Genomic DNA, 72,089 nt, shown 5'->3' with positions numbered 1-72,089 from the left:
ATGTTCCAAGGCTCGCATTTTATTAAATGTTGCGCTTTTTGGTAACCCGAGCAAGAACAAAGTGGAAATGAATAAAAGAGAGGTGAACTCTTTGAAAAATATTCCAAAACACCTTATTTAGGGGTTTGGGGTTGAATAAAAAAAGAGAGGAGGGAAGAAAACTAGTTTGGGCGAAGTTCGGCATGAATCCGGTTAAGCCAAAATTGAGTAGTCTTCACTAAAAGAGGCATAACTTTTTGCATAGTTGGAGTCACCATTGGAAAGCTTACTTTCAAGGCTTCAATTTGGACACAAGAATGACCTGAAAATGAGTCCATATGAATGAGATATGCCCATTTGAAGTTTGACCTGCAAAGCAAATTTTTGCTGTCGGCCAGAAAAGTAGCTGGTCGGCCACTTGAAGTGGCCGGCCGGCCAGGAAAGGTGGCCGACCGGCCACTTATGTCCAAAACTCAGATATTTTACAGATCTTTTCCCTCCAGCTATTCTACACAAATTCCAGTTGTCCTAATTCAGATATTTTGACCTTGAACTCTTGTATTGCTATATATGGAGGCTATATCTCATATATTGAGAGGTTAGTAATTTTGGGAGCCTCTCTCTCTAAAAAATCCTCTCTCTCTAGAAAATTTGTGAGCAAAATCCTCCCTCTCTCTCTAGATTTCTCTCTTTCTTGCCCTTTTGTGCATAGAAGTAGAGATACACAACTAGTTTGCCAAGGCATCCTTAACCAAAATTGCTTGTCTTTGGGCTGAGATTCCATGGGATTTTGTTTGAGCTCTGAAAGGTGGTTTTAGCTTGATTTGGTGCATCATTTGTGCCTAGAGTGCTCTTTGCTTCAAAGGTATAATACTTACCTTCTTTAAGCTTGCTTTGAACACTTGTTTTGCCATCTTTTCAAACTATTTTTGAGCTGGTTTTCAACTGAAAAAAATGCTGTTTTTCAGTCCTTAAAATGGTGGTTTAAAGCCGTTTTGTGGTAAGGGGTTGTATCCCCCTTCTTGTTGCCTAATTGTTAATCTTTTTGCATAATCTCTTAGCATGTAAAATTCAAACCTTTTGGGCCTTTAAATCACTGAAATTCAGAGTTATTTCAGTGGTAAAAAGTGTGTTTTGAAGTCCAAAAATGGAGAGGATGGCCTCCCCTCCTTGTCTCTCTATGGTATCCCTTGTTAGCACTACAAAGTAGCATCTTTTTATGGCTTATGTTAGCTTAGTTCAAGCATGTTTTTGCCTATATTTTAATATGTTTAAACTCTGTTTTTGGCTGATTTAGTCACTGGTTGCTTGCATCTTGCACTTGTAGTGTAATTTTGCTTACTAGCCTAACATGTTTGATGATTTGGCCTATTGATTTGGCTTGTGTTAGCTTAATTCCAGTACATTTTTGCTACTGATTTAGCATGCTTTAAATCTATTTTGGGTCGGTTAAGTCCTTCGAGGCTTGCTTTGTATTGCTATGGTGTAAATGCCCTTGACTAGCTTTGTGTTTTAAGGCTCCTAGCATGCTTTATTTGCGTTATTTGCATAATATGGCATCATTTAGCATGTGATTTCAGAGCATATTTCACTGTCACACTCTTACATATATCATTCTTTAAATGCTTTTGAGAGTTGTGTATTATGCCTTGCTTGAGAGCCAATTTGTGTGCATGATTTTCTTGCCTTTTAAGCTTCAATCTCAGCATGATTTAGCCTTTGTTTTGGCATGCTTTAACTCTATTTTGAGTTGGTTTGGCCCTTTGAGGCTTGTGTTGCAAGGTTGTGGTACAACCCCATTCATTAGCTTAAATGAGTTAAGCCTTTAAACATGCATTACATGGGTTGTTTACATGATTTTAAGTCATTTAGCATGCTATTTTCAGTGTTGAAATGTGTGTCATTGCACTCCATTGTTTTCATCTTTCATTCACTTTGAAAGTGGTCTTGAGCCCCTTGATGGCTTGAATATGGAATTGAGGCTCTCATGCCCTATGGTTTTAGCCTTCTCTTGAGGGTTTCTACTAACCAACAACATGAAACTTCTTTCATGCTTAAGGCATTAGTAGCTTAGGCCATCTTTCCAATCAGAGGACTTTCACATTGGACTTAACCGATTAAAGGAATAATTGGTAAGCTAAAATGTGTAAACAAGGATGAGCCATGTAAAACATGAACAAGATAAGAATTTGTGTTGCATTGCATGTGTTTGGATCGGACGTTAATCCAAACACAAGAAACGTGAGACGTCTCATACTCATGGTGATGAAACGTGTCACGTTTCTTGGTCGCCGACACCCTTGATCACACGTGATAGGGTGGAGGCTCTTTGAGTCTTATGTGCGCATTTACCAAGCTTGTACAAGCTTGGTTCTTCGGCCATCATGCATTGAGATACTTGATTGGTGGCTTGAGAGCTAAGTACCATACTCCTTTGAGCTTGAGACATGATGCGGAGGGTGGTAGTACACAGATTTCTTGCCAAATACATTATCTTGGCTTTGTTGCTCTCTGTTGCAGCAAAGGCAGAATTCTAGAAAGAGGGGTGGTCGGCCGGCCACTTGCACTAGCCTACCGACCACTTGCACTAGCCAGCCGGCCAGTTGAGGTAGCCTATCGACCAGTTGAGGTGGTTGGCCGGCCACCTGTAGGGAAAATTGTCCAAAGTGTTCTTGTGTTGGGGCAGAAGCAATCTGAAAGTTCATATGATGTTCTGAGATCACTGCGAGTGCAAACAGAGGTAACTCATGGCAAGGCAATGCATTTTCGGGCGAAAGCAAACTGAGCATGCATGTCTCCCTCCCCCTCGAGGCTATTTTACTACTTTACTTAGCTAGTTAATTTACCGGTTTTGTATTTAATTAGTTAATGCGCTTAGCTAATTTAATTCATCTCTGTAATATTCTAATTAGCTTAGCATAGCTAGTTTCAATTCGGTTTGTAATTAATTAGTTTAGAATAGTTAATTAGTTGATTTGTAATAATTAGCTTAGCTTAGTTTCACTTAGCTTAATTATTCGGACCCTCCTTCGCGAGGGCACAATGTTGTAATACGCGTGCGTGTGTGTGTGTATGTCTTTCAACCCCGCGTCTTTCTCCCTTTTACTTAACCACTTTTGATGGTTAGTTTAGGGTCATTTTCGATTAGCATACCTTATGCTTTGCATGCGTGCATCATTCATTTGTCTTGCATGCACTGGGCTCGGCGCATCATTCAAACTGCATCGTATTTCAATACCTATTTGAATACGTGTATCAATTGTTGAATTCATATGCCATCTTAGATAGCCGAGCCTATTTAGTTACATTATTGCATGTATTGCATTAGGCATTCTAGTATAGTTACGATCATGCATGATTTCTAACTAGCTTTTGTTTTGGCTCGGAGTACACTGTAAGTGTTTACGCTTTAGCATCCTTGCATGAGTGTGAGTGTTGCCATGATAGCATGCTTGCCATGAGGCTATTTGCGTAAGTGATTAACTGCATGAATGCCTGTGGGTGAAGGCTTGATTGCCTGAATTGGGATAATTCGATAAATGTATGTTTTAAGCCCACTTTGCGAAGTGACAAAATCATGTTTTAAAGCTCACTTGAGGGTGGCAAATCCGCGCTTTAGCCTACTTGCGAGTAGCACTTTCAAACCATTTTCAAAAACAAACATGAGTTGTTTTGTTCTAATTCTCATGATTGAGTCTATACTTGTATGATGTGCGCATCACATAGTGAAGTTAGCTAATAACCGGATAAGAACACATGAGGTTTATAAAACAACATATCATGCTTAGTAGAGGCTAATCCTTTGATCAGGCGAGCGGGGGTGCTCATTGTATGACCTTCCCCTCTCGTACGCAAGTTCCCGAGCTGAGGCAACTTTGGTGATGACGGACACGTGGCCTTCGGCATAAGTCAGGGTTTCCTAAATTTTCCAAAAATAAAATATTTAGGTGGCGACTCTATAATCTGGAAAAGCAGTCCATGTTTGGCGCTTTTCATTCAAAATTGATTTTCCAAAACCAATTGCCAGATTTGGACTCTTTGGTGTTTATCAGTTTCACATTGCATTTTGTGAGATTAGATTCAGAACCGTGACAGGAGTCCGAACTGTAGTAAAACCAAATTCGCGCCTTCTCCGAAAGGGGGGCGCGCGAAGGAAGTCGGGTCCACACTGCCACTCCTTACATCGTCGCTATTGCCGTATGACCACCACTTCCGCTGCCGCCGTCTATATCAGTGTCGTCGGTCTTGGATTTCAAATCAGATTCATTCGATCTGTCAGATCCAAACCCCTCCACGCCACTGTAAACCCTAGTCCTACTCTTCCACATGTAAAATATAAGTATATTTTATTGACATTTCATCTACCTTTCTATTTCCCTTTCCAAATCCCTCAACCAAATACAATATAAGGGATTTGTGAAGTGAAAAGAAAATGGAAGGGGTTTTTCATTTTTGAAAAAGAATTAGCTTCTATTGCCTTTATAAAATCTTATTCATTCACACTTTCTCAAATATGCCCTTTTATTTATTTATTTATTTTATTTTTTTAATTCAAATGTTCATATTCAAGTGTTCTACAAAAAAATTGATGGATTATACTTCTGTGTGTACTTCTCCAAATAGAGCTAAAACTTAACATTATTTTGAATTTTTTTTCTTGCTAATTTTTCATTTTTTTTTTGTTGCTACTGCAACAAAAAACTCGCATCCAGATATGGCTCTTCGAGCAGAAGGACTTGAGAAATTGAAGACCGCATTATTGTATGCTTTGTTGTTGAGAAACATATTGCAATAGATAATAATAATAATAATAATGAATATGCTCTTTTTTTCCCGTATTTGTTGGATGTGCTTTGATTTTTTTTTTGTGGTTATTGTTATTGTTGTTGTCGTTCATGATGATGATGCAGATTAAAAAATATATATATAAAAATAAAGTTTAAACATAAACAGATTTGAATTCAACATAAACAATTTGATGAATTGAACATATAGTAAAATGTGGACAGATTTCAACAGATAAAAGATCAAAATTGAACATATTATAAAATTTGAATAGATATTTGTACAGATATGGGAAAAAACATTTAAAATTTGTTCTTTTATTGATTAGATGATGAAGAGGAGATGGAAAATTTGCACAGATAAAATTTGGATAGATAGAAAATTTGTATAGAAAAATTTGAACAGATAGAAAATTTACACAAAAAAATTGAACAGATAGACAAAAAATTAAACAAATAGAAAATAATTTTAACAGATAAATATTAATTGGAATAGATAGTCAACAAAAAGTCAAATAAACAAAAAAAAGTCAAATAGTAAAATTAGAAACAAAAAGTTTTTCAAGACTTCTCATCAAATTATTTTATAAAATGTGGACTTTTCACTAACCAAAAAAAAAAAAAAAAAAAAGGCTAAACATAATACCTTAAACAATTGTTAGAGTGTATTTTTTTTTTTTACCAATTTTCTCTTGTTTTAATTAAAAAACAAAATAAATCTTATTTTATTCTATTTTAATAAAATACATATAATTATTAATATATAAATCCAATTTATATAAATTAATATTGTTCAAAAAAATCAATGAAATATTTAAAATGAGACTAATATTTAACATATTTAATAAAAAATTAAATTAATAATTCAAAATTTATATAAAAATTACATATTTAAAATGATTATTATGATTTGAAATTAATGTAAATAATAATTATTTAGAATTACTTTTTGAACAGAATAATATTATTTTTATTTACTAAAAAGTATAAAGACTAATTGTGGGGAAGTATTTTGAGAATGACGCCAGTGGCCAAGGTGCCTTTAAGATGTTGGCTGAGGTGCAACATGGGCGAGTCATGTTTGTCGATGTGATTGTGGCGTTGTCAAGGTTCAGTGCGGTAATGCCGGAATCCAAGATATTTGGATAGAGGACAAGAGTCCTACATGACATCAAGCTACCTATCTGGAAAGAGATGAGACTCTTGAGAAAATTCATCTTATTCTGAATAGTGTGAGTGTTAGGTTTTATTTCTTGGCAAACCCGTTTGACAAAACTCCTTTGAGTTGTAATTTTATTCGCACTTTTATTTCAGTGAGGCTATGAGCGTTTAGATGCGAATCCAACCCGAATTGTGCTTTTCAGAGAAGTTTGTGATGATAAAGCTTTCAAGATTGCCACTTCGCTGATTATGACGGGGATCGAGCTGCCCGGTCAGCTTGCGGGGGTCCAGGGGGCAGCGCCCCTTGGCGGGTCCGGGGCAGCGCCACGGCGGGGTCGAGGGGCAGCGCCCCCGAAGCAAAATGCAAAAATGCATTAAAAGTTGCCTGTCCGATCATATTATATTTTTCCATTTTTTCCATTTTTGGCCGTCCCGCTCGAGCGGGGAAAGGGGCGCTCGAGCGTGGATTGGAAGCTCTCAGCATCTCTGCAGTCGCCTGTAAAAATACTGGAATGTGTGGTTTTACGCTCGAGCGGATGCTCCTACGCTCGAGCGCACATCAGTTTGTTCGCACGCAGTTTTTGGTCAGTCCGCTCGAGCGGGCTGTGTTGAGCTCGAGCGGAGATCGCGGGACAGATTCTATAAATTCGCGTGTTGGGTCAGATTTTAGGATAACTTCTCCAGATCTTCTTTTTGGTTTCTAGGGTTTATATCTGGGGATACTTTGGGAGTTTTCTTTGATGTTTTTATTGAGTATTCAACTCATGATCTAAAGAGAGTACATCAAAGGTTTGTTTTGTTCTACAAAAGAGAGAGTTATTCTTCAGTTGTGGATTCTGAAGAATTCGAGCCTGAAGCTTTGGTGGAATCCGGAGTGGCTCATCAGAAAGACAATTCCGTGGTGAAGATGGGGTTGGAAGAGGCACATAAAGGTTGGTTCAATTAGGCGTTGTGGATTCGCTAGGTAATTGAGAGTATACCTGTGTAATTCCTTTAATTCTTCTTAGTGGATTGTTCTTGTGGCTGTTGCCCGTGGTTTTTTGATCACAGTTGGAGGTGTCCAATTGTGGTTTTTTCCACGTTAAATCGTTGTGTCTCTTTGTCTTGATTGTTTGATTGTTTGATTGGGATTGTTACATTCTGCTTAAAATTGATACATAATCACAAATCAACATCTAGGGGATTTCTAGATTTTTCAATTGGTATCAGAGCGGGTCGTTCTATTTTTTTTTAAAAAATATTTTCTTTTAGAACGAGATCTTGTTTGATTTGTGATAATGGATACAATTCGTGAAGGAAATTCTATGGTTCGACCACCCCTACTTGACGGATCCAATTATCCTTTTTGGAAAGCTCGGATGAGATCTTTTTTAAAATCTATTGATGAAAAAGTTTGGCAATCCGTCATGAATGGGTGGACTGAACCAACAATTACTGTTGATGGAGTTACAATCCCCAAACCAATTGATCAGTGGGACACAACTGATTACCAAAATAGTAGCTGGAATAGTAAAGCTATCAATTCTCTCTTTTGCGCTGTCACACCTGAAGAATTTAGTCGTATTTGTAATTGTGAAGTCGCAAAAGAGGCTTGGGATATCTTACAAACTATTCATGAGGGCACTCCTTCTGTTAAACGCTCAAAACTTCAAAGGCTCACATCTAGTTTCGAAAACCTTTCTATGAAAGATAGTGAGACCTTTGATGAATTTTATGCAAAGTTGAGTGACATTGTAAATTCCAGCTTCAATTTAGGTGAAAAAATTCCAGAATCCAAAGTTGTGGGAAAAATTTTGAGATCCTTGCCCGATCGGTTCCAACCAAAAGTTACGGCTATTGAGGAGGCTCAAGATGTTGACAACCTCAAGCTGGATCAGTTGGTTGGAAACCTTCAAACTTATGAAGCACATAGGAATTTCAAAAAGAAACAAAAAGATATTGCTTTTAGTAGTGCTCATAAAGTTAGAGAGGATTCTGATGAGGATTGTGATATAGATTCCAAGATTATGGCTGCTTTTGTTAAACAATTTAAAAAATCTTTTTTGAAAAAGAATCCTAATCTTTTGGAATCTACTCATTCTCATAAATCTAAAGGCAAAGATAAACTCAAAATTAATTCTATAGCCAAGAAAGAGAAAGGAATGATACAAGGAAACTCTGAAAGACTCCAATGCTATGAATGCCAAGGATTTGGCCATTTTGCTCAAGAATGCCCCACTCGTTTGAAGAAGAAGAAAGCCCTTGCCATCACTTGGGATGATGAATCTGAACCTGATGAAGATGAAAGTGACAACGAAGGTCAAGGCGAAGAGGGTCATAAACAATTTCTTGCTTTCATGGCGGCTTCTGAAGCTGAAGGACAAACAGATTCTCCAAAGAGGTCAGTTGAGAATATCACTGATGATGAATCCTCGGAGAGCGATCATGAAGAGCTTGAGCAAGCTTATGAAAAGTTGTATAAGGAGTCTCTTAAGTTATTCAAATTGAATGACAAACTCACAAAGAAACTCAAAGCATGTGAAAGTGAGAATGTCAAACTTAAGGAGGAGATTTCCGAGGCCAGGATTAATGCCATCAAGGTAGCTGATGATCGACAAGTTCTTTGTGCAAAATTGTTGACTTGTGAGACAGAGAGGAATGAGCTGCTGCAAACCCACGCCATGTATGAAGAAAAGATTGAATCTCTCGAGATGTCACAAGTTGCTTTGGAAGAACTAATGATCAAGAAAGAGGAAGAGCTCAAGTGTGCTATGGCTACCATTGGTCTTTGGAACAGAGGATCAAAGACTTTGAAGGATATCATTGGGTCTCAACAAATGAGTTGTGACAAGAGTGGCATTGGCTTTGGTGGTAAGAAAGAGCAAAAACAGAGTGCTTCAACATCTCATGATACAAGAACTCAAGGAAAGGGGGGACAAAAGATTCAACAAGAGGAAAGACTTCTCAAACTTCCTAGAGTTGGTAAGGTTAAAGAAAAGGAGGTACACCCTGTTTTTATTTGTCATCATTGTGGTATGCATGGTCATATTCGCCCTTACTGTTATAAGTTGCATGGGAGAGTGCCTCAAAAGGGTAGAAATTCGACTTACATGTCTAGGCGGAATACGAAGATTCATGAGGGTGTTCACTACACCACGACACTTACCAAGACCGCTAGACCTGATTTTGTTAAGACCAAAAAGATTTGGGTAAGAAAAGTTGACTTGTGTTAATTTGTTTAGTGTGTGTGTTTTTTTTGGGTCTTTTAATGTGTGCTTGTTTGTTTTTTTTTGTCTTGCTTTATTCTTGAAAAAAAAAAAAAAAAAAAAAAAAAACAAAAAAAAAAAAAAAATCCCAAAAAGATTTTCTTAGTATGGTTTTTGCAAGCTTGAAATTTTTGAGTGGTCCTTGGTACATATTGGAATTGATGAGAATATCCATTACTTGTTAATATATGTGTACTTTCTGTGGTCATTACTCATTTTGGAGTGTGTGTTTTTTGATTAGTATGTCTCATTCTGTACACACTCTTGGATTAGCAAATTTTAGAGTCTTCTGCCTTAGTGATTATTTTTTATGGACTTCTGGCATTGTATCTTTTACTTTTCTAGAGGAATTGACCTATACTAGCATATCATGGGTGATGTTGAGTCTCTTAACCACCTACCATTTTTTTTTTTTTGCACCTCCATGGCTTTCCCCTTAATTCTTTGCAGTCTAGCCATGAGGAAAAGGCTACCTCAGAGTCACCAACCAGGCCATCATTATTATATCCATGCTTCTCTGGTTCGGTTTCCATACTCTTGAGCGTGTCAGCCACCAATGATTGTGCAAAAGAAAAAGAAAAAAAAAAAAAACAGAGAAGAAAACAAAATATGCAAAAGAAAAAAAAAAAAAAAAAAATGTGCAAACGAAAGAGAGAAAAAAAAAGGAATAGATTCATTGATTGAGGGGGAGCCTCCGCCTTTACTCACCAAATACCCCTTGATTCCTAGTGGTTTGACTTTCCTTTGGTGTGCTTAAGATTCTCTTGTCGGAGGTCCAACCTTCATATCACTACTAGGATTGAATCTAGTGTTTGTCGAACTCCAAGAGTCACACACACACTTTTTTTCATGGGATCTATGCTTTTCACATAATGCATCACTTTCTTTCATGAAGAATTTTCTACAGACTGTGCACATTGTGTTTTCTTGTAATGGTGCTTCTTGGATAATCTTATGTGTTTTAAGGTACTAATCTGAAATTCCTTGCTTGCTCCACCATATTATTTTTATCATTCTCTTCTTGTTCACTGTTTTTCAGTGTTTGTGGTTGCTTTTAGTGAGGGGGAGTTTGGTTCATCTTGATTTGGGCTGGTAAGGGAGTTTGGTTTCTCATTGTAAGAGTTGTTTAGCATGAACACTTTGTTATGTTTGATAAGGGAGATTGGCTATTTGTTTTGCATGTTGCTATGCCCTATTTGCCCTTCTTGCATGCTCCTGATATTTACATCGTCATATCATTGCTTGGGGTGGTCTATGATCTTGCTTTTGTTGTTTGAGAGTTGTTTTTCATTAGTCTCAGTCTTCATCTATTCATGTTTTCCATCTCATGTTTCAAGATAACTGTGTCATATGTCTATTATTTTTTTTTCTTATACTCTTGTGGAACTAATAGTTTGTTTTGGAGATTGTGGCACTAATAACGGTTTTGCAGATCATGACCTTGAGAAAGAAGTTGGTTTTATGGGCTGTAATGGGTTGGGGTGTTTAGGATTTTCTTTGTTAGGGTTGTTTTGTCACGGCATTGCCAAAGGGGGAGATTGTTAGGTTTTATTTCTTGGCAAACCCGTTTGACAAAACTCCTTTGAGTTGTAATTTTATTCGCACTTTTATTTCAGTGAGGCTATGAGCGTTTAGATGCGAATCCAACCCGAATTGTGCTTTTCAGAGAAGTTTGTGATGATAAAGCTTTCAAGATTGCCACTTCGCTGATTATGACGGGGATCGAGCTGCCCGGTCAGCTTGCGGGGGTCCAGGGGGCAGCGCCCCTTGGCGGGTCCGGGGCAGCGCCACGGCGGGGTCGAGGGGCAGCGCCCCCGAAGCAAAATGCAAAAATGCATTAAAAGTTGCCTGTCCGATCATATTATATTTTTCCAGTTTTTCCATTTTTGGCCGTCCCGCTCGAGCGGGGAAAGGGGCGCTCGAGCGTGGATTGGAAGCTCTCAGCATCTCTGCAGTCGCCTGTAAAAATACTGGAATGTGTGGTTTTACGCTCGAGCGGATGCTCCTACGCTCGAGCGCACATCAGTTTGTTCGCACGCAGTTTTTGGTCAGTCCGCTCGAGCGGGCTGTGTTGAGCTCGAGCGGAGATCGCGGGACAGATTCTATAAATTCGCGTGTTGGGTCAGATTTTAGGATAACTTCTCCAGATCTTCTTTTTGGTTTCTAGGGTTTATATCTGGGGATACTTTGGGAGTTTTCTTTGATGTTTTTATTGAGTATTCAACTCATGATCTAAAGAGAGTACATCAAAGGTTTGTTTTGTTCTACAAAAGAGAGAGTTATTCTTCAGTTGTGGATTCTGAAGAATTCGAGCCTGAAGCTTTGGTGGAATCCGGAGTGGCTCATCAGAAAGACAATTCCGTGGTGAAGATGGGGTTGGAAGAGGCACATAAAGGTTGGTTCAATTAGGCGTTGTGGATTCGCTAGGTAATTGAGAGTATACCTGTGTAATTCCTTTAATTCTTCTTAGTGGATTGTTCTTGTGGCTGTTGCCCGTGGTTTTTTGATCACAGTTGGAGGTGTCCAATTGTGGTTTTTTCCACGTTAAATCGTTGTGTCTCTTTGTCTTGATTGTTTGATTGTTTGATTGGGATTGTTACATTCTGCTTAAAATTGATACATAATCACAAATCAACATCTAGGGGATTTCTAGATTTTTCAGTGAGTTATGCTAGTTGGATATTGATCATTATAAAAGTGAGGCACCCTTGTGGGTCTAAGGTATGCTTTTATTTGTGCATTGAATTCTTGTTTGATATTTTTGAGAGATAAGTTGACTGACTTGATCATTGGAATGCCCCCGGGTGGAAGAGCCACCGAGGTATTCTCATATTCTTGTTGGCAGTTGGTTGACTTAATCTATTCTACCGCATGCTCCCCAGCTAAGTTCTTTATTTGGTTGTGTGGTCGGAAATCAACACGCACAATTTGGCGTCATCTATGGAAACTTAATTAGAATAGATGACCATCATCATGCAAGATCAACGTGTCAGCAACGATGAGTTCAACAAAGATGGAGAATGCGCCAACATTGATAGAATGAAGACCCTTTCAAAAGGGATGAATGCAAAAATAAGGGTCATAAGCGCTCCTGAGGAGATGAAGACTGTGACACCCCAAAATTTAAGGACATCATAATAAGATTTAGAACTTAAAATCAATACTAATATTACTGACATCCATTAATTAACAACCCATAAATTTAAATTTCTTAAATTACAACTCAGTCTTAGTGCATAAAAATAACACAAATATAAAAAAAAAAAAAAAAAAACTAGAAAATTTAGAAAATAGTTCATGGAACTTGGGCACTCTTCAAGCTAACCAAGGTTGAATGCCATCTTGCAAGGCCTCGGTGTTCCCGTCGGTTTCTTTGGTGCCTAGCATAAAACGACAGGGCAACGGGAATGCCAATGAACGACGAGCTCAATAAGATAATACAACCCGAAAATACCCACCCCGATAATAATACTCACAATTAATAAATAATGTGTAGTAACAGAATAACAAGTATCATTTAATAAGTATAGCATGAATGCTATCAGTTGAAATAATAACAATAGATAAATAAATAAATAAAATGGCAAACGAAAGCAGTATTTCATCATAAGGAAAATGTCCACCTTTCTTTTTAAATTCTCATAGATTTAGTTTATCAGAAAAGTTTAAGTAACTCCTCGCGAAGCACTATTTCCACTCAACTGCTAAGCAATGGCCACGGGAAATTCTGACTCCCCCTTGGTCAAATATTCAAATGTTACTTGCTATAACTACCAATGATGCCCACGCACCGGGGTTACATACTCGAGTCATGACATCACGGTCTGCCCCAAAGAAACGGTCTATGTTGTGACACCCACACCACCAATCTTATATCGCCTACATCGATAAGAGCCGAAATACCTTTCTGTGCCATGTTAGGGTTCGCAACTCACTTGCGCAAGATTTTAAACCGGGTTCACCCCATTACTTTTAAATTTTAATGTATCATCGATTCAATTTCGCGTTTCTTTACTTCGTCGAATTCACATTTGGATGCGTGTGCGAGTTTTAGTTTGAAAACCATAGTGACATAATGTTTATATAGCACAACACAATCATGTATGGAAACCAAAATAAATATGATAGAATGTCTTAGGAATCATCACAAAATTTCTTAAGAATTCACACACTTCTTCTTTCAGCACTGTATGGTCAGACAAAAAAAATATGAAACCCATACCAAACGAAATTCAACCATTATGGTATTTTAACTGGTGCTAGTTCATCGAGTTAGGAAAATATTTTGAGAAGAATACCAGGGCTAAAAACGATTTTAAAATGGAGAAATAAAATGTGGAGAAAACTGTTTTTCTGGGACAGTGAGTTACATTAACCTCCAGCACAGGTGATTTGTGTTTGAAAAATAAAAAGGGGCCTCAGACGGTGTCAAAAAGAGGTATGGTCAGAAAGGTTTGCTAGATATTTGAGTTCAGAACATATTCCAAAAGAGTTTGAAGACCGAAACCCAATGGAAGATGGTCAAATAATTTTTCTAAGAAAACTGGACAGATTCTGTCATATTTTGGAAAAATCGACGTTTCTCTCTCAATGCTTAAAAAACAATTATGAACTAGCGGAATTTGAAAGGTAACTTAAAAATATAACTTTTCCAATTTGAATCACTTGAAAACTCATTCTGTAGAATAAATGGTGACTTGGTAAAGTCAGCATTGCTGCTGCCTCCAGACAACAATGAAGTTAAAAATATGTTTTAACCACGAAACGTTGTTAAATAAATTTTTTTCGATATTCTAGCACCATGAAAACATGTTAAACTAACTCCAGTAGTTTCAGATTTTATAAAAGTGTTCTCATGAGTTTGTTTGGGTTTATTCAAAATGGATTAAAAATCTGTTTTGCTGGAAGTTTATTATTTTGTGAAAAACACACTTTGTATTCACCATGAATCATACGTAAGACTATAAAAATTATTTCTTGATACTATTCCCATGTGAAACTTTAATCCTTCATATTTACTTTCATTAGTGGTAACAGGGAATAGATGAAAAATAATATTTATGAAGAGTAAACACAAATTCATAAGCATGTAAACAATGGAGAATATTTGAGCACATAAGAAGAAAAATCAGTAACTAGATCCTCTAATCTATACTTGCAAGAAGGATAGAAATCATATAATCATGAGATCATCATTCTGTCAACATGCATTGAGTTATTGTGTATTAATAATGCATATTTTTGCATATTTTTGATATATAGATTTAGTAAAAAACATATCTAAGGGAGGATAGAGGTTGTGTATTCCTACATCAAGAGCTTTTACAAACAATTCTCAACACTAGTTTTGAATTGGTAACCACCAAGCAACCCTCTCGTCTTCCACTCTTTTTCCTTTCTTTTTCTCCTCTCTTTTTCTTTCTTTTGCTCAGCTGGGTGTATGTAATGGAAGGGCTGAACAGTGCTCTTAGTTATAGGAGTTTGAGGACCTATTTTTATTTTTCCTCTTGGTTTAGGAATTATTATCTACAAGCATAGGCTTAGAGTGTAAAGGTATGCATAGGCTTAGAGTGTTAAGGTATGTTTGCTTCCAGCAGGCCCCTTCCTTGAGAAAAAAGGGTGGCTGAATTCCTCTGCCCAAAAATCTGATTTCATATTTTATATATATATATATATTTTTACATTATGAAAATCAATGTATATATAACATAGTCACTAGATGTTTTGCTTTCTACTATCCTCTAACTTACATAGTTATTATTTGTTTAAATCATTTAGTTTCCACACCTGTATTTAGATACAAAAATTTAATCACATGAAGATAAATAAATTTATTTAAAGAAGTTCAATATTGATATTAGTCATGATGTTATTATAATTTAATAATCACTATTAATTGACTTAATAATGTTATTATCCAACTAATTAGTTGTCCAGAAATTCAGGTTCTTACAAAGACGACCTTCAAGTAGAAAAGACATTGGCCTAGGTGAAGCAAAGCCAACATGGGAGAGCATGGCCTAGGTGGAACAAATCCCAAATAGAAGAGCATGGCCTAGGTGAAGTAGATCCTAGAAGACAAGATCTCGGCCTAGATGAGTATGTCTGAAAAGACAAGAGGTCATCCTAAGTGATCAGATCCCAAATCCTAGAAAATGAGATCTCATCCTAGATAAGTAAGTTTGAGAAGACAAGAGCTCAACCTAAGTGAATAGATCCCAGATCCAGAAGACAAGATCTCGGCCTAGATGAGTATGTCCGAGAAGACAAAAGCTCAACCTAAGTGAGTAGACCCTAGATCCCAAATCCTAAAAGACAAGATCTTAGCCTAGATGTATAGGTCTGAGAAGCCAAGAGATTAGCCTAAGTGAGCAGATCCCAAATCCTAAAAGACAAGATCTCGGCCTAGATTATTAGGTCCGAGAAGACAAGGGCTCAGTCTAAGCGAGCAAATCCTAGATCTAGAAGACAAGATCTCAACCTAGATGAGTAAGTTTGAGAAAACAGGAGTTCAACTAGGAAAACAATTTTGAAAATATCATAACTTACCAAAGGCGAACAGAGTTGAGTTAAACAAAGCTTACCTAAGATTAGAAGATCTTGACAGTAAGAGATTGTTGAGGCCTTTGAATGTGGCTTGACAAAATTTGGAGCTCAGCTCTAATGATGGCAATAACCTTAGCCGAAATATTAATAAAATACTAGTATCAACTTTGTTTATTACAAAATGTTGTTTATGATTGTGAGATAAGACTGAAAAAGTCTTAAGGCAATGTTCTCATGGTGAACAAGGTGATTAACTTAGACTTGCCATATTGGTAGAGTTGAACAAAGTATAAGGCGATGTTTCAATATGAAACAAGGAAAAACCATCCATGTTTTAGTCGATTTGTGCGAAAAACCGAAGTAGATAGCACTCTCGGTACACTAAGGTCATGCCTTAAGTGTTTAGTTTGGGCAAGTCAAACACGATGACCTCGGTCATAGATGTTTAAGTCAGACTTGGACAAGATTCAGATGATGTATTCCTAATGTGAACCTAAGTTGTATTTACATTCACATTAAGGGGCAGAGAGCAAAGATGGGTTAATGAAGATTGAGTCAGTGGTTTGAAAGTGAAACTTGGTGAAATTTTCAAAAAATTTGGTGAGATGAAGGTATTCGAGATAACATTTATACCCGAGATGACATGATTCGAGATGATGGTTTTATCTAATATGTTAACCTATTCTTTATATTGATCTCGGGCAAAGTCTTGCCTTCTTGATAGGCCTTGGCATCTGCGCCTTGCCGTAACTTGGTCCATTTGCTTCATGTGCTTCTCTTCCAAGATGTTGAGTTGCTAAAGGCATGAGCATGTTGGATTGACTATAAGGAGATGGAGTGGATCGCACAGTTATGACATCAAGGATGTCAGTAAGAAGGTCTTCTACGATAAAAGTTCGGCGAGACAGATTGTCATTGGTTATGGCGATGGTTAATCGCAGATAGGGCAATTGGAGGATTGTCAAGGTCTAAGGTTGGGAGCTTAGGAACTTGGTGTTTCTCGTTCCTGGTGCTAGCTGCAAGATTGTCGCTATGTTGGTGTTTACACTGCCATTGAGATGGTGGGTTGATGTGTGCAACAGCTGATGAAGTGCTTGGTTGCTAGTCTGGTTCAGCTGATAGAGTTTGAACCTTGGGCACGAATAGACTATTCATAGCAATGAATGCTTTAGGAACAATGATGATTGTTTGCAGAGGCCGAGAGAGAGAGAGAGAGAGAGAGTCTGGAGAGACAGGGAAAGATGAGATGGGAAAATGAAAAGGTTTTGTTGGAATGGAAAGAGGTGACAAATTGAAATGATTCAAGTTTCTTGGGAGACATGTGATTGCTGATGACGTCTAATGAGGTGGCGTGTGTCAATTATGGGACGTATTGGGAACCAGTCATGATGTTGGTATGACGTTTGAGACAACAAATTTCGAATCTTGATGTTCTTGAACTAGCGAGTTATGACCTTAGCTAGTAATGCGATCTTGGTTGAAATGATGATCTCAGTTGAGAAGTGCGATCTCGGTTGAGAAGTACGATCTCGGTTGAGGTGATGATCTCGGTTGAGAAGCACGATCTCAGTTGAGATGATGATCTCAGTTGAGAAGTACGATCTCGGTTGAGATGACAATCTCGGTTGAGATGACGATCTCGGTTAAGATGTTGATCTCGGTTGAGATGGCGATTTCGGTTGAGATGACGATCTCGGTTGAGATGTTGATCTTGGTTGACATGATGATTTTAGTTGAGATGTTGATCTTGGTTGAGATGTTGAATTTGGATGGGACAAAACTTATTTTCTAGGTTCCTGATGAGTTGATACTGGGATCTTGATGTTCTTGAACTAGCACGTCATAATCTCTGCTAGTAATGTGATCTCTGTTGAGATGTTGGACCTGGATGAGATAGAACATGATGGTTCTTGATTCTTGATTCTTGACGAGTGGACATTTAAGTCCTTGTTTCTTTATGCCAACGAGTCATGACCTCAGTCGAAGGAGAATTTCTAGCATGTTGTTTAGCTGATAAGTTGGAAGATCAGATGATATAGGTTCCATCACCTCAAGTTGCTGAGATAATAGAACTTTGGGTGCAGTTGTGGGAAGTATTTTGAAAATGACGTCACGTGGCCAAAGTGCCTTTAAGATGTCAGCCGAGGTGCTACGTGGGCGAGTCATGTTTGCTGAGGTGATTGCGGCGTTGCTGAGGTTTGGTGCAGTAATGCCGGAATATGAGATATTCGGATAGAGGACAAGAGTCCTAGATGACATTAAGCTGCCTATTTAGATAAAGATGAGACTCTTGAGGAAGTTCATCTTAATCTGAATAGTGTCAGTTGTGATAGTTGTTATCCTTGTAAATGATAAAGTCCCATAAAATAAGACTTTTAAGGGAAGTTGAACATTGATCATTATAAAAGTGAGGCACCCCCGTAGGTCTAAGGTATATTTTTATTTGTGATGCTTTTATTCGTACATTGAATACTTGTTTAATATCTTTGAGACATAAGTTGACTGATGTGATCGTCGGAGTGCCCTCGGGTGGACAAGCCACCGAGGTATTCTCATCTTCTTATTAGCAGGTAATTGGCTTAATCTATTCTGTCGCGTGCTCTCCAACTAAGTTTCCTATTTGGTTGTGTGGTCGAAAATCAACACCCACACTAATAAAAATTAAAATATTAACTCAAACTTTATAAAATATAATAATAATAACATTCAAACCATATAAATGTTAACTTAGATTGTATGAATAAAAAATAATAATAAACCATACAAATAGTAACAATGTTAGTTTATTTGGATAAATATTGTATAACTTTTAAACTATAAATAATTTGTTTATAAAATTAATATTGTTAAGAATATATCAACAACACATTTAAAATGAGATTAATATTAAATGTATTTAATAAATTTAACATAATAATTTAAAATAATTTAAAAAATACACTATGTTAAAATATTAAAATATTTAAACTGAAATGTCTGATTAAAATTGATATGAACAAAAATTGAGCTTGTTTGAGAATTGACAGTTTTAGTTGACTTTTTAAATTTTTACAAAAAACGTGCAAAAAAGTAAAGTGGGGAGCAATGCTAGAGACCCATAATTTGGACCCCTAAATATACCCACAATGATGTGGCAAGAAAGGTAGGCCTTATACAATTGAGTATATGATAAATCAAAAGTTGACGTGTATCCAATAACATCATTGTGGACCAAATTGTGGGAGATGATTTGTGGGTCTTAAATATTTTTCTATAAACTATTTAAATTACTTAAATAAAAATAATTTTCAATTCTTCAGACTTTAAACACTAATGATCATTATTTGGTCACCTTTGCAAAATTATTATTTTTTAAACTACAAATAAGTTTGATGAAAAAAAAGAAGAAGATATTTTTTAAATCTTAAAATTACATTTTTTAAAATTTAAAAATATCTTTTTTAAATTTAAATGATCAAAAGTAATTTTTTGTACCAACTTTAGCCACACATCACATTTTAATTATTCAAATATTTCAAAATAATGCAACTTTTATTTTTAATTTTTTTAATTTTATATCTTTTATTAAATATTCTCAATATTATTGTTGTTTTAAAAGTATGGTCCATATCATCTCAATGTTGTAAATTTTAAAAAAATCAGATTTATATTTTAAAATTTATACATAGTTTATAAAAATAAAAATAAAAAAGTCACTAAAATTATCAACAAAAAAGAATATTTATCAACAAAAAATAAGATTGAACATAAAAATATTAACACAAATCATATACTAAAAATAGTTACAAAAATTAGTTTAAAAAAATTAATCACATAATGTATTTCAATTTTATAAGGAGTTATAAAAATAGCAAAAAATAGCTGCAAAAAAAAAAATCACATAATATATTTTAGCGGGGTGTAATTTAATTGCCTTGCAAGTCCAGTTTATGTGGGGTTCAAGTTTAGTTTGTATGAGGTGTAAAGTTGAATCTGTGTAGAGGTGCAAGTTTAGTCTGTGTGTGATACAAGTTCAATATGTGTGGGGCTACGAGTCCAGCCGGTGAGGGATACAAGTAGAATTTGTGTAAGTTGAATCTGTGTGGAGGTGCAAGTTTAATCTGTGTGGGTGTGGGGTTACAAGTCCAGTCTATGTGGGGTACAAGTAGAATCTGTGTGCTAGTGCATTTCAAGTCCAATTTGTGAATTAATATTTGTATGGTTTGAATTAATATTTGTACGGGTGAAATATTATTTATTATTATTTTATTAAAAATTGCACAATATAAAAATTATTTGTAGTTTAAAGTTGAAATATAATATAAAAATTAATTTTTTAAAACTAATTTTGGTTGAAGCTTAAAAGTTGAAATAATTAGTTTTAAAATATCATAAAAAATTAATATTTGTAAATATTTTATATTTTCAACTATTTTTATTATATGGGATTTGATTTAATATTACACAAATTTTAAGAAAAATAATAATAAATAATATTTCACCCATATAAATATTAATTCAAATCATACAAATAAAGAATATATATATTCAAACCATACAAATATTAATTCACAAATTGGATTTGTACGCCTACACAAATTAGAATTGCATTTTCAACTTGCATCCCATACAAATTGGATTTGTAGCCCCACACATATTCAACTTGCACCCTACACAAACTGAACTTACACCCCACATAGATTAAACTTGCATTTAGAGATGGCAATTGGAACCCGGCCCGACGGGGACCCGATCCCCCGACCCCGAATTGAATGGTTACTCCCCGAAAAATACCCCCGGCGGGCGGGGATGGTATTAAAATTTTAATCCCCGATGACATTCGGGCCGGGGACGGGGATGCATATTTCAGTCCCGGACCCGGCCCGACCCCGGCCCCGATCCCCGCCCCGGTTCCCCAACTGGAAATTACTAAGTTACCCCCGTCTATTTATATAATATATGTGTATATGTTAGGGCTTGGTAAACACACTCCTCACACACACACACACAGACAAACTGTCTCTCTTTTCTCTCTCTCTCTCTCTCTCTCTCTCTCTCTCTCTCTCTCTGCAGGTGCTATTCACTCATGGTCATGGCGATCTCCTCCTCCTATCACGACTCCTCCCATCACGGCGATCTCCTCCTCCTATCTCCCATCACGACTCCGCCCATCAGGTGCTACTCACTCACGGTCATGGCGTCGGCAGTGGCGGCGGCGGCTCCTCCCATCCCTCCTCCCATCACGGCGATCTCCTCCTCCCATCTCCGACGCCTTCTTCCTCCTCCCATCTCCGACGTCTTCTCCCTCCTCCCACCACGGTGATCAGTGTTAGATTAGATCTGTGTGTGTGTGTTAGATCTGTGTGTGTGTGTGTGTGTGTGTGATCTGATCTGGTGATGAACAATATATATATGATCTGATCTGATCTGAAAATATATATATATATATATATGTTAGATCTATTTTTTTTTTTTGTTGAGCTCATCAGATTGTTAATGGTGATGAACAACAGATCTGTTAGATCTGAATTTTTTTTTTATTTACATTTGTTACATCTTAAATTTTTGAGCTCATGAGATTGTTAATTGGTGATGAACGACAGATCTCTCCTGGAACTAAATTTTTTTTTTCTTCTCTTTTGGTCGGGGACTTTTCGGGGTCGGGGAAACCCGATCCCCGTTAAGGGGCGGGGGCGGGGGCAGTGATGAGCTCCTCGTCGGGGTCGGGATCGGGGACGGGAGAAGTTTCTACCATCGGGGATCGGGGACGGGGAGGGTGATCCCCGGCCCCGCCCCGCCCCGTTGCCATTCCTACTTGCATTCCTACATAGATTTGACTTGCACTCTACACAGATGGACTTGCACCCCTCACACACTAAACTTCCACCCCACACAGACTAAACTTTCAATTATCATATTTGATTGAATTTTGTCTTCCTATAAAATAAAATAAAAATTTACAAAAAAGATAGAATCATATGAAATTGATTTTTTTTTTCTTTTAGAAAAATAGAAGACAGAATTCAATAAAAAATGATGAATTGAATTTCTCTTGTCTTAATTTTTTGAAACTATTTTTAATGCTAAAATATATGTGACTATTTTTTAAAATTATTTTTAATGAGTTTTTTTTTTTTGTATTAATTTGTCTTATTTTTATTGTATGATTTGAGTTAAAAAAAAATACAAAATAATATTGATATGGCTTAATTATTATTATTATTTGTATGGTTTAATTATTATTTGTATGGTTTATTATTATTTATTTATACAATCTGAGTTAACATTTGTGTGGTTTAAATATTATTACTATTATTATTTTGTACAATTTGAATTAATATTTTTAGTTTTATTAGTCTTTACGTTTTTTAGTAAATAAAAATAATATTTTTTATTTAAAAAGTAATTCTAAATAATTATTTTTTATATTATTTTCAAATCATACAAATCATTTTAATTTTGTAATTTATATATATATATATATATTTCAAATTATTAATTTAAATTTTTATTAAATATGTTAAATATTAGTCTCATTTTAAATATTTCGTTGATATTTTTTAAATAATATTCACTTTTTTTTTTTTTGTTTCAGTTTTCATAATACACTATTCAGAAAATTTTATTTTTTCATTTTCCTAATTATTCATTTTCTGAAAAAAAATATTTTAAGTAATTTTTAAAATTTTTAGACACACCTAACATAAATACACTTAAAAAATATAATATTTGTAAAAAAATATTTAAAAAATAATAAACACCAAAAATAAAAAATATGAAAATTCAGTATATTTTTCATATTTTTGTGTATTCTTAATTTTTAAAATATTGGTTCACAAATATTTTATTATTTAGATAAATCTAAGTAAAGTATATCTAAAAAAGTAAAAAAAAAATTGCTTGAAATTTTAAAAATATTCACTAAAATCAAAAAACGCAAAAAATAAAAAAAAAAACTCAATTTTTAGATAACTGAATTTAAAAAATTGAGACCAAACCTACTGATTAATTTTATAAAAATTAAATTTATATATTAAAAATTATACGTATTTTATTAAAATAGAATAAAATAAAATTTGTTTTGTTTTATATTTAAAAAAAAAATAGAGGTGGGTGATGTCACGTGAATCTAGTTCCGTTGCCGCTGTTTCAAGCCTCTTTTTCCATTTCCTTTTGTTTGTGAACCCTAACCCCTCTTTGAGAGAGACAAACAGAGAAGGCAATGCAGGTAGCCGACTGACTCCTGAGGTTCTCAGGCATTCCCTCCCTTCCAAGATCTTCTAGCCACCTTCAGAGTCGTCTCTCTCCAGAGGATCCAAATGGGTTCTTTAGTCCGATCTCAAAAATGCCTCTTCTGTCTCCCGCAAAGCATTGAACCCTCTTCGGGCTTACGTTTCTCTCCCTCAGGTCACATTTGGCCCCAAAAGGTCATTTCTCTTCTTTCCTTTGCTTATTCATAGTTTTTAGATTGTGGCTTCAAGTAGTTTTGTTTAATTCAAGTATCAATTTAGTTTTCAGATTGTGGGTTCTAATGTTTTGAGCATGATTCAAGATTTTGGTAGCTAACAAAATGTTGGGGAAAATGGAAGTTTTTATCTTCATACTCTGTTTGGTTTGAAAGTTGTAATTTAGTTGCTATGATTTTGATCAATTGCTACTCTGTTAAATGCAGGTGGCAGTTGCCTAATATAGATAGCTCTGTTTTAGCGTCCACTGCCAATGAATTACGCCGTGACAAATACACACCTGTTAATCCTGAGAAGTTGAAGGCTGCAGCTGTAGGGCTATCACAAAGTAGGTTTAGAATGATTTTCATTTAGTGGATATGAATGTCTGTTCATTTTCTTCTTGAAAATCTAATTGTACTTAGCTTTATCCTTGGGATTATGAGGGTTCTAGTTTGAATTTTACTTGAATGATGGGTCTTTGATTTTGTATTTTCTGTTTATTTGATTTCTATCTGTTGTATAAATGATAAAAATTGTGTTCCTGTCCTGTCATTAGATTCCATGAAAAAAGAAAAAGAAAGGGAGGGGAGGGGGGAAATTTTAGATTGGAGAGGCTTGGCTCAATGGCTAGGCTTGTCGTTAGCATTCTTAGAAAAGCAATACAATGATACAGGATGTTTGTCTTATACAAAAACCTTCTGTTGTCTTTGGCAGTGCCACCTTGATGGTTGGACAGGCAGCGTCCAAGCTAGAGCTGCACAATGTAAGTGTACATTTTCCATGCTTTGGCTCTTAAATTTTTCTCCACATCATGGACTTTTAATTTCACAAATTAGTTAATGACAATGAAAAACAACCTCGATAAGTTTTTCTTTAAGTATATGTGAACACAAACGCATGCCCAAACATACAAATGCCTACAGTGCATGGTTGAAATTAGTTAGCAATAGAACTATTTTATATTTGGGTAAATTATACAGACCTCCTCTAAAAAATGAATTTATTACAGTCCATCTCCTTAGTTTGAAAATATTACACAGACCACAAATGGATTTGAAGCTTCTTTGTAGGTAAGCAAGTAGTTCGCCTGTAAAGAGCATCGTGAAACTGTAATTTGCAATCTTTGGCAACAAATCTAGACATGGAGGCCATAGAAGATTGGATGGAAAGGGAAAGACAAAGAATCGATGGAGGGGGTTTGCAATCTCGAGGCTGCAATTTGAAATCTTTGCAATTAATTCCTTTTTTTGATTTATTTGATTTGTTTGGAAATCTGGGTATGATATTTGGTTTGAAATCTGGATTTCTAAGATGCACTGCAAGTGCTTGTGAAAATGTTTGATTGAATATAGTTGTTTCACTTTTGTTAACAAGTTCATCACCCTCTCTTGTTAATTTTCTTCATATACTAGTGGATTTTTTTTATTTTTTATTGGGCTGTGGTCTTGATTGTTACAATGAAAGTGGTGGTGATGATGTTGCTACCAATGGAGATGTAATTAACTGTAATAGTGGAAGTAGTGTACAATGTTATTTTTAATTGAAAGGAGTAACAGACAAACATAACCAAAGTTTTGAACACAAACACAAATAGAGAGGGTTAGTTTTAGTGTTGGTCATGGCATCTACATACTGATTTTCTGCTCTGTGAGTATGAGATATGGAGCTAAATCTCAATCTTCAACCAAAGTTACAAGCAGAGCTCACATTTAGCCCCTTCTTGGATCAATTTGACTGCTATTTTAAATGAAGATTATATCTCATTGAATATTTCCTATTTCCATGTCAATTTTATGAAGAATGAGTTGAAGAAAATAGAATCAAACTAATTAAAAGAAAGAGAGGGAAAGAAAGAGATAAAAATTAAAATTTAGCATCAGCTACACAGGTTTTGTTATAGTAGTTAGAGATAACAAGAAAGAGAATTTCCATTACAGATAGCAGAGATACAAATTTATGTCGAATAGGGCCAAATGTAATTTTCCAGAAGATGTCTAGTACAAAACTTACGAGGAGTAAATTAACTTTGACGGCAAAAGCCTCGATCAAAATTGAAAGCGAATCTCCTAAACATTAACATCCTTTTATTTCAAATTTGTTCATAAAAGCAAAGATTGGCAAATCCAACTCAATTAAAAAGCAATCTTGTGATTCTGGAACCTCTTTTAGCAGTCAAAATTCCAAAAAGTCTCAAAAAATCGATTCAGCAATGCTAGCTATCACGAAAAGTCTTTAATGAAAATAATCATGAAAGATTTGTGATCTTTAAATTACACTTAGAATAAAATACCACACACTAATTAAGGTAATCTAAGGGTCATAAATTTTTCATGATTATTTTCATGAAAAATTTTTCATGATGCCTAACATTTCTCAAATCGATTTTGTTGGCATTTACCAAACCAAAAGTGAATAGAAAGTGTGAAGCTACTAAGGTTTCATGACCACAAAGTTTAACCTGCAAGTAGACATGCAAAATTTAGTATCCAGATTAAATCACTCACTACCATAGACTTAGCTATTGAAACACAATTCTTAATTACCACACTTTGTTATATATTGAGCATTAAATTAACTTAATATTTTAAATTACACAAGATTAAGGGTAGAAAATAAAAGCTAGTTTGCAAAATCACATAAATGCTCATTGATGGAAAATAATTTTATTTTTTTATTTTATTTTTTATTTTTTTATTATGGAAAACATATTTATAATATGATGCAAAGCAGCCAACATTTTACATGCACCATGATTCCATCTAGGGTTTTCAAAAGTTTTGATCATTTGACAACTCTCCACATGATTTTTTGCTTTTTCTATTACAAATCAAAACAGATTTTGCTTCAAATTGACCAAACCAGAACAGATTTTTGCTTCAAAACTTCACCTAAATTGTTGACTTATCTCCAAACCTCCAGTTATATCACAAGTTGATAGTCTGTTTATTGAAAACCAATTAAGTCAAAAAGAAAAATTTAGTTTGCAACAAAAATTCTTCAAGATCATTGTATATCAAGATTATCTCTCGACATTTATCAAATAGTTGGTTTGCAACACAAAGTGTAATACAAATCACAAGAAATGCTTCCAAAATGCAAAACAGAAATTTCAGTAATACAAATCACAAAAAATGATTTCCAAAATACAACATGCTACAAGTGCACTGTGAAATGCAAATTCAATATGCTACAAGCTTATTATGTGTTGAGGAAAATTTCATGTCTATGATACTATACCAACTATATTTAAGAATATGACTTCAAATATTTGCTTTTATAATCCATTGCATAAAACATGCTCTGTCTTCTGGTGAGTTTTGAAATATATGTTAAAAATCCTCACTTTAACCAACTCTAAATTTTCACACAAAATTGGGCTGGGTGTTTTCACATAAAAGCAAAACTTAACTATTGTCATCACAAAGTTCCAATCTGTGAAGACATTTGATATTCACATTTTGACATATCTAATCAATTAACACCAAAATCTGTTCCAAAACCTCAAACATATCTTGATTTTTAAACCACTAACATTAGCAAAATTGAAAAGCAACAAGCAAAGAGTTTAAACTGACCGCAATAAGCCTATTAACTCAGTAGATGTGCCCCATTTTATAAGAAAACATATCAAGCACTATCTTGTGAGTAATATAAGAGCCCCTCCTCAATCTTCAAAAAAAATCCAATTGCCACAGTTTACCCAATAATCCAATTGGCACACTTCCATAAAAAATAAACAGCCAAACTGTATAGATACAATCATATATACGTATATATGTATATAACAACAAGAAATGAAAGAGACTGAAATGAATCTCATCATGGCTGCAATCTCGTCTTTCTGTTGTCGCGTCATCGCTGGACTTAGTGTCGTCTGCCATCCTTTGGCCTTCGTCGTCGCGTCCCTCCGCCATCCGCTGTCCTTTGCCGTCCCGTCCCTCAGTTTGGCTCTATCATTCGTTGTCGCGTCCCTCAGCCATCTCTCTATCTCTTCGTTTCTCTCTTCGTCGTGTTCCTCTGTTTTTCTCAGTTCGTCTCTCCGCCAATCTCTCTCTCTGTCTTGCGTCTCTCAGTTTGTTTCTGTGTTAGGGCTAAACACAGATAAAAGAGATGAAACTAAAAAATGGGGTAAACTCAAAATTTGAAGAGGAAAAAAAAAACACACAACACTAATCAATACGACGTCGTTTTGGATAAGGCAGCTGGGAGGGCCGCAAGAAAGTAAGACTAATGATTTGAACTCGATGTGATGTGTACTTTGGAGAGAGAGAGAGAGAGAGAGAAGAGAAGAGAAGAGCGAGTGACGCGTGGGGGAGCGGTTGATTATGTCAGGGGTTTGATTGTGTCAGTGTGTGATGTAGATGAGAGAGATTTGAGAGTTACAGGTAAAATGATAAATAACTATTAATTTTTCATACTTGTGTAATTTTCAAAGATTTCTCATTTATTTTGTGATTTACATCTTCTGTCCCACTGGCAAATAATTCTTCCAAATTTTAACATCATTGTTGTATTAGGTGAAATGAGTCATCTCGGACTAGATTTGCCAACATTATATTGATTTTTAAATGTCATAATAGTCTATCAATGTAGTCTTTAACTTTTAAAATTTAATGGGCCAATGTTATAATATTTTTTTCCTGGAAAATGCATGAGACCCCAGTGGGGTGTTGGGATCTCTTTTGATTGGTAAAAAACTATTTATTTATTTATTTTTATTTTTTTTTTCTCTATTGGCAGCCCTCACGTGGAGGTGAGGGTGCTGGGGGTCGTTCCGTACAGGGGTTTGAAGCAACGCTCTTTTTCCCCTTAGGATTCATGCGCTAATATAAGGTGAGCAGAGGGTCCAAAATAAAATTTCTTGATAATGATTTATGAAAATAAAATTCGTGATTTCTAGCAAACATAACATTTAAAGTAATTCACTATAAAGTTCAAAGAATCATTTTGAGGTCCACCAATGCAACAGACATTCAACGGATCTAGAGATACAAGTAATGTTCGGTTGTAGTACCAGCTAACACGTGATGCATAATGCTCTAACTAGCAGTCACACCCTATGTAGCTTGCTTGTTTCCCAGCAAGTGATAGCCACTCGCGTCCGGATCCTCTAGAGTAACTCTCTAGAGTGATCTCCTAAAGTGGATGATCGGACGGTTCAGAATAGTCCTCACCAAAACGACGTCGTTTTGGTGAGGATTTTAAAAAAAAAAAAAAAAAAACTTTTTTTTCCTGATTTCAAAACAACGAACGAGGGTTCCTGTGGAATGCAAATCTGAAATGAGAGAGAGAGAGAGAGAGAGAGAGAGAGAGAGAGAGAAGGGCCCGACTCACCACCGTCGCCGCTGCCACTCGCCACTGCCGCTGCCACACCGCTGGGTCACCATACTCCAATAGATTGAAAGATAAAACCACAGGTTCGTTCATCCTCTAAACTTCAAATATTAGGGCTTTGATTCAAAAAATTAGGGAAAAAATCAAAAAATATGATCTTACGGTTTTGATTTGAGATTTTTTACATGATTTATTTCAGATCTATACTTAGAGGAACCGAACTGTAGATGATTGGAATCATCAAAGAAATTTATGAATATGTTTATATATATATATATATATATGCATCTGTGTGTAATGGGCCTGAAATGGGCATTTAATCTGTGTGTAATTTAAATTAATGACACAGAGCTGTAGTATTTAAATTCCAAACATGGGCATCTGTGTGTAATTTAAAATGACCCTCTATTTGTATAATTTAATCTGTGTGTAATTTAAATATAGTATTTCTCTGGTTGATCATAAAATAGGCATTCTCAGTTTGGAAGACAGAGGAATGTAAGAGAATGATATATGTAATTAAGTTTGTTTCGAGTCAATGAGCACTAATTATATTTGGTGTTTCTTCACCTAACACTAATTTCACAAATATTATTGTATCTCCTTTTGTTTTATTAACCTCTACCACTTGCTACTTTTTTGTCTACAATTATCCCTACTCCATTCACATGTTTTTCTTTTTCAACATACCAAATTTTATATCATGTTCTTTCAAATTCGTTAGATTTTTTTTTACCCATTTAGTTTCTTGTAAACAAATAATATTAATTCTCTTTTTAAAGTGTGGGAACCCTTGCTTATTTTTCACCACACCTGAGCAGTGATGTAACTAGTGACTTGGAAGAACTCCCTTGCTGATCTGTGATGCACGATCCACATTAGGACTGAAATAGGGTTTTAGCTTATGTCACATGGTAAAGGTTAGATGTCACTTCAACTGTTCTGGTTGGTTGGGATGTTGCAGAGTTGTGTGATTGTGTTTTGAATATGTAGAGGAACAATTTCAACAGGTTAGATGTAACTTGGTTTTAGTTGATTTCTCCTTCTGTAAGAAGGAAAGTATTCAGCAAAAGATCTGTACTTCTCAGCAACTTAAGATACCAATCTGTTGCTAGTTTATTTGGTTCTCTAAATATGAGCCATATCTACAACGTCCAATTCTGGCATCAGTTAACATTGCTCTAATCGGCATCCAAAGCCTCAAAGAGATAATTACATTCTTTGAATTACCTTTCACGATGATTCACTTTCCATTTTACACTCTACTGGTCTCTTTTATGTAATGTATTTATGGGAGGGTGTGTGGGTGGGTGCATCGCCAGATGCATCAGTTCAATTCATGGATTTACAATTTTCTTAAGTACAATTCATGAGTTTACTTTTTACAAATTTCGTTTGTCCTTTATTGATTAACTAATTCTTGTCCATTGTAGTCTACGAACGACCATTGCAATTACTTCAGGTGGTTCGCAGATGACGACGACGACGACGACGACGACGACATTACCGCATCAACTTCAATCAATGCTGGACCTCGGTCAAGAACAAAAGAAATTAATGATCTAAGGACAACGCTTGGTGAGCATGATAGAAGGCTTCAAAGGATGGAGAAGATGTTCAAGGCAATGACTTATGTCATTGTATTTTGTGTATTTTTGTACTTTATCTTGTAAATGACTCAATGTAATCTACTTTGTGTATTTTGTGTATTCAAGAACAATGTACTTTTGTATTTTAGGTTTTCGAACATGCTATGAATGTAATCTACTTTTGTACTTGTTTTGTAATATTTTTTTGGTGCTTAAAAATCTTATGGCTTGCAAAAACAAGTGTATAACAGGTTTGTTTGAGATGAAATCTGTTGAATTTTTGGTTTGTGAAATCTATTGAGTTATGTTGGTTGAACATGTTGAATTGAAATGTGTTCAATGAACAGGTTCAACAAGTTGAATAACAAGGTGTTCAATGAATAGGTTGAACGGGTTCAAGGTATATAACAGGTTTCTTTGATATGAAATGTGTTGAATTGTTAAAGTGGGTATTGATTATGAACAGGTTCAAGGTGTATTTTAATTGATGTATGCTGCCAAATTGATGTATGCTGCCAAATATGGTGTATTTTATGAAATTTCTATTCAAATTTCTGTTCAAATTTGCTGAAATTTGGGTTCAATTGTTGTTTAATTTTGCTGAAATTTCTGTTCAGATGTTGATGAACTTTTGATTAATTTTTGCTTAATGTTTGTTGAAATTTCTGTGCAAATGTTCCTGAAACTTTGGTTCAAATCTTGCTCAAATTTGGGTTCAAATGTTGCTTGAATAATGCTGAAATGTTGCTGAAATTGTTGTTGAAATTTTGCTCAAATGGAGTTAAAATGTTGCTGAATTTGTTGCTGAAAATTTGCTGAAGTAGAGTTGAAATGTTGCTAAAATACAGTTAACCTGGTGCAGATTTTTTTGCTGAAATAGAGTTAGATTTTTTTGCCAATCCTTGATGCACAATTTGTGCTTTACATTTGATATATGTTTGCCAATCCTTGGATGCCTTAATGAAATGATATATAGGAGTGAACTTATTTTAGAGGCTATTACGCAGCTTTGGACCTTAAATTATTATGTTTGCCAATCTTTTATTATTATTATTATTTGGCTTTTATGCAGCTTTGGACCTTAAATTTTCTTCTCAGTCAATTGTTTGGGTGATGTTTATGGACTGCACTTTACGCAAAGGTGAAAATATAGCTAGATGGATCAGAACATAGTTTTGGAACCATTCAGTTCAATTATATGCTTGGTGTGCATAGTCTAGAGTTGTGGACAAATTAAAGTGAATATGGCAGCTTGTCATTGCATTGAGAGAATATTCTGCTGTTTGGTGTAGTATTTCTACTTTTATGTAATGCAAAATAGTATACAAAACATAATTTTTCTACTAGGGAATCTCATCCAGAATGATGTGGTGCATTAGTATTTTTTAAATTATGAGCCACAATAAGCCTTGTGTGAAAATATTTACTCAGTTGTGAGAAAGGTACTTCAATGAACAACCTGAATTTCAGAAACCTGTTATATAACATTTTCAACATTATTCAACATTTCAACATTCAACATTATTCAACATTTCAGAAACCTGTTATACAACATTCAATATTTTCAACATTTCAACATTCAACATTATACAACATTTCAGAAACCTGTTATACAACATTCAACCTGAAGTAATAGATTTCACAAACTGTTCATTCAACATTTCATCTCAATCAAACATGTTACACACTTGTTTTTGCAAACCATCAGATTTTTAAGCACCAAAAAAAAATTCCAAAACCTAAGAACTGAGTCATTTACATGATAAAGTACAAAAATACACAAAATACAATGACATAAGTCATTGCCTTGAAAATCTTCTCAATCCTTTTAAGCCTTCTATCATGCTCACCAACCCTTCTCCTTAAATCATTAATTTCTTCTGTTCTTGAATCTGTCGGAGGTCCAACATTGGCACGGATTGATGAGGTAATGTCGTCGTCGTCGTCGTCGTCGTCATCTGCGAACCACCTGAAGTAATTGCAGTGGTCGTTCGTAGTCTACAACGGACAAGAATCAATAGAAGATGAAGCCATTATTTTTTCTGCATAAAAAATACCAACATATTTCTGAAATGTCAAGAACTATATTATGTACTATACTATGCATGCTTGTTCTTCTTAACAACGTATTGTGCTATTATGGTTTTTGTTTTTGTCGTAGAGATAAATATCTAAATTCTTTTTGCAGGAACTGAATAATTATTTGACAGTGAGCACATCTACATCTGTAATTGTTGACAAGAGTTCTGATGGGGAATTTTTGCGCATTGATTTTAATGTTAGGTATTGTCTTATGATCATAATTCTATTCCTCATGAAAAAATATCCATTATGGTTTTGTATTCTTTATATCATTTTTTTTTTCAAATACTGCGACAGGCAGCTGTAAGAACCCACACTGTTCTTATTTGTGTAAAATAAACGATGGCAAAATTCAGTTCTTTGACTAGAATGGAGGTCATGAGATTCTGTTAATAGAGAACCTCTATTGCCTGTATTCCTTGTAATTACTATGTTGATACATACTTCTCTTGAAAATAAACTAATCATATTGCATCATATATATTGGTGTCATCGCATATGTCCACACCTTTGGAGGTGAGACCACTTCTTCAGTATACAGGAGATGGCCTAAATATGTTGTATTATCAGGCTAGTCTGGGAAAGAATTAAACTTCAGACCTTTGGGTTATCTCTAGAGCTTCAAATGATGCCAGTTACACCTGTGCAGGTGAGGCATTATGGGTACACTGATGGTGTCTAACAAGCTTACTGTGTAATTTTAGATTTCAGTAGCTGTGGCATATCTGCTTATACCCTTAACATGACGAAATTCTATGAAGTTCCTACTAAGTATATATATAGTTCTAATAAAAGGATGCAATATTACAGTTGTAATAATTTTTTTGCCTGTGCTACAGATTTCTGGATCCAGGATCATACCACAACAGCATAAAAGGAAGAAACAGGATAAAGTAAACAAGGAAGAAAAAAGGAAACAAGGAAGAAACAGGACAACTAATGAAGAATAGTAACTTGACTTCCTTTTTTGCATAAATCTGTTGCTGAAATATTATTCTTCACTGGATGCAATATTACAACAGCATAAAAGTAAACTTATTTTGCTGAAATCTACCTTATTTTGCTGAAATCCCAAACCCTAACACCAAATAGCAAACAAAAATAGCAAACAAAATCGAACCCTAACTTTGCGATTTCAGGTTTACCTCAGATTCCCGTTCGTCCTCCGTCCTCCGTCGTGCTTCATCTGCCTCCGCCGCGTTCGTCCTTTGAACCCCAAACACTCCTTTGAACTCCTTCGCACTCTCGCCCTCTCGCCGTCTGTATACATATGAAAAGGAATTTTGAAATCCCTGATTCTGTTTTTTTTTTTTTTTTTTTTTTTTTTCAAAATACTCACCAAAACGACGTCGTTTTGGTGAGGATTAAGCACAGCCGTCCGATTATCCACTTTAGGAGATCACTCTAGAGAATTACTCTAGAGGATCCGCTCGCTAGACACTCGGCCAGTCGTCTACTTACAGTTCCAAACATGGAGTCCATGCCTAAACCATCCATGGAAAGTGATGATAAGCTACACATAGTTATGCTCCCATGGTTAGCCTTCGGTCACATGATTCCTTTCTTAGAGCTCTCCAAGCTCATAGCTCAAAAGGGTCACACAGTCTTCTTTGTATCCACTCCTAGAAACATCGACAGACTCCCAAAAATGCCTCAAAATCTAGCCCCTCTCATCAATCTAGTGACGCTTCAATTTCCTCAGGGCGAAAAACTCCCCAAAAACGCAGTCCACCGCCGATCTTCCCTATGACAAGGTCAAGTATCTGAAGATGGCCTACGATCAACTCCAACAACCCATGACTCAGCTTCTAGCAGATATGGCTCCCGATTGGGTGATTTACGATTTCGCACCTTATTGGCTAGGCCCTGTTGCTGCCAAACTTGGCATTTCTAGCGTCTTCTTCAGCATCTTCATTGCCGCTACATTGTGCTTTGTTGGTCCCATACCAGTCTTGAAGGGCGAAGATGATCGTACAACGCCGAGGACTTCACTGTTACACCCAAATGGATCCCCTTTACATCTAACATCGCATGCTATCGGCTCTTTGAGATTAAGCGTATCTTTGATGACGTAGCCAGTGTCGATGACGAAAACATTCCCGGCACATATCGGTTAGGAGCAGGCATCGAAGCTTGTGACGTGTTGGCTGTGAGAAGCTCTTATGAGTTCGAACCCGAATGGTTAAAACTTCTTCAACAGATTCACCAGAAGCCGATTACACCCATCGGTCTACTGCCCACCACGGCGTATGATAGTAGTGACAACGGTGAAGCTTGGACGGAGATTAAAGAGTGGCTTGACAAGCAATCTAAGAGGTCGGTGGTCTACGTTGTATTCAGGAGCGAAGCAAAGCCAAGTCAAGCCGGACTCACCGAGATAGCTTTCGGGTTAGAGCTATCTGAGTTACCATTTTTTTGGGTTCTGAGGAATCGGCTTGGTGTGGCTGATACTGAGGTGATCGAGTTACCAAACGGGTTTGAGGAGAGAACGAAGGAACGAGGTGTAGTTTGTACCAGTTGGGCGCCTTAACTCAAGCTACTGAGTCATGACTCGGTGGGTGGGTTCTTGTCTCACTCTGGGTTGAGTTAAGTTGTTGAGGCTATACAGTTCAAGAAGCCACTCATTTTGTTGTCTTCCCTGGTGGACACAGGGTTGATCGCTAGGCTTTTGGAGGAGAAGAGAATGGCATACTTTATAGCGACCCCGGTCTTTTCTCTTTAAATTATTGTATCCGGACTTAGGTTCCGTGGATCCTGTCATTACTTATTGGCTGTTGTTGTCCTTTAATCTCTTTGTATTTGAAGTATAGGTTGTGTTGGGCGGGTCTGTTACAGGTTGGTTGATTTTAGATGCCAATAGGTGATGCCCAGATTTTGGCCTTCACGCTCGAGCGGAAGTTTTAACGCTCGAGCGGTCCCTTCGTTGTTGCTTCTCCGCTCGAGCGGGAAATTTTGACGCTCGAGCGTGATTTTCCATCTCCCAGTATTTTGCTCTGCAGTTCTTCCGCTCGAGCGATAGTTTTTACGCTCGAGCGTGATCCCTTGTTTTTGCTCCTCCGCTCGAGCGGGGAGTTTGACGCTCGAGCGGGTGCCAGCGCCTGCAAAACTTCTGGAAGGGTGCAATCGACGCTCGAGCGGCTTTCTTCACGCTCGAGCATGATTCTGTGCCTTACGCTCGAGCGGGGCTTTCTACGCTCGAGCGTAGAGTCGATTATATCAGTCCGTGATTTCACTTTTGGATCACTTTTTGACCTACTTTTCCTTCATAACTTTTTAAAAACCGCCCCTGGAGTGTTTTTATCTCTCTCTCTCTCCCTCTACACACCTTCTCTCTTACAATTGATCTACTTAGAGTGAGTTTCTACCTTAGATCCTTTATTAAAAAGTTAGAGTGGGTTGAGGGCTTCGTTTTAATCTGAGAAACTTGGGATTTGGAGCACGTTGGTCTTTGGTCTTCATCTCCATCTTCTCAATACGGGTTATTTTCTTCGAGGTAGGGATTTCCTACTCCATTCTATAAGTTTTGTTCTAAGTTTTGGTATTTTGATATGTTAGGGATACTTTGGTAATTTTGGGAAAAACCCTAATTGTATTAATAAATTAACTTGTATAATTAGTTTAAGGGAATTTGGTTAAATTCATGAAATTGAGGAATTCATTGATTAAATGGTGTGGTGGGATAATTTAAACCACTCGCCTAGTGAATTGTTGTTATATTTATTTCCAGTCTAGAAATAACTGTTTTGGGCTATCGGTGGAGGATAGTCGTGATTGTTGTAGACATTGCATGTGGATTAGGAATAACTGAAACTAATCACATTGGTTAAGTCATTAATTTTGGCTATTGCATTAATACAGAAAATACGTGTATTGATTGAGCATTGCATTTGCATACATTGTTTTGTGTGGGAGGAGATAGGGGATGTACTCCACAGTTTAGGGGAAGATAGGGGATGGACCTCTAAACCGGATTTTTGTTTGGGAGGAGATAGGGGATGGACTCCATTAGCACCATTTTTATGTGTGCTTATTATATTGAAGTGTTTTTACATGATTATTGATACAGCACTAAAATGTGTATCAAATGGGAAGTATGAAGTGTTTTGATATGAGCATGAGTCTCATTTGTTTTGTTGATATTGGAAGTAATGTGAATGTGATATATAATTCACTGTTGTAAGTTTGGCCAGGTTCTGAGCCATGTTGATAATAATAGAAAGGGAAATATGTCTTAGACATTAGTGTCATGAGACTGTTTAATGATAAAATTGATTATCTTGGTTAACCATCTATTGAATGCTATAGCTTTATTCAATGCTTATATTTGGTTTAGTATTTTTCTACTGGGCTATGGCTCACCCTTTATGGGAACATCATTTTCAGGTTCAGGTGATAAGCTACCTCCACGGACTTAGCCTGGAAGGATTTGATGTTTGGGATTTTGAAGACTTGTCTTTAGTTATATGTTTTATTTTGTTATTTTTGAGATTTCATGTAAACATTCAAGCCTAGGGCTTAACTTGTAAATGAGTTAGTACTCATCCTTTTTGTGTCCAAGTGTTAGCTTGGAAAGATGTAAGCCCTTAGGGCATTTATTTTGAGGTTGCAGGATGTTACATGTGATGTCTTTCAATAAGAATACTCTGATGAATAACTCAAATGATTCATTTTCTTTTATAAATGCATGTTAATGTTATGGTTATTATGGGTTTATTTTGAGGGCGTTACAACTTGGTATCAGAGCGTACCGGGTTTGAATACTTTGGGTACGTGGGAAGTGATTAGTATCACATTGGGTTCGTCTCGTTTGATAGAGACTTAGTGTAATGTTATATGCTTTTGTGATAACATGTTTATGTGATTATGTGGGTATGGAATGTAGTTTCTAGGATGTTGATTGGACCCTTGAGTTTCTTGTAGTCTTGTTGGAAAAGCACTTGATCACTGCTGCTTCCAACCGGAACTATAGTAACGCATTGGGACTATCATTATCTGGGAATGAAATTCGTAGGTGCTTATGTGATTATGTGCTTACGTGGAATGAATTATGGTTGTCCATTGAATTAGGACGCGAGTGTTTAGCTTCGGCACATTTATTAATGTGCTAATGTCTTTGTTTCCTTTATTAGGATGTCAGGACGAGGACGAGGACGCGGTAGGCGTGGTAGGCCGGGTAGGCAGGAGGTGCCTGTGCCAGACGAGATTCCGGCAGTTCAAGAGGGAATTGGCCAGGCCAATGTGGCCGAGCCAGTAGGCCAGCAGGCTATGGGCGCTCTAGCCCGAGAGATAGCAGGGGCATTCAGGGAGTCAGTAGGCATTCTTAGAGTTGAGAATCAAGCTCAGGCTGGTATTGCGGATGCAGGACCTTCCTTTCTGAAGAGGGAGTTCTTCCGGTCCAATCCGGATGAATTTGTGGGTGATCCTAAAGAGCCACTTAAGGCAGATGAATGGCTCGAACAGACAACGAAGACGTTTGAGATGCTTGGCATCGAAGACGAGGGGTTGAAAGTGACCTTGGCATCTTTCCAGTTGAAGGGGGATGCAGGTCAGTGGTGGAAGTTTACTAAGGGGCGTATAGGAGGTACATGGGAGGCTTTTGTGAATGCTTTCCAGGAGAAGTTTTTATCTCCAGCAGTCAGGGAGAAGCTGCGAGACCAGTTTTGTCAGCTTAAGCAGGCGAGTTCTTCAGTGGCCGAATTTGAGGCTGCATTTACTAGTTTGTCCAGGTTTGCACCTGAGTTGGTGGCGTCTGAGGAACGCCGTTGTATTGAGTTTGAGAAGAAGTTGAGGCGTGGCCTCAAGCTGAGAGTTGGGGGAACTATGATTCGGGATTATGGGCGTATGGTTGATGCTGCAGCCCATATGGAGATCATGATGCAGGAGGAGGAGGATGGGCAGAAGGGCTCCAAGAGGAGTCAGGATAGTCAGAGTGATGGTAGGAGACAGAAGGGTTTTAATCCCCAGCAGTCTCAGGGTAGCTTTTCGAGATCGACTTTTCCTGTACCGAGTGCTAGTTCGGGGAAAGGCAGTCAGGGAGACATTATCTGTTTCAAGTGTGGCCAGCTGGGCCACAAGTCTCCAGTTTGTCCTCAGAGGGGAGGAGTGCAGAGAGCAGCATCATCTTCGGCTCGATCTCAGAGCCAGAGTCAGGGTAGAGGTCAGCCACTCTCGTGTTATCAGTGTGGTCAGCCAGGGCACATGAAGAGGTATTGCCCACAGTTGGGTGGCACACCTGGTGCATCTGGTTTGAGGCCGATTCAGGGTCAGCAGCCAGCTCAGTCGGGTCAAGCCTCAAAGGCCAATCAGGGGGCTTCATCGTCTCAGTCGGTGCAGCAATCTTATGCTCCTAGGGTTGAGCAGGGTGATCAGAGGTCGTCTGGGCGCGTGTACGCTGTTACCGCGCAGGATCTTGTACCGACTCCATCAGTTGTGAGAGGTACCTTCTTGTTTTGCAACTCGGTTGCTAATGTTTTGATTGATACGGGTGCATCTCATTCCTTTGTGTCTGCTGCATTTGCATCTGTTTTGGAGTTGGAGTTAGCACAGTTAGCATCTCCTATATGTGTAGTATCACCTCTTGGGGGTGAATTGATTTTGAAACAAGGCGTTAGGGGTTGTGATATAGAGGTTGATTATCATAGAATTCCATTTTCCTTTGTAGTTATGCCTATGAGGGGTTTCGATGTTATTTTGGGTATGGACTGGTTATCGTCATACCGGGCAGTTATTGATTGCTACCGCCAGAGGGTCACTTGTTGTACTGTGAGCGAAGAGTATTTTCATTTTCTGGGGGACCGGGTTGGTGATGTGCTGCCACCGGGGTATGTTCCGCGAGGACGGAGTGAGCTTAGTGGTCTACTTGCTAACCTTTCGATTAATGAGGATGTTGAGACTCAGATTGAGTTACCAAGGGTGGTGTGTGAGTACTCGGACGTTTTTCCCGAGGATCTTGTTGGTTTGCCACCGCATCGAGAGATTGAATTCTCTATTGACTTAGTGCCCGGCACGGCGCCGATTTCTATGGCACCCTATCGTTTTGCCCCAGCTGAGTTAGTTGAGTTGAAGATCCAACTCCAGGAGTTGCTAGATAAAGGCTTTATACGTCCTAGTGTTTCGCCTTGGGGAGCACCGGCCCTCTTTGTTAAAAAGAAAGGTGGTGCTTTGAGACTTTGTATAGATTACCGGAAATTGAATCGGGCTACGGTTAAGAATAAGTACCCTATGCCCCGTATAGATGATCTGTTCGATCAGTTGAAAGGTTCCCGTTGTTTCTCGAAGATAGACTTGAGATCAGGTTATCATCAGTTGAGAGTCAGGGAGGAGGATATTCCAAAGACGGCATTCCGTACGCGGTATGGCCACTATGAGTTTTTGGTGATGCCATTTGGGCTTACCAATGCACCGGCAGTATTTATGGATTTGATGAACCGGATATTTCGGGAATTTCTAGATCGTTTTGTAGTCGTCTTCGTGGACGACATTCTTATCTATTCACCTTCAGAGGAAGAGCACGAGGAACACTTGAGGGTGGTGCTTGATTTACTTAGAGCCCATCAGCTTTATGCTAAGTTTGGGAAGTGTGCGTTCTGGCTGAGGGAAGTCAAATTCTTAGGCCATGTGGTATCCGGTGAAGGAGTGTCTGTTGATACATCCAAGGTAGAGGCAGTGCAGGATTGGGCACAGCCTAAGAGTGTATTTGAGATCCGCAGTTTTCTGGGATTAGCTGGGTATTACCGTCGGTTTGTGAAAGATTTCTCCAGGTTAGCATCACCGTTGACTAGACTGACTCGGAAGGGAGTCAAATTTGTATGGAGTGAGACTTGTGAAAAGTCGTTTCAGGAGTTGAAAGTCAGACTGACTACCGCTCCAGTATTGATTATTCCAGAGAGAGGGTTGGGTTATGCAGTCTATTGTGACGCCTCACGAGAGGGTCTGGGTTGTGTGTTAATGCAAGAAGGGAAAGTAGTTGCCTATGGCTCTCGTCAGTTGAAAATTCACGAGCAGAATTACCCTACGCATGATTTAGAATTAGCAGCTGTGATATTTGCCTTGAAGATTTGGAGACATTATCTTTATGGTGAGAAATTCGAGGTGTTCTCGGATCATAAGAGTTTGAAGTATTTATTTACACAGAAAGACTTAAACTTGAGGCAGAGGAGGTGGATGGAGTTCATAGAGGATTATGACTTTGAATTGCATTATCATCCGGGAAAGGCCAATGTGGTGGCCGACGCCCTTAGCAGGAAACCTGTTGGGGACATAGCTAGTATAGCCATCCGAGAGTGGGAGATGTTAGGTGCACTTGGAGAGTTTGATTTGCTTCTGGGCGAATCCGTTGAGGCTGCGGCCTTGTTTTCTGTTGTTGCGCAACCTACACTTGTGACTCGAGTGTTAGAGGCTCAGAGGGGTGACTTTGAGGTAGAATCTCTCCGTGAGAAGATTTCCGGTGGAAAGGTTGAGAAGGGTTTGATGGTATTTTCCGACCTGAGTGTGCGATACCGTGACCGTCTGTTTGTGCCGGAGTCTTGCCGAGAGGAGGTACTCCGAGAGTTTCATCATTCACGCCTTGCGGTGTATCCGGGAGGTACTAAGATGTATCGGGATTTGAGTCGCCAGTTTTGGTGGCGGGGTATGAAGAGAGATGTAGCAGCTTTCGTATCTAAGTGCCTTACTTGTCAGCAAGTGAAGGCCGAACATCAGAGGCCAGCGGGTTTGTTGCAACCCTTGCCTATTGCCGAGTGGAAGTGGGAGCATGTCACTATGGACTTCGTTGTAGGTCTTCCGAGGACTCAGCGGGGCAGTGATGCTATTTGGGTGGTTGTAGACCGGTTGACTAAGTCGGCGCACTTCATTCCTATGCGCGTTAGAGATTCAGTAGATCATCTTGCCGACTTGTATATTCGGGACATAGTGAGATTGCACGGGGTCCCAGTGACGATCGTCTCAGATAGAGATCCTCGTTTTACTGCCAGGTTGTGGCAGAGTTTGCAGAGTGCCTTAGGCACTAAGTTGACCTTTAGCACGGCTTATCATCCTCAGACTGATGGACAGTCCGAGCGTACTATTCAGATCCTTGAAGATATGCTTCGGGGTTGTGTTCTTGACTTTAGCGGGTCGTGGGAGAGGCACTTGCCATTAGTGGAGTTTGCCTACAACAACAGCTTCCAGTCTAGTATCGGTATGGCACCGTTTGAGGCCTTATACGGCCGACCGTGTAGGTCTCCTGTGTGTTGGGCCGAGGTGGGTGATGCACCTCTGTTGGGTCCAGAGTTGGTGAGGGAAACGACGGAGAAAGTTGAGCTTATCCGTAAGAGGCTTGTTACAGCACAGAGTCGTCAGAAATCGTACGCCGACCGTAGGAGGAGACCTTTGGTGTTCGAGGTGAGTGATCATGTCTTTTTGAAGATATCACCAAGGCGGGGTTTGATGAGGTTTGGGAAGAGTGGGAAGTTGTCCCCTCGATTCATTGGTCCGTTTGAGATTCTTGAGAGGATTGACGAGGCTGCTTATCGTTTAGCTTTGCCGCCGCAGTTGTCCGGAGTACATGACGTGTTTCATGTGAGTATGCTTCGGAAGTATGAGCCGGATCCATCACATGTGTTGGATTGGACCGATTTAGTAGTTGATGAGGATGTTTCATATGAGGAGAGACCGATTCGAGTCTTGGATAGGCGGGATCAAGTTTTGCAAGGCAAGACCATCCCTTTGGTCAAAGTTTTGTGGAAACACCACGGAATGGAGGAAGCTACATGGGAACGTGAGTTGGAAGTCCACGAGAAATATCCGGACATGTTTATTGATTTGTAATCTTGTAGTTAGATTTTGTAATATTGTCAAACTTTAAAGCTTTTTATATATGTCTTAAGCTGTAAAACATTTAGAATGTTTTGGTTAATGGAAATATTTTGGAACTTGTCTCGAAATGGAAGTTTAATGGAACATTGTATATATTGAATATATTGAAAATTGTTGAAATTGAAAGAAAATTGCATAGTGTTAATGCAGGTTGAAATATATGGTTGTTTTTCATATTGTGGCATGCCTCTTTGTTAAGAGATGGAATGGCCGGTGTTGGGTCAAGTTGTTTATTAGTGAGTTATCATATTGTTGGAATTTGAGAAAAACTTGTTTTCGAAACCTTGTGCTTAATTTCGGGGACGAAATTCTTTTAAGGAGGGGAGGTTATAGCGACCCCGGTCTTTTCTCTTTAAATTATTGTATCCGGACTTAGGTTCCGTGGATCCTGTCATTACTTATTGGCTGTTGTTGTCCTTTAATCTCTTTGTATTTGAAGTATAGGTTGTGTTGGGCGGGTCTGTTACAGGTTGGTTGATTTTAGATGCCAATAGGTGATGCCCAGATTTTGGCCTTCACGCTCGAGCGGAAGTTTTAACGCTCGAGCGGTCCCTTCGTTGTTGCTTCTCCGCTCGAGTGGGAAATTTTGACGCTCGAGCGTGATTTTCCATCTCCCAGTATTTTGCTCTGCAGTTCTTCCGCTCGAGCGATAGTTTTTACGCTCGAGCGTGATCCCTTGTTTTTGCTCCTCCGCTCGAGCGGGGAGTTTGACGCTCGAGCGGGTGCCAGCGCCTGCAAAACTTCTGGAAGGGTGCAATCGACGCTCGAGCGGCTTTCTTCACGCTCGAGCATGATTCTGTGCCTTACGCTCGAGCGGGGCTTTCTACGCTCGAGCGTAGAGTCGATTATATCAGTCCGTGATTTCACTTTTGGATCACTTTTTGACCTACTTTTCCTTCATAACTTTTTAAAAATCGCCCTGGAGTGTTTTTATCTCTCTCTCTCCCTCTACACACCTTCTCTCTTACGATTGATCTACTTAGAGTGAGTTTCTACCTTAGATCCTTTATTAAAAAGTTAGAGTGGGTTGAGGGCTTCGTTTTAATCTGAGAAACTTGGGATTTGGAGCACGTTGGTCTTTGGTCTTCATCTCCATCTTCTCAATACGGGTTATTTTCTTCGAGGTAGGGATTTCCTACTCCATTCTATAAGTTTTGTTCTAAGTTTTGGTATTTTGATATGTTGGGGATACTTTGGTAATTTTGGGAAAAACCCTAATTGTATTAATAAATTAACTTGTATAATTAGTTTAAGGGAATTTGGTTAAATTCATGAAATTGAGGAATTCATTGATTAAATGGTGTGGTGGGATAATTTAAACCACTCGCCTAGTGAATTGTTGTTATATTTATTTCCAGTCTAGAAATAACTGTTTTGGGCTATCGGTGGAGGATAGTCGTGATTGTTGTAGACATTGCATGTGGATTAGGAATAACTGAAACTAATCACATTGGTTAAGTCATTAATTTTGGCTATTGCATTAATACAGAAAATACGTGTATTGATTGAGCATTGCATTTGCATACATTGTTTTGTGTGGGAGGAGATAGGGGATGTACTCCACAGTTTAGGGGAAGATAGGGGATGGACCTCTAAACCGGATTTTTGTTTGGGAGGAGATAGGGGATGGACTCCATTAGCACCATTTTTATGTGTGCTTATTATATTGAAGTGTTTTTACATGATTATTGATACAGCACTAAAATGTGTATCAAATGGGAAGTATGAAGTGTTTTGATATGAGCATGAGTCTCATTTGTTTTGTTGATATTGGAAGTAATGTGAATGTGATATATAATTCACTGTTGTAAGTTTGGCCAGGTTCTGAGCCATGTTGATAATAATAGAAAGGGAAATATGTCTTAGACATTAGTGTCATGAGACTGTTTAATGATAAAATTGATTATCTTGGTTAACCATCTATTGAATGCTATAGCTTTATTCAATGCTTATATTTGGTTTAGTATTTTTCTACTGGGCTATGGCTCACCCTTTATGGGAACATCATTTTCAGGTTCAGGTGATAAGCTACCTCCACGGACTTAGCCTGGAAGGATTTGATGTTTGGGATTTTGAAGACTTGTCTTTAGTTATATGTTTTATTTTGTTATTTTTGAGATTTCATGTAAACATTCAAGCCTAGGGCTTAACTTGTAAATGAGTTAGTACTCATCCTTTTTGTGTCCAAGTGTTAGCTTGGAAAGATGTAAGCCCTTAGGGCATTTATTTTGAGGTTGCAGGATGTTACATGTGATGTCTTTCAATAAGAATACTCTGATGAATAACTCAAATGATTCATTTTCTTTTATAAATGCATGTTAATGTTATGGTTATTATGGGTTTATTTTGAGGGCGTTACATACTTGATACGGAGAGAGGAGCAAGACGGGTCGTTCACAAGAGACTCGGTGGCTGACTCACTGAGACTAGTGATCGTTGAGGATGAAGGCAGGATTTACAGGGAGAAGGTTAAAGAGATGAGCGGGTTGCTTGTTGACGAAGCTGTTGAAGATAAGTGCGTGAATAATTTTTTGGATTGTCTCAAAAAGCATAAACAGTGAGCTTAATAAGAAGAAAACTGAAGCCAAGATTGGTGCCCAGAAACATGTTGGAAGTGAATAGGCAATCAAAAAATTATTTTCAAAGTTGTTTCGAAAATTATTTGTGTAAACTATTTTTTGCTTTGTGGCTGCTTCTTGAATATTGGTCTGGTTTGTACTGCTTTTGCTATCTATAATGTTTTTCTTTCTAATTTGTATTTGTTGAGAATAATATAAATAAAGACAAATTACATCATTTTAGTTATTGTTATTTTAGTCACTCTAATTAATTAGTTGGCTCAATTTAGTTCTGTATTTTTTTATTTTAACTCAAATTGGTTCAATTAATTTTTATTTATTTTTATTATAAAAAGAAGAAACTGTATTGACAAAAGAAACAAAATACAAGCATAATTTAACTTACATTAATAAAGGAGGAAAGTACACTGAGTATCATAGCTAAACTTTACAATTCCAACTAAGTTGACACTAAAAAACATGCACAATCATATGTTAGCATTTAATCCAAAGATTGGTGAGGGACCAATCAAACAACAACCAAAGCAACAAAAATAATACAATAGCAACAACCCTGAAGGATGGTATGCTCACCTGGCTACATACACTGGCGGGCCTGTATCAGATTTGAGACTACATCATGCACTGAGTACGTTCAAATGTGTACAGGAGTGATATATATTATGCTTTTAGGAGCAATATTATAAACTTGCCAATTCAATGATTTAATCTCAACTAACTTAGTGAGCATCTTCTGTCAAAAACCCTAGCAATGTTATAAATTAGACCAAATTGACGTACAATACAAAATTAAGGATTAAAATTGAGATAATTGTAATTATAGGGACCAAAATGACATGAGAAGTAAAATGTAAGCACTAACAATCTAACTTGCCTTATAAATAATAATGTTGTCTGTCTCTTTAAGTGTTTAATTAACTTTTTTTTAATCAACGAAAAAGAACTTTATTGATGAAATTCAAAATGATTACATATGAACCGACATCAATAATGGGGGACGAAAGCACATAGGATCATAGTGAACCTTCTTAATCTCAACTAGGTTGGTACAAAAAAAGCCACACAATCATATGTTAGCTCAAGCCAAAGCTGGTGAGAAACCAACAAAAATAGAAAGAAGACAACAAAATGCTACAAACAGCAAGCAAAAAAAACTGCCGCAAGCAGCCACTATAAGCACTAGACACACTCAAACATTCCTAAGTTTCCCTCACCAAACTCGCAAAGCAATCCAACTCTAATTTTTATAAGTTCACAAAGCTCCCATATATCTGGTGCTGCATTCTTAAATATACATTCATTTTTGAGTTTCCACAAAGACCAAAGAGTTATTGTTGGGATGGCTCTCCAAAGCTTCTTTTTGAACAATCTCTTGAAGTACAAACCAACACCTCCCCCCCCACCACCACCACTACCACCACCACATTAACAGACCTTCCACAGGTTCCAGCGATAGCCCACTGTGCACTCCACCAACTCAAAATGGTAGACACACCCTCCAAACAAAGGGACAATGCGTGAAGTGATGATTCCTCCCCATTCTTGCACAAACCACAAAGTGTAGATGCATTGCTATTAAGGACTCCAATTCTCTACAAGAACATTGCAGTTTTGACTTTATTCTTCCAAGCAAGCCTCCACAGGTTCCGGGGATAGCCCACTGTGCACCCCACCAACTCAAAATGGTAGACACACCCTCCAAACAAAGGGACAATAAGTAGCACGTGAAGTGATGATTCCTCCCCATTCTTGCACAAACCACAAAGTGTAGATGCATTGCCATTAAAGACTCCAATTCTCTACAAGAACATTGTAGTTTTGACTTTATTCTTCCAAGCAAGCCACCCAAAAAATTGAACTTTAAAGGGGAACACTACTAAAAAAAAACAGTTTTTGCGACCGCCACAAGCCGTCACAAATAATAAAAGTACAGTCGCAAAAGACTTTTTGTGACGGCCTATGCAACCGCAGATGGGGGACGCCAATGTGGGGGTGGCAAATGCTTTTTGCGACGGCAAAACAACGGTCACAAATTATTTGCGACCACCTAAACTACTTTTTGCGACAGCTATTTTGCCGTCGCAAAAAAAAAAATTTAAAAAATTAAAAACACTTTTAGCGACCATTGTTTTACTGTCGCAAATAATTATTTCTTAAAAAAAAAAAATCATATACGGGTTTGCTACAACAAAAAAATCAATTACAAGCACCAAACAATTTTTTGTTAATGAAAAATAACAAAATAAACAAATTAATTAAATTTATAATAGTCATTATCCATTAACCATCCTTAAATACACTGTACTAAAAAATTCAAGTCTTCAAAAAAAGAAAAGAAAAAGAGCAAAATATTCTTTGGCTCCCAACATCACCCGCTCGATCATATCAACTATTCATTCAACAAAATTTGCGTATACTGGATGGCAGACAGAGACTGTGTATGAGGTATACAAAACATAGTTACATAGTAATAGCAATAGAGAAGGGCCTAAATCGATTGTCTTGAAAGTTGAAAATTAGCAAAGCACATCAAGCATGAAGTCAAAATTTGTACCTCTTTCTCTACACTAGGGAACCTAGAGTAAAAAATTATATACTCAGATCACTAAATATTTATAAAAGAATCAGGCCATACCTTGTCAAACCGAAGGTGTAGGACAACAAACTTCCTTGGTCCTTAACAATTGCAGCTATCCCATAACTGGATCATTGACAATGTATGAGGATCACATTTGAAGTATAGAAATGAAGTAAAAAGTTCAAATAACTTTAAAACATCAACTAATACACTCAATACTGAAATTATATCAAGGAACAAACTGAACATAAGCAGTAAAGAGTACAAAAATTTCAAAGATATTGTGTAACCCATTAGAAGTTCACAGACAAACATCTCTGCTGAAAAAGATTAGAGGAATCACTATTATGCTTTTTTATGCCTTTATTTTGAAGCACCTCATCTTGAGTACTACAGGTTCTTCTAGAACAACAACATAACCCAACAAGTTAAGCCTTAATCCTATGCGTTTGCATCTCTTTTTAATCTTTATGTCATTTCTTCTTGTTATAATTTACATATAGTCACAGACTCACAGTTATATTCATGATTCTAGAAAAAAAAAATAATAGGCACAATGAATTGTCAATAGTTTTTCATTACAACACAAAACACTTGCAAACTAAACATGACAGAAAATAATAATAATTCAAAAATTATAGCATTTTTGTAGTGAAGATCATGGTGTTAAATACAAAACTATAGCATTTTTTTTTTCTTTTGAAGAAGTCATGGGGTTGTATACCTTCTGAGGCTCCAGCATCAACCAATGGTAAGTAGTACTTAAGCTCGATAAAAATGTGCGCCAATAAGATGAAATAATGGCTTTGTTCCTCCCTTGTTCTTTGGATGACTTGTACCTATCTGAGAACCGGGCAAGCACTTTTCACCTTCAAATAAATAATTCAATGATTATAAGCTGTCAGGTGCACTATGATTATTTGGAGAGCTTTTTAGTGTTGATATCTAAATAAGAACCCATGGTTTGAATATGCATAATTTATTCTCATATAACTATCAGTTGACATATAGCATTTCTCAATATAGAACCATGCCAATATCCAAATCTCTATTTCTAGAAAAAATAGAGATTCATCTGCACTGGTTCTTCTGCTCACTCCGACTTCTAGTTTTGGTATTACAAATGGTTTTACGTAGTGATCCCCTGCATTAGTGCTGTTAGTCTATACAAGCTTACAGTTTTGACTAATCGTGTATGCTTTGGTTTAGGGAAGAGTAAGAGAAGTATCCTATCACAAACTTATTAACCATTATTCAAAGAAAGAACCTTTCCACAATTTTATATTTATACCAAATTGATATTAACATTGTCACTCACAATATAAAAAGATACTAGTCAGTAAAGTTTAGTGTTATAAAAATTACCTAATAGACTAAGCAAAGAGATACTGGGTGCATGTCCAACTAGGCACATTGGACACAAATCCTGTACTCTTTTAAGTCTTACACGTGTCAAGTGTTCAACACCATTACTTCTTGCATTTAGAAAAGTCGAAAGCAACATAAGAGATAATCAAGCATTATTAAAGGTCAAGCAGGGGACCTTAATTGTGTTCTTCCACACTCTTCCATCCGATAAAATTAAAACCACAATTTAGAATACTAAGAATAATTACATGTTATGAAAGGCATTACCATTGCTTCTTTGAATAGATACTCCTGTAAGTGAATGCAATATTTGAAATCATCACACTAATGAAACCAATCCAGTTGAAAGAAAGTTCCGTCAGTGATGCCATTGATAAGCCTAATATAGAATTTTAGAGGATTATCATCAGCAAAAGAATATGTTGCTCAATTTATTTGATCAAGCCCTTGGTTCTTGACATAATCACATAACCGTTTGTAAATAAATTTTACTCAAATGCTTGATAAAAAATCTAATTACATGTACAGATACGTGTGTAATTTATACTATGATAGGTTACTTGATTAGTTTTATGATAGTATCACTTTTTATTAAAAATAATATACCCAGCAAATCAGTTTTATGACAGTATCACTTTGTATAGTGCAAGATTTAAGACTGCAAAGTGCAAACACAGAATCAAGGAGTTAGTAGTCAAGAAAGAAATGCAATGTTGTCAAATATCCCTACATGTCCATCAAACACGATTCCAAAACACATCACATAAATGCTTTGCTCCGTTATTTATGTGTACAACTAAAAGAACAACGGAATCACATGACATAGGCCAAATTGAGTGCTACATACACGGTAAGTTGTTCAATTCCCCTCAATAACAACTTGGATTTCTGCTCCATGCCATCGTTCCTTATTGTCCCGTCTTTCATGTAAGTGAATGTGAGGAATGTTCCTAATGATTGAAAGAAGCTCCATTTATAAACTAGAAAGAAAGAAACGAAAAGTACAACAAAATTAAACCGGAGACTTACAACTATGCACATTCACAATGTAACAATAGTCATAGGATTATAAGTTATGCCTTATATAAATCATACCGATGAATGTCTATATCAAGCTTGCAGAATGAACTATAATTTTGGCCCTTCATTGATGATGAAATGTCAATAGGAAGCCCTGTACTCATCTTGGACCAAATTAATGCCTACATAAGGACAAAGATCAAATTGTTGACCATATTATATTATAAGCATAAGAATATGGTTGACCAAATTCACATTCATATTCTATCATGATTATTAAACGAAGAACATAGGAACTAAAATATACAAATAAAGCCTAATGGAAGGGCACAAATATATATTCTCACACTAAGACCTGAAGATGCATAAATTGGTTAAATGATGTCAAACATTACCATCTTTGCACCAAGTCCAAACTTTCCGCGTGTCTGCTTCAAGCCATATTTTGTCCCAGACAAAACTACACAAATATAAATATTCTCACAATAAGTCAATATTACAATATCATTATAGAGTTGAAACATATTAATCCTAGCAATTCTCAATGTAATATGAACACATTGAATGTCCATGATCAAACAAATATTCCAGTCCATGTGCCAACAATAAATCGTATCAAATGGAAACGGTATCTTGCAAGTAGTGTCAAACCTCGTCCAAACATATTGGGAATATCATCATGTGGCATTTCTCTTCCATTTTCCTACATTAAAAGCAAAGCATAGTAAATAGAGTCAACCTACAGAGAACAGTAATTTTGGCATAGCTTTCACCGCTTTTTGCAGCAAATATTGCAAAGCCAATACACAAATCTGTTTACCTTTCCACACAAACAGGGCAAAACAGAAACAGATCACCAGTTTTCATGGTGATGGCACTTCATTCACCCCTGGTAACCCTCTCTAACTTCACAAACCACTAACCATTAAAAACACTTCCCAATCTAACCCCAAATACACTAGTCAGTCACCCTGATTCAGGATCAGATATGTACCTAAGAATATATTGTGGATCATATCAATGATAATCAGCTAGTTCTAGATCACAAAAAAATAAAAATAAAAATTTAGAAATTCCTAGAATCATTGTATGATGGCAAAATTGGAGTAATATCATTTTGATGACTGAAGATAATCAAACATATCCATCAAACATAATTCTTCATCAATAATCAATCATTTTGGAGCCATTTTTTCCCATCAAATTTGAATCTGATGAAAAAATTGATGAACAATTGGAGATGCATAACCAAGAGAGACAAAACTGATAAAATTATAAAGCATTATAAGAAATCCTAATGAATTTAACCTCTGAGAGAAACAAAGAACTCCGAATAGGATTGCCTAGAGCTGGAAACTAACCTGCTCAATATGTCCTTGAGGAAAATAGAACATGCGCTTGCCTTCAAGAGGCACTGTCACGAGTGAACCAGCACAAGCGCGCCATAGCTCCATGTAAAGCGCTGTTTTGGGATCCACTGCACCAATAAGAAAAGAAAGAAAAAAAATACTCGAAATCAGAGCTAGAGATCACTGTAAACTCGCCGGAAAAGCGCCAGAATTACAGAGAGAGTTGAATCGATGAAGATGTGTCAAACATTAGAGAGAGACAAAGAGAAGTGTTTAGGCTTACCGATCATGAATCTCTATTATGAATCGATCGACATCTTCATCAACAGCAGATTGAAATCTTCAAATCTTCATCAACAATTGATCAAAATCTTCAAATCTTCATCATACTGAGATTCGAGCGAGAGAGACAGTGAGATTTGAGCGAGAGTCGAGCGAGAGACAGATTTTGAGAGAGAGAGAGATAGGGAGTTCAGATTTGGGAAATAAGAAAAAAAGGGACATAGTTCAAGTTTTACTGATTTGGGTTTTTATTTTATTTTATTTTATATTTTATATTTAAGTTAAGACCACGATTGGGTCATTATTTTGACGTAAAGAAAAATTTTTTGCGACGGTCAAATAATCAGTCGCAAAAAAACAGACGCAAAAAGTCATATTACTAGTAGTGGAAGAGTATTATTCCACATCATTTTGCACTGCCTAGGATGAATGACAGGGCAAGTAAAGCAAGCCTTATAAAGAGATAAGAAAGAGAATATACCACATGTTGAAGCTAACCATTTTGGGGCATCACTGATCTCCAACCTTAATGAGGGAGCTAAATTCAAGACATTTACAAGTCCAATCATCTCCAATTTTTCCCACTCAAAGAGATTCCTTCTAGGAAACAAATTCCATTCCCCTGCTATTCTTTTCAGGTCAAAAAACATACTGGGAGAGAACCCTGGTCCACCCTCTTAGTTACTTCCTCCCATTTAACTAAATGAACCTTGGTTCACCCTCGCTGACCCTTTCTAAACAAGTTGGTGGTCTACTAGTGAAGTCATTCTATTTATTTATTAATTTTTTTAGAAAAGGCACACCTCTTCATTTGTGAAGATAATAAGAGGATGATATTTCTATATGATTGCCCAAAATATTTATTCAAAATCACACCAAATTGAAGTATATAGTGCAGATTTGACGTTATTGTATGATCACACTTAAATTAAATTTGATATCTATATTTGATTTTAATTTTTAAAGAGACAAGATAATTTGTGAAGTACATGGAATTACTGGAAAGAAAATATGCCAGATCTATACAAAACTGTATGATAGATTTTTAACCTTGTTGGAAAAATTGTTCATCGAGTTTTATATCCTGTTGGATTACAAATCTATATACTATCAGGATTGCTGGTAGTGATGGTTGATGATGCTTTGTTTGTTGTTGTTGTGCTTTCTTTTGGGTTTTGCTTATGTAGCGGTATATTCTCAAGTTGTTGGTTTGTTTGTTTTGGTTTTTTTTCTATTTGAATTGGTTTGTCATCGGCATAGACCTTATATATGATCGGGCTTGTATTTCAATCACAACTAAGTTGGGATGGATTTGCTTTGGAATGATACTCTTGCACTTGCCCTTTTTTTATTGATATATAATTCAGGATTTTGTACTTTTGTTGTTCATCAATAAAATTTCTTTGTTGTTGATTAAAGAAAATACGGTAAGTTTTGCAATGAGAGAGACCATATATGAATGAATGGCACAGTGGCATTGGTAAACATGAAATCGAGGATCCTGCTGTGCAACTTTGTGAGGTGCCATGGAAGTTTGTCTCGAACATATTTCAGTAATTTGAACTGTTCATATTATAAAGTTGGTTGAGCATATCATTTATGTAAAAAAATAAAGTTGATTGAAAATTTGTAACTCCATAACAAGTGCATATTTCTTTTTTTTTTTTAAATAAAAGATTCTGATTACCCAATCGGCCAAGAGTGTAGAATACACAATGCAATAATGCAAAGGTTTTGAAAGGTATTATCAGTTTTTGAAACTCAATTTATTTATTTATTTTTTCAATTCTTTTTTTTTTTTTTTGGATTAACGAAAGTCAACGATTAGTTAAAACTCACACATATACATCTTATAAAAAAAAATCTTCACCTCCAATTCCACTTCTAAAAGTGGAACCCAAGACCCCCCGTCATGAGAGACTTGGTGGCCAAAGGGCTAGCCAACTAGGCTAGAGCCCCTTGGTTTCAAATTCAAACTCAACTCTTTAATGAGAATAAAATAATTTTCCATGAATGATCGCTAGTTGAAATTCCCAAAACGAGTTTTTTGAAAGTCTTTTTATACAAATATGTATATATATATATATATATATCTTAAATCAAATAGAAATAGGTTTTAGAAACATACGGAGCTGCAATTGATCGCACATTGTAGAGCAATCGATCTCTCAAATGGGATCGATTGTCTGTTGATCACAAGCTACTATAAAACAATTCAACTAAAGCGATCATTTAATTTACTTACAATTCAACTAAAGCGATCGTTCACCTATTGATCGCTTAGCGATTGCTAGCCTCTACTTAAGGTGTGATAGATCGCTTCAAGAGTGGGATCGATTGTTGCACTTAGGTAGGGCCAAAATGGCATACGTATTCAAAATAGGTTTTGGAAAATTTAAAAAAATTCTTTTTGTGCAAAACCTTTTTCAATATGATTAAAAACATATATGCAAACTTTACCATAATGAGTGATGGAGAAAATCTCCAATCTTGATGTATGGGGTTGACTAGGGCCTCTTTTGGGAATAAACTATTTTAGTAATTTTTTATTTTTTTACGAAAAGATGCGCAGAAAAGTAAAGAGAGTGATGTGATAACTTATAATGATTTTTTGACTTTTTGGCTAAAATGTTCAGTACCCAAATGAAACCTAAGTGTGCGCAATTACCACAATACCCTCACAGAACTAAATTACCATATTATAACAAACTTGGATCACTAAAAATATTCAATACAAAATATCCTATTTCAGCAATCACAATAATCTATTTGGTTTTAAGTATAAAAATTAAAAATGAATCCTCTAGGTCCCTCTCTTCATCAGAGGGAACAACTGTAACCTTGGCCTTCTTTACCCTCATTGGCTTCTAGACAAATTGAGGGGAATGAGTGGATTGAATGGTAACAATGTTAGGCAACTCGGCTAGTAGGTCCTTTGCTATTGCTGGTTTGCGACCCATCTCGGCAGAGGTGGCGGAAATAGTAACTCTGGTGTAGATCTGAATGCAGGGAGTGCTAGAGGAGGATTGACAAGATTGTACGCTGGAGCGTCTGCACCTCGACGTTTCTTGTTGCGCGTCCTCCCAGCTGAAACATTTGGAGGTCGGCGACGACGTTGGCATTGAGCTGGGGAAATGTGTTGTGATGGGGATGATGTTGATGGCTGGTTTACTGGGTCAGAGGTGGAAGCTTGGATTGTCTTAGCAGATGATGCAACTGATGGAGTTGTAGATGGTGTGGTTCTGCTTCTGGCTGGGATGTTGGGCAAAAGAGAACGATATGTTGGAATGTAATTGAGAAAGATGGGGGTCTTGCGGTCCTGAATAGGCAAGTCCAGAAGCCGCGTAAAGTCAAGGCTCTGGACGCATGATTTTTAGAAGGATTTGCTCAGCTAAGGAAGCACTGCGGAAAAAGTAAAAAGAGAAAAATATCAGAAAATGATAAAGTATGCAAAGTAATGTTAGAAAATGCGTGGTTTGGGATGACTAAGTTCTTACCCTCATCCTCCTTAAAAACTCATCGGGGCAAGGGGAAAAGGTGGAGATCATCATCTGGTGTAAAATCCCAGTTGCTCGAGACAATGAGATAGTCTTCTCCAGTGCCCTAGTTGAAGTTTGGAAGGTCGACTATCAACTTGTATGCAGTAGACCGGGATTTGAGATAGTAAGTGTAGCCACTGGTGGATTTGAGGCTACACATGGTATAACAGTACTGGATGTCGACAAGGGTGATCCTAGCATTTTGACGACGACACAGCTTGGCTATGCCATTGATAACCCTAAAGGTATTTATTGCCAATTGTATGGGGTTAAGGCCTCGTTTGGAAACAGGCTTTTTAGTAACTTTTTGACTTTTTGGCTAAAATGTGATGTAAAAAAAATTAGTATGTTTAGGATGACTTTTTAGCTTTTTACGAAAAGATGTGCAAAAAGTAGAGAGAAAAGGGAATCTTTGACTTTTTAGTATGAGTGGTTGGCTTTTTAGTTTTTTTAGTAACTTTTTGACTTTTTGGCTAAAATAGCCACTTTCCAAACGAGGCCTAAGTTTATAGAAGTGCATCGCTTCTCGAAAAAAGGACGTCAAGTGGGAATCTAATTTCACCATCGATAATTGAGGCATCTAATTCTCTCCGAGAATAATGGAGTCATTCTCACCGGCAAATCTAAGGTGGACATCAACTAGAATGTTAAATTCTTGGCGGGAGTACTCTAACTTACTTGGGGAATCTACCCTCCATTTAAACATACCCATGATCTTAGCTGAAGGGGTTTTATATGGTTTTCAATGCAAAAGTGTTCTCATAACAGTAAATGGATCTCAGCGTAATCGTAGGGGACACTAAGGCAAGGATTTTGGAAACCTAAGGAATATTTTGAGATGTGTAGACACCCCATTTTTGACCGACCTTAAGACTCAGACGTCACTGATTGAGCACTCGGTGATATTGCATATTGTGCTCGTTCAGAAGTTTCAGAGTCTCGGCTGCAAGCCTTGCCTCCGAACTTCTGGACTCTTTTGTGCCTTGCCTCGGTTTGTGAACCAGGCTCTGTTTTCTCTGTTTTCTCTTCCCGAAGGGAGGGAGAGGTCTCGTAGATCATCTCTCAGTGGCCGTAGGCTACGTTTCGTGGTCGTAGGCCATTTTTCCCGTTTGGAGCCCGATTTCTGATTTTTCGGAGCCAACGGTCGTGTGCCTCGGTTTGGGACAGCCTAACCGCCTCCGTTTCCTCCGGTTTTTGGTACACACCTTATTTCCTTTTTTTTAAGGAACACTGTGGCTTGAGAGACCAACTTCATGGTTGAATGCGACCTCCGGTGCTTAACAGCCCATTTTCGGGGCCCCGGGCCGCGCGTTTCGGTCCCCAAACCTCTGTTTTGCATCCATTTTGGTTCATTTTTGGTGGAGACCTTATTTTCATTGTTAGAAAGCTTGTAGGAGGGTGGGAGGCCAGCAATTTTTTTGAAAAGCCAGTTTTATTTCTTCATCGCTCTCTGTCGCCCATTTTCCTCATTAGAAAGCTAATGTTGACCACTCCCGGGCCACTTTCTTTATCCCCAAACCCCATATTTGTGTTGTACACACCTGGGAGGCCACCAATATGAATAGGCCGGCCAGTAATTGTCTCTGACCCTTTTGAACCCCTCTAAAAAGTTGGCTTTTCTCTCTCCTGGTTCACATTTTCTAGGTTTTGACCACATATTTGTGTTGTGCACACATGGGAGGCCACCTTTTTGGGGTGGCCGGCCGGCCACTTGAACCTTTTGAACCTGGCCGGCCATGATCCTCTCTCCAAGTGTATTCCAACTGTGCCAGCTGTTTTCCCCCAGATTCTGTATTCGAGGGGATGCCTTTTGGGATGGAAATTTGAATTTGTTTTTCCTCCCCTTTCCTTAACCTCTCTCCCTCTATATAACCAGCACCCTACCTCATTTCTAAGGGTTACAAAAACCAGCTGAGGCATTGATACATACATCCTCTATATCTCTCATTCAACCCTCCAAACCCTAAGGTTCATACACCCTTTACACACCACCTCTAAGCCTACAACCTCCACACTCCATTCCAGCAACTTGAGGTGGTTTTTCAAAGGTTAGAAGCACCTTTCCTTTGTCCAAAAGCTGCTGAAGATTTGTGCTACAAGGGTGAGTCCTCTTCTCCCTCTTTCTTGCCTTATTTTGTTCTATATCTTAGCCCCTTTTGCTTACATTTTTGAGCTCCTACCTGAACTGAAAATAGTCTTATTTTGAGCTAATCTTCATGTTTGATCAAGGACTTTTTGCTGTTTGAGGTCTTCTCCTTACCCTTTGTGTTTAATCTCTCTTTTAGGCCTATTTTTGCATTTATTTTAGTCTTATTTGTGAGCTGTTTTGGATTTGGTCTTAAACTGTAAAGTGCCTTGTTTTGAGCCCCTCTTCAACTTTGTTGAAGGGCTCTCCTCTGTTTGAGGCCATTTGCTACCACTTGTCTCTTTATCCCTCTCTTAGGCCTTTTTCTTGCATGTTGTTTTAGCCTCACTTGTGTTTATTTTATAGACTTGATATAAACTGTAAAGTGCCTTGTTTTGAGCCCCTCTTCAACTTTGTTGAAGGGCTCTCCTCTGTTTGGGGCCAGCTGCTGTCCCTTATCTCTAATCTCTTTTTTAGGGCCATTTTTGCATAATAGATTAGCCCTATTTTTGTTCACTTTTGAGATTTGTTATAAACTGAAAAGAGTCTCCTTTTGACATCATATTCATGTTATATTAAGGGCATTTTCTTGTTTGAGGTCATATGCTTCCTTGTGCTTGATTGTCCCTTATTTTGAGCCTTACATCTAAGCTCTTGTTGCATGCTTGGTTTGGCCTTCTAGCCACTAAAATCTAGTGGATTTTCAGTGGCTAGCACATTGTTTTGAGGCTCCAAATCAAAGGGGGGTGACCCCCTCTCACCTTGACTTGTTCGGTGGTCATTTTTGGCCTTCCAAAGAGACCCTATCTTGCATGCTTTGAAGTCACTTTCCAGGGTCAATTTGGTGAGTTCTAAGACTACCATATTTGATTTTCATAGTTTCTTATGCCATGCTAAGTGTCCACCTTGTATGTGCTTAATAATCCATTGCATGGCCCTCTAAAGGAGCTCATCATTTTTGCATGTATTGGTTGCATCTCCATGGTTATTTGGGCATATTTTCACATGTTTTATTCACAAATTTTTTCTGGTTTGGTAAGATTCCATGTGCATCCTATACCTGCTATATAACTCATGTTTGCTAGCCAATCTTGCATGCTATTTTAGTCCACCATGCTAGCATCTTTTGGCCATGCTTTGAACTGGAACTATTCATGTTTTGGGACTGCCTTGGCTCTGTCTTTAGACTTCATTATCAAATAATGCATGCTTTGTATAGCTATAAGTCATTCCATGTGCCCAGTTTTGAGTTTCGGGGTTCATCTCATGCACCGGGTGCCTTTTTTCCATGTTTCGGGGCTGTTTAGCATCATATTTCAGTGCTGGAATTTGTGAGTTTGTATGCCATCTCGCATCCCTTGCCATGCCTTGTTAGAGTTGCATGTTATGCCTAGGATCGGTCCTCGGTTTGCGTGCATGTGTACACGCATTTCGATAGTCCCATTTTCACCTAATAGCTACTGATGTGAGTGTGGCTGAGGTCCACTCATGTTGGTGTAAGTCCATCGTGCATTGTGTATGCCATTTCATTTCGCAGCATTGTGTATGCCAGGTTATATGTTAGAGCATTGTGTATGCCTTGTTACATCGTACATTGTGTATGCCATTTCATAGCATTGTGTATGCTAGGATGCATGTTAGGATCACATTCATCCATGTCACGCATATTGCATAGTGCTTGGGATAGGAGTTAGCCCAAGCACGGGAAACGAGGGACGTTTCGTACTACGAGTGATGGAACGTGTCTCAATTCCCTGTCCCCGACACTCCGGATTACCCATGATGGAGTTTAGGCCTCGTTGTGTCCATATGTGCATTCATTTCATATTGAGTCGTGCAAATCGACTTCTCGGCCATCATGCATCGAGATGCGTGATTGGTGGCACGAGGATCGAGGACTACACTCCCTGAAGAGTAGTCATGCATACATATGTGAAAATACTTTGCCATGCCCTTGTGTTGCTCTCTGTTGCAGCAAATCAGAAATTGACAGCCTTCTGGAGCTTGGCACGCATCACGAGAACAATTTCAAACAGAGGCGAAACGGGGCATCGCAATGAATTTCTGCGCAAGGCAACTCGAGCATGCATCATCCATCATTCGGAACAGAGCTGAGGCAGTCCATAGATTTGCGTGCAATTTACTGCTTTCCTAGATTAATTTGTTAATTAATTAGGGTTTTGTATTTATTCGGACTGTAATTATTTATTTGGGACTGTATTATTTATTCGGACCCTCCGAGTGAGGGCATAACTATAATAAGTGTGCGTGTGTGTGATGTATGTCTTCCAACCCCACGTCTTTCTCCCTTTTATTTACCCGCTTATGATGGTTAGATTAGGGCATGTTTCAATTAACATACAGTATGATAGCATGTTTGCATTCATTCATCTGTTTTGCATGCACCGGGCTCGGCGCATCATACTAACTGCATTGTATCTCAATTCCGAATTGAATACTTGTTAGCTGTAGCATTCCATATGCCATCTTTAGAATAGCTGAGCCTGCTATAGTTGTATTTTTGTATGTGTTGCATTAGGCATTTCTGTATAGTTAGGATCATGCATGGATTTCTAACATAGCTTCTGTTTTGGCTTGGAGTACTCGGTAAGTTTTTATGCTTTAGCATCCTTGCATGCGTGTGAGTGACTGCCATGATAGCATGCTTACCATGAGGCTATATGCTTATCTGATATATCTGCCTGAATGCCTGTGGGTGAAGGTTGGGTTATTTAGATTGGAACAAATCATCAACTATGAATTTTAAGCCCACTAGATAGTGGCAAAACCATCTTTTCTAAGCCCACCCGAGGGTGACAAAATCTGCGTCTTAGCCTACTTGCGGGTAGCACCATGAAACCATTTTCAAAATAAACAAGCATGAAACGTTTTGTTCCAATTCAGGCGATCCAGTCTATACCTGTATGCTGTGCGCATCACATAGTAAATCTAGGCTAATAACCGGAATAAGAACGCATAATGTTTTCAAAAATAGATATCATGGTTAGTAGAGGCCGATCTTTGATCGGGCGAGCGGGGGTGCTCACGAAGTGACCTTCCCCAATCGTACCCAAGTTCCCGAGCCGAGGCAACTTTGGTGATGACGGACACGTGGCCTTAGGAAAACGAGTCAGGGTTTCCCAAATTTCCCCAAAATAAAACATTTAGGTGGCGACTCTGTATCTGGCAAAGCAGTCTATGTTTGGCGCTTCTTTCAAAATCTGTTTTCTCAAAACGATTTGTCGGATTTGGACTCTTTGGTTCAGATTTAGAACCGTGACAATTTGAGAGTCCGAACATGTAGTGAGCCCAAATAAACAGAATGGGACTCATCCTCCCGGGGCGTTCGGGGACCTCTACAGTTTTTGGCGACTCTGCTGGGGACTTAGAGAACTTGACTCGAACTCTTGATATCTATTTTTGACTACGCTTATGTGTTTCTCTGCATTGCATGTGCATTGGTGCGCCTAGGACACCGTGTTTGCCATCTGCTATTCCTGAACGGTTTGCCGGAGGCTTGTCTTGTCAAGGCATGACCATAAGGCTGACCAGTTGTGGGCTCTGCCAGTATGGGAACACAAACCCCGGTTTTACCGGGGCACCCTTTTTGACCATTCGACCTAGTGCGTATTCGGAATCCATAGTGACCACTCCAAACTAGGACAGGTTGCTTACCCGTTTATAGGTTGTTTGAAACCATTGCGTGCGTAGTGAAACCCTAGCTCCTGACAAAATAGGACAGGGAAACCTTACCCCAACATAGGGGTGTTTTGGCTCTCACTTGTTAGCTATGTGCTTTTAGAGTGCGTCTTTATACGAATGCATGTATCAGTTTGCAAGTTTGGGCATCAGGCCTGCGGGCACCAGTTCAGTGTTTCTGGGTATCAAGGGCTTGCGGGCACCAGTTCAGCATTTTCGGAATCAGTTATCTGCGGGTATCAGATTCAGTTCTGGGCAGTGATTTGAGAATAATGATCAGTGGTCGAATACAGTTATTCAGCTTTGTTTACATCTGTTCTGGTAAAATTGGGTCGAGATGCTGCCTGTTTTCTCTTTATGGGGGGGATCAGAGATTCAGTTCAGAGCAACCAGTGTTCTCCTTCGCTGAGGTAGGGTAGAAAGAGGCCAGTCGAGGCCCACCAATCCATCAGATCCGTCAGTCACCTGTCCGGTCCATCTGATCCGTCAGTCACCAGTCATATCACCTCCGTTCAGTTCAACAAAACTCATGATGACGCAAAATTCAGAAGAAATTGTGGTTATGGCAGTCGCATCAGACCAAGGAATCACATTCCAGGATGAGACCGACGTTGAAGTACCACACCCACCTAGGTCACCTGCCGCGCACCCGGTCGGGACACCCCAATTGTTTCAAGCTCGTGAGCCCACCACGTTTGAGTTGATGGGAATGATTGGCGACCTTCAGAGATCCGTGTCTGATCTAGCCTACGGAATGTCGGCTCCGCCACCAACCACATCGTATGTCGGGAACTTCATACCGGAGGAGCCCCCACTACTGGGACGAATTGTAATCGAACTTAGCCAACCTGAAGCCATCCCAAGTTCCGGCAATGGCATGTCGACAACAACAGGGCTTCACTCTGATGTAGCAACTCAACCTTCTACCAAGTCGAGGCGAGTGGTAAGAACAAGATGAAGGTGGACACCGATCCCTACAAACAACCCCTGTGGGCTGTTGAGGCTTTGAAAACTGGAGGATTGAATAAACAGCAGGTGCTCACTGTTGCTATAAAAACTGTGGATGACATCTTCCCCACTCAGGCCGAGAGCAGTTTAAGCCAGAGGGAAAATCGAGATGGGGACCGCCGTACCAGAACAGTTCTTTCCAATCCTAACCCTGCACCTGGAAAAGATCAGAGAGCCAAGGCAGCACCTGCCGACCCTTTTTCGAGTGTGTCCAGCAAAAGTCAGCAAACCTCGAAGTATCCGCCCCGAGGTCGCAGGGTCTTCCATGCCCTCTACATGTCTTTGTCTAAGGCCCTTCAAATCCTCGTCAAAAAAGGGCATCTCAAACCCCTTGAGCCTCGGCCTCTCTCGAGTCCCCTTCTAGCTAAGCATGATGGTGCCCAGTACTGTGCATACCATCAACAAACCGGTCACAGCACCGACAACTGCTTTCGTCTTCGCCACGAAGTGCAAGATTTGATTGACAATGAAGTCATCCTCCCTCCAAGCTCAGCAAAGTCTGTCACCACCGGGTTGGTGGATTTCGAGGATAATGCAAGTATGTGATCAGGGGTTCGACCACCTACGGGCGGCGCGCGGTTTACCTCGGATGTGGCGTATGGCACGCACTATTTTGAGCATTTGCGAATGCTAGTTTTGTAGTTTCTGACTTGGGTGTTGAGTCAGTTCTGTAGTTTTGTTTTGAGTCTGTCTCATTGTCTCGAGTCAGTCTTCTTGATTAAGGGTCTGTCTTGTTGTATCGAGTCAGTCCTGTTGTACAAAGGTCGGGTGATTCCGGGGGTGTTACCTCGGGCATCACCATTTTGTTTTGTGTTTGTCTTTTCGTTTTGCTTTGAGTCTGTTCCTGCTTGGAGCCAGTTACACCAACAAATTTGAATGGAACAGCAGTAATTTTCACGCTCTTGTATTTGCTTCTGCCGTGTGCCAGTTGTGCCAGAAGTTTTGATTGAGATGGCAGTATTTGACCAGAACTGTGTCTTTTCTGTACCTTGAACTTATTGCATTGACCTAAGTTTTTAAAACTTTTTCTAACACTGTGGTGAAAACAAAGAGGAAGGAATTCCTCGGGATTTGCAAAAATTTGATCAACTGAGAGAAAGAGAGGCGTGCTAAGCCCTTAATGAATGAGATCATGCTTGTTAATGTAAGTACTGAGAAGGATCCTGGCTTGATCCAGATTGGTTCTACATTGTCTTCAGCGCAAGCGACTAGTCGCTTTCTTAAAAGATTTCAAAAAATGTCTTGCGCGGTCCTGCGAAGACCTATGTGGAATCGCTCTTGAGATTGTGCAGCCTAGGATCGCTCTCAGCCTCGAGACTCAACCCCTTGCATTCAAACGTCGAACTCGGACTTAGAAAGTTCGAAGGTCAACCATAATGTGAGGCCTGCGTGGCCAGATTCGAAGCAGCCCTCGAACTAGGGGCAAGAAAAGTCAGATCAAGAAGATCAAGTGTTTTTAAAGGAAGCTTGCGAAGCTAGATCAAAAGCCCTCAAACTAGGGGCAAAACTGTCAGATGTGCTCTAAGAGTAAAAAAAATTGGGATGTTTCTCAAGCTAACAAAGATCGGCAAGAATGCCAAATCCCAGTGGGGAAGAGAGAAGAAAGTATTGCTGAAGAAAAACTGAGTTCCGATCTACAACACTAGGGGCAAATTCAGCCTCCACGGGATGGACTCCTGCATCGTCAGCAAACAGCAGCCACTCTCTTGGATTCAGACGAATTCGAGATCTCAGAACCATTTGACATGGACCAAGCTACACTTTTACCCTTGAGAGGCTCGCTGGGCCGAAAACCCGGAAGGGTGACCCAGGCAAAAGTTAGAGCAAGAAAAAGAACAAAAAAAAAAAAGAAGAAAAAAGCAAAGAACAAAAAAAAAAAAGAAATGAAGAAAAAGAAATGAAAAATTCTGAAAAAGAATGAACAAAGTAGAAAAGAAATGAAAAGAATTGAAAAGAATTGAAAAGAAAAGACGAACATAGCTCGCAAGGTTGAAAACTCGGGAGGGCGGCCTTGGCAAAAGTTAGAGCGCAAAAGGAGAGGTTAAATACCCGAGTGTACCTTAACCCCGAACTACGTAAGGCTTGATTCCCATCTTTGGGATACGTAGGCAACTTCATTCTGAAGTCCAACTGTAAAACACTTCAAACTCAACTATGCCCATGTGATGGTTCTGGTCATCTTTATCTTTTTTGTATCCGGGAGTTCGATTGTGATCGTCACTCTGAGGATTGACTACAATGTGCTGCGGTGCCATTCAAACAAGGGGCAACTTTCCGTTGCCATTCAATGCGCCGTGGTGCCGTTCAAACAAAGGACAACTTTCCGTTGCCATGCAATGTCCTCCAAGCAAGGGGCAATTTTCCTTCGGATCTGAGGTTGTGCATCTCAAGAGTAGGTTCCGTGCTCGTTGAGCAGCGGTCATTTGTAGAAACAGTTTTGAGAATTTTTTAATGAAGTTGACTAATTTTCTCGAAAAATTATTCCATTTTTCCAAAACTGAACCATTTCTTGGACCCAAAAGGAAAATTTTCAATGCTCATAACCTAACTTGCATGATTTTAAATTAGAAAATCGAACAAGCATGTTAATCTAACTCTCATGTTGGTCAAAATTGTTTTAACAGAACGTCAAAAACAAAAAATGGTCAAAATAATGAACTAAGGGCAAAATTAAGTCAGGTGTTCTGTCTTTTCCCCGTTGTCAACATACTTGCTAGAAAAGGGCACTCTACTTACCAGAAAGGACACTCTACCCGCCAGAAAAGGGCATAACTGAAGTTAACAACAAAGGGCTGAAAGCTCTCTCATCCTCCAAGCAGCGAGGTATCAAGCCGAATGCGAAGCACGAATTGGAATGGATCAAGATACTCCATTCCCTCATCCGCGCGCATCGACAGATGCCACCGAGAGAAATAGCCGCAAGCTGATTATGTTGGGCGTGAGCCCGCAACTTCCTGTTTATCCATTAACCACCCAGGGGAGGGATAAAAAATGAGAGATTAAAGAATGATGTGCGTTGAGAGAAAAAGTGAGGAAAGGGGCTTTTTCAGCAAAAACAGAGCCTGAGGGCCGAGTGATGTGAGAATCACAAATGAGAAAAGGTGGGAAACAATATCCGAAGAAACTGGCTCCTCGCGTACTGAGAGGTCTCTCGTCTTTGTAACACGTCTGTGTGTCGTGTCTTTTGTTTTGTTTGTCTCGATTCTTGCCTTGAGTCTTTCCGACCGTGTCTCATTGTGTTCAGGTTGTTTACCTTTTGTTTTCCGTTGTTGAGTCTTTTTCGCTATGTTCAGTCGTAGGCTCAATACCCAGTTAAGAACACATTTCTTAATTTAAAAAAAATGTCTTGTACTCAGAGTGCCGTGTCATTCTCCACATTTGTGCAAAACAAGATTTTGTTCTTTCAAAAAACCGCAGGGTTCAACCTGAGTCATGTGGGAACAGTAAAGCCAGAACCCATCTGAAGCTATATAGGTTCCAAACTTCGAAGCAAAAGGAAAAGAGGAAGATGTCGGACATCTGAGTTTGTTTCAACTTCTGCAAGTTCCGTCATCGCATCATGTATGTTCAGAATGAGCTGTGTGTTCAAAATTAAAAGACTACTGAGTTATGAGCTGTGTGTTCAAATTGAGCAGTGTTATGTTATGATCTGCGTGTTCAAAAATTGAAATGAATGAGCTGCGCGTTCAAAATTAAAATATGTGAGCTGCGTGTTCAAACTGAAGTGAATGAGCTGTGTGTTCAGAAGTGAAGGGTATGAACTGTGTGTTCAGTATAAGTGGCGTGCAAATGAAATGAATGAGCTGTGTGTTCAGAAGAGAAATGTGTGGGCTGCGTGTTCACAAGTGAAATGTGTGAGCTGTGTGCTCAAAGTGGGATGCATAAGCTGCGTGCAAATGAAATGAATAGGCTGCGTGTTCAACTTCTTTCAACAAGTGTGTGCTGCGTGTTCATAATCAAAAAATGGGCTACGTGTTTAGAAGTTCAAAAGTTTGAGCTGCGTGTTCAACTTTCAACAAGTGTGTGCTGCGTGTTCACAATAAAAAAATGGGCTGCGTGTTCAGGAGTTCAAAAGTTTGAGCTGCGTGTTCAACTTTCAACAAGTGTGTGTTGCGTGTTCACAATCAAAAAATGGGCTGCGTGTTCAGAAGTTCAAAAGTTTGAGCTGCGCGTTCAACTTTCAACAAATGTGTGCTGCGTGTTCACAATCAAAAAATGGGCTGCGTGTTCAGAAATCAAAGTTTGAGCTGCGTGTTCACAATCAAAATATGGGCTGCGTGTTCAGAAGTTCAAAAGTTTGAGCTGCGTCTTCAACTTTCAACAAGAGTGTGCTGCGTGTTCACATTCAAAATATGGGCTGCGTGTTCAGAAGTTCAAAAGTTTGAGCTGCGTGTTCAACTTTCAACAAATGTGTGCTGCATGTTCATAATCAAAAAATGGGCTGCGTGTTCAGAAATTCAAAAGTTTGGGCTGCATGTTCAACTTTCAACAAGAGTGTGCTGCGTGTTCATATTCAAAAAATGGGCTGCGTGTTCAGAAATCAAAGTTTGGGCTTCGTGCTCAACTTCTTTCAACAAGTGTGTGCTGCGTGTTCACAATCAAAAAATGGGCTGCGTGTTCAGAAGTTCAAAAGTTTGAGCTGCGTGTTCAACTTTCAACAAGTGTGTGCTGCGTGTTCACAATCAAAAAATGGGCTGTGTGTTCAGAAGTTCAAAAGTTTGAGCTGTGTGTTCAAGTTTCAACAAGTGTGTGCTGCGTGTTCACAATCAAAAAATAGGCTGCGTGTTCAGAAGTTCAAAAGTTTGAGCTGCATGTTCAGAAATTCAAAAGTTTGGGCTGCGTGTTCGACTTTCAACAAGTGTGCGCCGCATGTTCACAATCAAAAAATGGGCTGCGTGTTCAGAAGTTCAAAAGCTTGAGCTGCGTGTTTGTAGACACCCCATTTTTGACCGACCTTAAGACTCAGACGTCACCAGTTGAGCGCTCGGTGATATTGCATATCGCGCTCGTTCAGAAGTTTCAGAGTCTCGGCTGTGAGCCTTGCCTCTGGACTTTCGGACTCTTTCGTGCCTTGCCTCGGTTTGTGAACCAGGCTTTGTTTTCTCTGTTTTCTCTTCCTGAAGGGAGGGAGAGGTCTCGTAGATCATCTCTCAGTGGTCGTAGGCTACGTTTTGTGGTCGTAGGCCATTTTTCCCGTTTGGAGCCCGGTTTTCGATTTTTCGGAGCCGACGGTGGTGTGCCTCGATTCGGAACCACCTAACCACCTCCATTTGCTCCGGTTTTTGGTATACACCTTACTTCCTCCCTTTTGAGGAACACTGTGGCCTGAGAGACCAACTTCATGGTCGAACGCCACCTCCGGTGCTTAACAGCCCATTTTCGGAGCCCCGGGCCACGCGTTTCGGTCCCCCGAACCTCTGTTTTGCATCCGTTTTGGTTCATTTTTGGTGGAGACCTTATTTTCATTGTTAGGAAGCTTGTAGGAGGGTGGGAGGCCAGTAATTGTTCCGAAAAGCCAGCTTTATTCCTTCGTCGCCCTCCGACGCCCGTTTTCACCACTTAAAAGCCAATGTTGACCACCCTGGAGCCACTTTCTTGAACCCTAAACCCCATATTTGTGTTGTACACACTTGGGAGGCCACCAATAGTTGGTGACCGACCAGTAATTGCTCTTGACCCTTTTGACCCCCTCTAAAAAATGGTCTTTTCTCTCTCCTGGTTCACTTTTTCTGGGTTTCAACCACATAGTTGTGTTGTGCTCATCTGGGAGGCCACCTTTCTGGGTAGGCCGACTAGTAATTGTGATTGACCCTTTTGACCCCTGGTCGGCCGACCAAGGGAGGTGGCCGGCCGACCACCTGAGCCTTCTGAACCTGGTCGGCCAGAATCCTCTCACCTGGTTCCTTCCAACTGTGTATTTTGTTTCCCCCCAGACCCTGTATCCGGGGGGTGTCTTTTTGGGGGAAAACTTGAATTTGATTTCCCCCCCCTTTCCTCCATTCCTTTGCCTATATAACCAGCCCCTCAGCTGCATTTTTAAGGGTTAGAAAAATCCATTGGAGCTCTTGCATTGAAGCCTCCCTCTTTCTCTACTCCAAGCCTCAAAATACCCTTGCTCCTACACCATTTCTACACCAACTCATAGCCTATCAACCCACACTCCACTTCCAGCAGCTTGAGGCTGTTTTTCAGAGTTTAGGAGAACCTTTCCTTGGTCCAAAAGCTGCTGAAGTTTGGTTCTACAAGGGTGAGTCATTTTCTTCCCTTTTCTAGTCTTATTTTGCTTTGTATCTAAGCCATACTTGCTTGCATTTTTGGGCTCTGACCCAAACTGTAAATAGTCATATTTTGAGCCCCTTTTCATATTTGATTAAGGGTCTTTCTCTGTTTGAGGCCAGCAGCTATCACTTACCTCTTTAACTCTCTTTTAGGCCTTATTTTTGCATAGTATTTTAGGCCTATTTGCGAGCTGATGTGAGTGTGGCTGTGGTCCACTCATGTTGGTGTAAGTCCATTGTGCATTGTGTATGCCATTTCATTTTATAACATCGTGTATGCTAGGTTGTATGTTAGCGCATTGTGTATGCCATGTTACCTCGTGCATCGTGTATGCCATTCCATAGCATTGCGCATGCGAGGTTGTATATTAGTTGCATTCGTGCATGTCATGCATATTGCATTGTGTTTAGGATAGGAGTTAGCCCAAGCACGGGAAATGAGGGACATTTCGTACCTCGAGTGACGGAACGTGTCTCAATTCCCAGTCACCGACACTCCGGATTATCCATGATGGAGTTTAGGTCTTGTTGTGTTTACATGTGCATTCATTTTATATTGAGTCGTGCAATTCGACTCCTCGGCCATCATGCATCGATATGCATGATTGGTGGCACGAGGATCGAGGACTACACTCCCCGAAGAGTAGTCATGCATACATATGTGAAAATACTTTGCCATGCCCCTTTGTTGCTCTCTGTCGCAGCAAAATCAAGAATCAATAGATTTTCGGAGCTTGGCACGCATTCCAAGAACAATTGCAAATAGAGGCAAACCGGGGCATCGCGAGGGATTTTCCGACAAAGGGAACCCGAGCATGCATCATTCATCATCCGGAGCAGATTTGAGGCAGTCCCTGGCTTGCATGCCAATTTATTGCTTTCGTAATTTAATTTGTTAATTAATTAGGGTTTTGTACATATTTGGACTGTAATTATTCATTCGGGACTGTATTATTTATTCATTTGGGACTGTATTATTCTTTCGGACCCTCTGTGCGAGGGCAATATTGTAATAAGTGTGCGTGTGTGTGATGTATGTCTTCCAACCCCACATCTTTCTCCCTTTTATTTACCCGCTTATGATGGTTAGATTAGGGCATGTTTCAATTAGCATACAGTATGATGGCATGTTTGCATTCATTCATCTGTTTTGCATGCACCGGGCTCGGCGCATCATACTAACTGCATTGTATTTTCAATTCCAAGTTGAATACATGTTAGCTGTGGCATTTCATATGCCATGTCTAGAATAGCCGAGCCTGCTATAGTTGCATTTTTGCATGTGTTGCATTAGACATTTCTGTATAGTTAGGATCATGCATGGATTTCTAATTAGCTTCTGTTTTGGCTTGGAGTACTCGGTAAGTTTTATGCTTTACCATCCTTGCATGCGTGTGAGTGACTGCCATGATAGCATGCTTACCATGAGACTATGTGCTTATGTGATATAACCGCCTGAATGCCTGTGGGTGAAGGTTGGGTTATTTGGATTGGAACAATTCATTAAATGCGAGTTTTAAGCCCACTAGATAGTGGCAAAATCATGTTTTCTAAGCCCACCTGAGGGTGGCAAATCCACGTCTTAGCCTACTTGCGGGTAGCACCATCAAACCATTTTCAAATAAACAAACATGAAATGTTTTGTTCCAATTCAGGCGATCCAGTCTATATTTGTATGCTGTGCGCATCACATAGTAATCTAGGCTAATAACCGGAATAAGAACACATAATGTTTTCAAAAATAGATATCATGGTTAGTAGAGGCCGATTTTTGATCGGGCGAGCGGGGGTGCTCACGAAGTGACCTTCCCCAATCGTACCCAAGTTCCCGAGCCGAGGCAACTTTGGTGATGACGAACACGTGGCCTTAGGCAACGAGTCAGGGTATCCTAAATTTCCCAAAATAAAAGATTTAGGTGGCGACTTTGTATCTGGCAAAGCAGTCCATGTTTGGCACTTCTTTTCTAAAAATTTGTTTTCTCAAAACGATTTGCCGGATTTGGACTCTTTGGTTCAGATTAAGAACCGTGACAATTTGAGAGTCCTGAACTCTAGTGAGCCCAATATCGAACGGAACGGGGGACTCGTTCCTCCCGGGGCGTTCGGGGACGTCTACAGTTTCTGGCGACTCTGCTGGGGATTTAGAGAACTTGACTCGAACTCATGATATTTGTTTTTGACTACACTTGTGTGTTTCTTTGCATTGCATTTGCATTGGTGCGCCTAGGACACCGTGTTTGCCATCTGCTATTCCTGAACGGTTTGCCGGAGGCTTGTCTTGTCAAGGCATGACAATAAGGCTGATCGGTTATGGGCTCTGCCAGTATGGGAACACAAACCCCGGTTTTACCGGGGCACCCTTTTTGACCATTCGACCTAGTGCATATTCGGATCCATAGTGACCATTCCAAACTAGGACAGGTTGCTTACCCGTTTATAGGTTGTTTGAGACCGCTGCGTGCGTAGTGAAACCCTAGCTCCTGACAAAATAGGATAGGGAAACCCTCCCCCAACATAGGGGTGTTTTGACTCTCAATTATCTGTTATGTGCTGTCAGAGTGTGTCTCTACAGGGGTTACATGTATCAGTTTGCGAGTTTTTGGCATCAGGTCTGTGGGCAACAATCAGTGTTTGAGAATCAGTTATCTGCGGGTATCAGATTCAGTCTTTGGGGACAGTAATTCAGGGATAATAATCAGTGATTGAGGACAGCGTGTGTTCAGCTTACCGACTGTGTGTTGTTATGCCCGGTTGTGTGTTGTGCATTTACTTTAAGCTGTTATGCTGTCTGTTTATCTGTTTATTTATTTCCTTATTGCTTTATTTATCTTTTACTAGGGCAGTTTTAGCACAATTGCTTCAGACCAAGTAGATATTCCCCAAGCACCCTGGACCAGAGGTCGCCGACTCAATCGATCTGAGGATCTGGTTGACGGACAGCCAGTGTTTCACTCTCTACCCCCAGTTATCAGACGGAGGCCAAGAAAACGCAGTGTATCCGAGCAGAGGTTGCCAAAGCAGTGGATTACCCCATCAGTAGACAGTCAGATTGAGATCCCGATTGTTGCTATAAAAATAGACCTACTAGTAGTTCAGACAAATTAGGGCAGTATGGCGGTACCGACAGGAATCGAGGAAATGATGCGTAAGATGCAAGAGGCCATGAGAGCCATGCAGCAGGACGCTATTCACCAGGATGAGTTTGCCAAACAACAGGCCGAGATCATGGCCTAGCAAGCAGACTTAATTGCTAGGCTACAACAGCAAAACGGAGCATCTGCTTCACACCCGGTCCCTCCCCCACCGGGAATCCCGGCGCCCGAGGAAGCACCAAATGTCCAGGAAGATACGGACATACCAACAGGGCCAGCTCCGCCCCCAATTCTGCCCCTGCTATCTAAGGCACCCACACCTGTCAATCAACCGGACTCTCCCTTTGAGTTCGAGGTAGACCATACGGCACTGAAGTTGAGCAAGCTCGATAAGCTATTTAAAAAATCCCAGGGGGTAAAGGCTATCCCGGATATCGAGGACGGATATACCGATGTGGCTGTGACGCTACCAGATAGGTTCAAGATGTCGCAAATTGATCGCTTCGACGGATCTGGGGATCCCATGGTCCACCTCCGGCTATTCTTAGATATACTGCGGCCAATGGGCCTAACTAGACCCCAGAAGCTTTCGCTATTCGGCCGGACCCTGTCAGGCGTGGCCACTATCTGGTATGCAAAGTTGGAGGATGATGTCAAGCGGAGTTGGGATGTGTAGACACCCCATTTTTGACCGACCTTAAGACTCGGACGTCACCGATTGAGCACTTGGTGATGTTGCATATTGTGCTCGTTCAGAAGTTTCAGAGTCTCGGCTGCGAGCCTTGCCTCCGGACTTCCGGACTCTTTTGTGTTTTGCCTGGGTTTGCGAACTAGGCTCTGTTTTCTCTTCCCGAAGGAAGGGAGAGGTCTCGTAGATCATCTCTCAGTGGCCGTAGGCTACGTTTCGTGGTCGTAGGCCATTTTGCCCGTATGGAGCCCGGTTTTCAGTTTTTCGGAGACGTTGGCCGTGTGCCTCGGTTCGGGACCGCTTAACCACCTCCGTTTGCCCCGGTTTTTGGCATACATCTTATTTGCTCCCTTTTGAGGGACACTGTGGTCTGAGAGACCAACTTCGTGGTCGAACACCACTTCCGGTGCCTAACAGTCAGTTTTCGGGACCTCGGGCTGCGCGTTCCGGCCATCTAACCTTCATTTTGCATCGGTTTTGGT

At 38.8% G+C, this 72,089-nt stretch overlaps 2 long non-coding RNA genes and 1 pseudogene across 2 annotated transcripts; 2 read left to right on the top strand and 1 right to left on the bottom strand.

Moving 5' to 3' along the window:
• Positions 1 to 22,831: 22,831 nt before the first annotated feature.
• Positions 22,832 to 24,515, top strand: LOC114283858 (uncharacterized). The gene is made up of 4 exons (XR_003636705.2): positions 22,832 to 23,121; positions 23,367 to 23,488; positions 23,857 to 23,905; positions 24,213 to 24,515. It is a non-coding gene; the product is annotated as an uncharacterized LOC114283858 (long non-coding RNA).
• A 7,145-nt stretch (positions 24,516 to 31,660) lies between these two features.
• Positions 31,661 to 33,430, bottom strand: LOC114283857 (uncharacterized). Its single transcript, XR_003636704.2, has 2 exons — positions 33,293 to 33,430; positions 31,661 to 32,107 (listed from the first exon to the last, which is right to left on the bottom strand). It is a non-coding gene; the product is annotated as an uncharacterized LOC114283857 (long non-coding RNA).
• A 171-nt stretch (positions 33,431 to 33,601) lies between these two features.
• On the top strand, positions 33,602 to 44,684 carry LOC114283861 (UDP-glycosyltransferase 91A1-like; annotated as a pseudogene).
• The last annotated feature ends 27,405 nt before the right edge of the window (positions 44,685 to 72,089 follow it).

This window comes from Camellia sinensis, chromosome 1 (genome assembly GCF_055761805.1).
Source record: "Camellia sinensis isolate YWXY chromosome 1, ASM5576180v1, whole genome shotgun sequence".
NCBI classification, from domain to species: domain Eukaryota; kingdom Viridiplantae; phylum Streptophyta; class Magnoliopsida; order Ericales; family Theaceae; genus Camellia; species Camellia sinensis.
Note: the sequence above shows the minus strand (reverse complement) of the source record. Positions and strands in the feature narration are given on the sequence as shown.